We start from the raw sequence: 60,984 nt of genomic DNA on the forward strand, positions 1-60,984 counted from the left end.
TTCAATTTGATTAAGCCAAGTTCAAGTCTCAATTTCTCAAACCTATCTCTATTTAAGGGTTTTGTCAAGATATCTGCAATTTGACGTTCAGTCTCACAGAATTCCATTTTAATAAGACCCTTTTCAACATTGTCTTTCAGAAAGTGATGCCTAATATGGATATGTTTGACTCTTGAATGGTGTACGGGATCTTTAGAAATACTAATAGCACTAGTATTATCACAATAGATGGGAACACATTCAAAGTAGATTCCATAGTCACGTAGTTGTTGTTTTATCCATAGCATTTGGGAACAACATGCTGCTGCTGCAACATATTCAGCCTCTGCTGTAGATAAAGCAACTGTGTTTTGGTTCTTGGTGCTCCAAGAAACTAAACTATGACTAAGGAACTGAACCATACCTGATGTACTCTTTCTATTGACCAGATCTCCTGCATAGTCAGCATCCGCAAATCCCTTCAATTCAAAGGTATCACTCCTCGAATAGAATAGGCTTAAATCATCTGTTCCCTTGAGGTATCTTAGGATTCTCTTCACAGCTGTGAGATGAGATTCCTTTGGATTGGCTTGAAACCTTGCACATAATCCTACATTTTTCAATAGTTCCTTTATGTACTTCTGTTGATGAATGTAGATTCCTTCTTCTGTTTGCTTGATTTGCAACCCCAAGAAGAAGTTGAGCTCACCCATCATACTCATTTCAAATTCTTTACTCATGAGATTAGCAAAGTCCTTGCACAAAGATTCATTAGTAGCACCAAATATAATATCATCAACATATATTTGAACAACTAATAAATGTTTTCCTTTTGATTTTAAAAACAAGGTTCGATCCAATTTTCCTCTTTTAAACTCATTTTCAAGAAGGAACTTAGAAAGTCTTTCATACCATGCTCTTGGAGCTTGCTTTAACCCATAAAGAGCTTTGTCAAGCTTAAACATGATTAGGAAATTCTTTATTTTCAAAACCTGGAGGTTGTTCTACAAATACCTCCTCATTAAGATAACCATTTAGAAAAGCACATTTTACATCCATTTGATACAATTTGAAACCCATGAAGGCAGCAAAAGCTATGAAGATTCTAATTGCTTCCAATCTTGCAACTGGAGCAAAAGTTTCTTCATAATCAATGCCTTCCTGTTGATTGTATCCTTTCACAACTAACCTGGCCTTGTTTCTTATGATAGTTCCGAACTCATCTAATTTGTTTCGAAACACCCACTTTAAACCAATAACCTTGTTATGTTTAGGCTTAGGTTCAAGGTGCCAAACTTTGTTTCTTTCAAATTGATGAAGTTCATCCTGCATTGCTACGATCCAATCAGCATCAGTGAGAGCTTCTTCATGATTCCTAGGTTCCAACATAGAAAGAAAAGCATGAAAAGCACAAAAGTTTTTCAATTGAGATCTCGTTTGAGTTCCCTTATTTATGTCACTGATTATTAGTTCCACAGGATGGGAACGATGAGTTTTCCAAGGCTTTGGTTGGAAATCCTGGATGGAAACTTGGTTTCCTTGATCATCTTCATTTCCCTGTACTTGGGAACCAGGTTCAACAATAGTGGATCATTCACTAGTGCATCATCACTTAGTTCCTCTTCTTCCTCATTGGGAACAGGAACAGGATGTTGTTCCCTTGGCTTTGTTCCCATGACTTCGTCTTCCAAAGTCTCATCAATAAGACTTAGGTCTTTTGTCAATCCTATTTCGAAGTCATCTTCAACCTGTGTGCTTGCATCAAATTATCTGTTTCATCAAAAATAACATGCACACTTTCTTCTACACACATAGACCTTTTATTATACACTCTATAAGCCTTGCTACTAGAAGAAATCCTAAGAATACAGCTTCTTCACTTCTAGCATCAAATTTTCCAATATTTTGTTTCCCATTATTATGAACAAAACATTTACATCCAAATGTTCTGAAATATGTAATATTGGGCTTTTTACCAAAATACACTCATAGGGCGTTTTATTTAATAAAGGTCTTACCATGGCTCGATTTATAATAGTGACAAGCAGTATTCACAGCTTCTGCCCAAAAGTTTTTAGGAAGTCCACTAGCTATCAACATAGTCCTAGCCATCTCTTCTAGTGTTCTATTCTTCCTTTCAACAACACCATTTTGTTGAGGTGTTCTAGGGGCTGAGAAATTGTGATCTAATCCATTTCTCTGCTAAAGTCATCGAACTTATAATTTTCAAACTCTTTACCATGGTCGGATCTAAGGTGTAAGTTAATGACCACTCAAATTTTGTACTTTCTTTGCAAAGACAAGGAACTCATCATAAGTCTCGTCCTTGCTAGAAAGAAAAATAACCCAAGTAAATCTAGAGAAGTCATCTACAATTACTACACATATTTCTTTCCACTCTACTTTGTATCCTCATAGGTCCACATAAATCCATATGTATTAACTCTAAAGGTCTTGTGGTACTCACCACATTTTGGACTTGAAAGAGGACCTAACATGCTTGCCTTTTGCGCATGCATCACACACATGATCTAAATGAAACTTAGTAGAGGGTAAACCTAAAACTAGTTCTTTAGAACGCAGTTTGTCAAGCAAGGAAAAGCTAGCATGACCTAGACCTTTGCCATAAGAATGAATCATCATCAATAACACTAAGGCATGTGAATTTGTTTTTGGGAACAAGGTTGAGATCCACAACATATGTGTTCCCTTTCCTTGTTCCTTCCAAAATGATATCCTTTGTGCTATTGTTGACTATCAAACATTTTTCACTATTAAACTTCACACAGTTCCTTCTATCACAGAATTGGGAATATCTTAACAAGTTATGCTTTAATCCATCAACTAGAAACACATTTTCTATGGAATGTGACGATGACTTACCAACTTTGCCCATGGCAACTATGTTACCTTTCTTGTTGTCACCAAAAGTCACACTTCCACCATTGTAGGCTGAGAGTGAGAGAAATCTTGATTTATCTCCAGTCATATGCTTAGAACAACCACTGTCTAGGTACCATGTGTTGTTCCCCCTCACTCCAACCTGCAAGAAAACTAATTGTTAGAGTTAGGAACCCAATCTTTCTTGGGTTCCTTTCCTTCAGGAACAATAGATTTCTTTTTCCAAATTACTTTACTTGTTTCCAAGTTCTCATTGATCGCCAAGTCTTTTAGGACAAGAGTTCCTAAAATGACCAGTGTTCCCACAAAACATACAAACTTTATCACTTGGTAAATCAACTCTCTTTTTAGGTTTTTCAAATTCTTTTTTGTGATTAAAACCAAGACCTTCAGTTCGTTTTGTTTGAGGGTTCTTAATCCAGTTTGGAATAGGTAGCATTTTCTTTTCATTTCTCATTTGGTGCAGTTCCCCTACAAGTTCCTTATTTTCAATTTCCAAAAATGAAACATGATTTTTCAATTCGTTTATTTCAGATTTGAAACTTTGCAAGGGAACTGACTTAATGTCAAATGAACTTACTTCAGGAACAAACTCTTTTAGTTGTGACAACTCAAGCTCAACAAGTAGTTCTCATTTTTAAGATTTTCGAAATCCTCTTTTAATTTAAGATTTTTGTCAAACAATTCGAAAAATCTTTTCTCAATATCAACTCGAACACTTTTAAGCCAAGAGGTATGTTCCTTTGCTACACTTAAAGCATTTTGACATTGTTTTAGTTTAATAGTTTCATCTTTGCAATCATTTACAGCGTCAACAATAAACTCAAATAATTTTTCTTTACTTAAAGAATTAAGACGAGTTTTGATGGTGTCTAGACTTGCCTCAAGAGATTCAATCTCTTCATCAGATTCGGAATTGTCAAGAGCCATAAGACAGAAGTTTGCAGTCTCCTCATTTGGTTGAGGATCATCTTCTTCCTCAGAGTCAGAGTCTCCCCATGCAGCAACCATAGCTTTCTTCATGTCAGATCGAGTATAGGAGTTTTTGTATTCTTTGTTCCTATCTCTGCTCTGTTCCCTTCCTTTGCCTTTTTCTTGTTCCCATTGGGGACAATCCTTGATGAAGTGCTCAGAACTGCCACACTTATGACAAACAAGTTTGTTAGAATATTTCTTATTCTTACCTTTGTATCACCTTCTTCATGTTCCTAAACATTCTTTTGAATTTTCGGACCATGAGAGCAGATTCTTCTTCATCGTTTCTGAGCCTTACTTTCATCAGCTTTTAAGGCAATCGACTTTTGCTTGGACATATCTCCATTCTCATTGTCCAATTGCAACTCATGAGTCATGAGGGAACCAGCAAGTTGTTCCAAATTGAACTTAGTAAAGTCCTTAGTTTCCTGCAAGGCAGTTACCTTAGCCATCCAACGATCCCTAGGAAGGCTCCTTAGGACCTTTCGTACCTGTTCCTCAGATGTAATCACTTTACCAAGAGATGTTAGCTCATTAATTATATTAGTAAAGCGTGTAAACATGTCTTGGATAGACTCTTTTGATTTCATTTGAAAAAGTTCATATTGGTTCATCAAAAGATCTATTTTTGATCTCTTAACTTCACTCGTACCTTCATGAGTGACTTCAAGAAGATCCCAAATTTGTTTTGTGGTTTTACATCCCATGACACGATTGTGTTCATGAGGACCAAGACCACAATGAAGCAATTTTATAGCAAGAGCATTAATTTCCATCTTTTCGAAATCAGCTTTATCAAAATCAGATATAGATTTAGGAATTACCTCATTCTTGTCATTAGTGGTAGTGACTTCAAAATCACCTACCTCTATGACTCTCCATACCTGGTAATTGTCGGCTTTGATAAAGATCTCCATTCTGTTCTTCAGTAAGTGTAAAACTTACCATTGAACATTGGTGGCCTCTGCGTAGAGTACCCTTCTTCCAGTTTCTCTCTAGTATTCATATTTTTCAAGATCTTGAACTCAACAGGGTTTCCTGAATATTAGAGTTCCCGCTCTGATACCAATTGTTGTATAATATGAGCACTATAAGAGGGGGGTGAATTATAGTGAGAGAATAAGCACTACTTTTTGCGGAATTAAAAGTAAACTTGGGAACAAACAATGGGAACACGAGAGATTTTACGAGGAAAAACTTCCTAGGCCTAGTAGGAAGAAACAACCTCGACCACAAGGGATTTTAAACAACTTTCCACTATAATAGGCCAAAACAACTCTGATTACAACCTATTACTTTTCTCTCGATTCTCAACTTAAGTCACTCAACTCAAGTTCCCAACGACAGTTCCCAACAACTGACGTTTTCTCTCAAACTTCACTCGAAGTTCCTTTCTCTTCTCTTTCTCTTTCTCTTCTCTGCTTCACTCAAAGCTTTCTCACACTTACAAGAGTTCACTCAAACCCTTTTTCCAAAAATACACTTTTAAAACAATGGAAGAGATAAAAACTCGATTAATGTAAGTATGAATTCTCTTAAGGAAAGGCACTGACACTTTAGATAACTTAAGACAAATTAACTAAGTCAGACACAATTTTTCTCAAATGAATTAGGCGCCTATTTATAGACCTTTAAGACAAGACATGATTTCCACTAACTTAGACCATTATCACATGTTCTCCATGATTTCTAATTAATTAATTAAATTAAATTATTTATTCTAAGTCATGTACATCATCCACTAATCCATTACTTCATTCATAGAAGCAGTAACAAAGTACGTGGTTTTGCAAACTTGGAGAATAATTAATCTTATTTAATTTAATTAAATACTTGGAGGATAATTAACTTAGCCACTAAATCCACTAACTCCATAACTTGAAGCAGTAAATCATTTAGGCGTGTAAGCTAGAATTTAGGAAATAAATAAATAAAAATCTTTAGCTAGTTTTTAGGAAAAATCTTTTTCAAAATCTTTTACAAAACCGGAAAACAGTTTTTTATTTCGAAAAATCCGAAACATTAAAAACCGGAAATAATATTTTTTCGAAATAAATTTATAAAGAAAATATATATTTTAAAAAGATAAATTTGAAAATCAGTTATTTTAAAATCAGAAAATCTATTTTTCCTAACAAACTTAAACTAACTTCCTAAAATTGTGGATCTTAGTCAAATTATCCCTAAAAACTCTAACAACTATATTGGGCACACAATTACCTTAGGCGCACAATATTAGTCATTATGTTCTAAATTAGTTTTAAAGTCTTGTTCCCTAATTATTAAGTCTTGTTCCTAAGCCTTGTTCCTATAGTGCCAGGTCTGTTCCTTTCATGGGAACAGAACCAAGTTCCTTTGAGAATTCACCACGAACTTAATAAAGCTATTACTCAATAACAAGAAGATTAATAAATACCTAATGTATTCTAATCTTCATTCCATGCTTGATTCTTCATTTCTCGAACATCTTTACTTCGATCTTGATTATCTCCGCTTTTAATCAGTATCTCTTAGCTCGAGCATGAATTACCTTGCAACAGCATAAATAAAATATACTATGTCTTTTGTGGTTAGGTCATCTTCAAAACTCAAGGGTCAATAGTCCACTACCAGCGAATTTAAAGAGGTTACAAGACTAGAAAAGGTGTTATCGGAATTGAAGTCACTATCGGTCATAGATGAAAGACTTCTAGAGTCATTTTGTGAATTAGAATTGGAAGACATGTTTATAATTTATAACGGTATGAAAGACAAGAAAAGATTTGTGGAAAATACCTGGAAGCAAAGAGTTGAAGGATTTGCGAGCTGGTGAACGGGCGCTGGTTTAAGCCTGCAGGAAAATCCAAGAATTTTTTACAGTAGGAATGAGAGCAGTTTAGAGAGAGAAAGATTGCTATCTCATAATGCAAGTGAGGTGAAAATGAGCAGCGGGAGGCATCCCCAACCTATTTATAGAAAAATTCACGACTTGGATTAGGCAACTCTTCATCTTCCCGTCTTTGATCGTGCCACGGGGTGTGAGGTACGTAAACAGTTGTGAAGCAGGTACTAATAAATTTCTGACACCATTTTACGGGAACTGAGGCGACGATTGGTATCCCTGCGCGAATCTCAAACTGTTACCTCCATGACGGTCCAATACTTGTTAAGTCCTGTGACAGGCATATCGACTTGAGGGCTAGTTGTATGGGGGCTGATTAAGTCTCATACCGGTTTCAATCAACCGATAAAGATCGTGCTAGTCAATGTATTTGCTAAAGGACCGTTGACTATGTCATACCGGTTTTTCAGGCTACCTTGGTGGTACTCCTAACCTGTGCTACTCTCATATGGACCTGGGGCCTGATTAGTTATATCTAAAGTGCCTACAGGCCTAAAGATAAGTATTGAAAGAAGATAGAATTGTATCCAACCAATAGGAGCAGAGTCCTATCTTAGCAAGGACACTGATGGATCCTATAAATACCCCCTTGATCTGAGTCATAAGGTAAGTTCACATATATTATTATACTCTACTTGAGATATACCGGTTATTATCCATTACTGACTTACGCATCGGAGGGGGGTTTCTCGGATCAACCCCCGAGGTTAGCTTACATGCTCTGTTTTGCAGGACACCAAACCGGCTTACACATATAAAGGATACCGGTTCATTCCCCAACATTATTCCATACCGGAACACTTACAAAAGGATGATTTTATATGTTGAATATAACACAATATTAGTGGAATAGATTAATAAATAAAGCATTTAATACTGTAACACCCCCGCCGACCGGAACCCTTCTTCATTCGATAAAACTCGGGTTTTGGGGGAGGAAAATCCACGAGGGTTCGACTCGATGGGTGGCGCTACCGCCATAATTATCTCCTTGGAAATAAATGCAAGGCTATATTAAAAGCAAACTAAACTCAATTCATTAATCCTTACAACCAAGTGAATCGTTCATTAACATTACTAATTAATTAAGTGTTTCAGAGTTCCAGCGGAAGCTAATCAAATGCTAAGTGAATGACAACTCTAAATTATCTCCCTTTTGTTCCCCCGATCGATCACCCACCTGCACAAATACATTGAAAAGAGACAAGAGAGACAAGCTCCCAAAAATCAGAAAAACCGAGTAATTCCAACTTCATCCCTTAAAATACTTAAGTTGAAAATACTTTGTAAAATAGTAGATTAATAGTTTTGGAAGTCATAGCACATATACACACACATAATATATATATTAATATATATATATATATATATATATAATATATTATATATATATATTATATTATATTATATATATATATATATATATATATATATACTAAATAATCATCATTAATTCAATTAATCCAGTTATTCAAGGAGAGGAAAGAGAACGCCAGTAAGCCGGGGTCAATCCCCTGTAACCACTTACTTCAACGTAGTAGGCCGGGGCGAACCCCTGTAACCACCTACTTGTAGGCCGGGGCGAACCCCTGTAACCACCTACGGATAGCATAATGGCCATAATATCGGAGTCCCTAGTGTGCACACCCCTTCTACTTGGATCACAACAAGATAGAAGGAAGACAGTAATAGAACAATCAGCATGGTAACCAGAGAACCTGTAAGGGGCCGCTGAACCACTCATACAGGGCAACTTGTTCATCATTTCCCTCCGATATTTCACTTTACGTCATTAACATCTTTTAATTCACTTCATCACATAAATCATGTACCCATTAACGTCATCTTGTTCAATCCAGTGTGAACATATTCAATCATAACCTCAATCCATTCATAGCGATTTCAATAACTCATTTCATATTCACAATCATCACTTGAGTTCATTTATCACTCCAAATTCATATTCATTTCATTATCACAAGTTCTTACCAATTCCAACTTTCATAAAGCCTCGATATTAATAACAATAATAATATTCATGATAATCATAATGATATATAGCAATAATAATAACAATAATAATCATAATAATAATAATTATAATGATCATAATAATATAATAATCATATTAATATACTAATTGTAATAGCCTATATTTTAAGCAGGTTTAATAACGACTTTATAAATGAGATTTGATGAGTATAATAGCTTATATTTTCAGACACACTTTAGTCAAAGTTAGCTATGTTCATATTAGTAAAGAAATTACTTTGAGAATTATTATTTATCGTCTAAAGTAAGTTCCAAGCACAAATAAGTTAGTATGGATTTTATAAAATAGAGATATTGAGTTAACGGTTTTAAGCTTCGAAATAAAGAGAAACCCATTTTTAATTACAATTTATTTCTCCTCACTCATGTCATCTACTCTAGATGCTAGAGCATCACTCTCTCTTTTTTTTATGACTTCTCAATCAAGTGCCAAAGTGTATTTTTTTTCCTATAGATCAATTATTCTCTTCAAGATTTTAGTTTAATAACCCAAGTGGTTAAGAATTGGGAGAAACCTTAAAACAAAAATAAAACCCCAAAACCTCAATTTTCTCTCTCCTCTGATTTTATACCCCGTACTGTGCATGCTCAATTTCTGCATTTTAGAGTCGGAATTTGCCCAAACGTATTGAATCAAAGTTGTAGATCTCGAAAAGTTATTGAATTTAGACCCAAAAATCACTTGATTTGGAGTTCGGAGCTATGAGTTATGGTCTTTGCAAGTTTGATGTTGCTACCTTCAATTCTCTTTCCTTTGTTTTTACTCCGACAATCTGTTACCCCAATTATCTACAACATGCAATCCAATTTTGCTCTTTATTGCTGAATCAAAGTGGTAGATAACTTCGAGCTAATGAATTTTGGCCCAAAAATCACTTGATTTGGAGTTCGGAGCAATGAGTTATGGTCTTTGCAAGTTTGATGTGGCTACCTTCAATTCTCTCTCCTTTGTTTTTACTCCGACAATCTGTTACCCCAATTATCTACAACATGCAATCCAATTTTGCTCTTTATTGCTGAATCAAAGTGGTAGATAACTTTGAGCTAATAAATTTGGGCACAAAAATCGCTCAATTCGGAGTTCGAAGCTAGGAGTTACGCCTCACACAAGTTCAGCACTGCTGTTGTACCTTGTGTTGCGCTGCTGTCGTGGTTGGCTTGTTTGCCCATGTTGTCATTGCTAATTGTTGCCTTGTTGCTGCCATTGTTGGTATTCTTTTCCATATGAAGGTATAAGCTAATTTTTTTTCTTAATTCCTCATCTCCTTTGATTCCAATTCAAGTGTGGTGCAATTGGATTTTATATTCTGATTTTAGAAATAAACTTTGTTCTCAATTTTGTTATTGATTTGCAAATATAGTTATGATAAGAGTTGTTAAACTTAAAGATTGAATATTTTATCTTTCTTATTGGATTGAAGCTTCTAATATGAAGTAAGCCTCTTAAGTAAGTTTATAAAAACTGATTTTTATAAATTATGTTGTTTGATAATACTCTCTGAAATCAGAATGATGTTAATTAGAGATAGAATTGATGTTGTGAGTTGGATTAGTAGAATGGGTCGTATATAAGGTTGTAGTGGTTAGTTCATGGAAGAGCTTAGAAAGTATGAGTAATTCAATTTGTTTATCTAAATTGTTGTGAGGATGGTTAATGATTGTTGTTATTGTTTTGAGGTCGTTGTTGGAGTATGTATATGGAGATAAATTATGAAGTTCGAGCTATAGTGGTTATCCAGAATGTCGAGTTATTGGGAATTGTTTCAAGGTACACACATGTCCTTCCACTTTTCAAATATATTATTGATATTTCGATTGATCATATAAACTATATAAGTCGATCTTGATATGTTTTCATAAGTTTAACTTATGTTGTATTAAAAATGTGATTTGTACTATATGGTTTCTGAAATACATGTTTATGAGTTTTAAGACAAAGGTAGAACTAAATCGCATGTTAAGTTCTATTGGCTATAAGTTATGTTGTTTTGAGACTCAATAGTATGAATTTGTTTGATGAACCATGTTTTGTGATATGAATAAGGCATGTACATTTGGTTCTAAATGAGAGTTTCACTATATTTTCAATAGTTATAAGTTTTATTCTATGAGTTCAGTGAGTTATATATTAGGGGAATGGATAAGGTTATGAAGCTCAATTATGATTTCAGAAAAGAGTTCGTTTATATATGGTTATAAATGTATAAACTTTATAAGAACATAATACCTGTAAGTTGTTGAGAACCTCGGTATCACATCTTGGTAACATTAATTCTTGTTCAAGTTTCACGTATGAATTTTTAAGAAATCAATTATGATGTTTGATTACCCATTTCGAAATACATGCATTAGAGGTTGGAAGATATGGGTTTGGAGTTGTGGTTGTAATTTCAAAGTACGCTATAACATGAGTTTTGGAGAACTATTATTTGAGTACGGAAATATACATGTAGTAAACTATGAACTAGAATAGTATGAACTATTATTATAAGGAGAATAAGTTCAGATTAAAAAAGGTTACATTATGTCATAGAAGGATAACAACAAGGACTATTTGAGGAATTTGGGTTTTGTAATATTGAAAAGTTATGTCAAAGTAGTTGTGGGACAAATTAGTAGATCGAAGAATTATGTTTGAGAATGTTAGTTATTATTTGAAAAGTGGAGTTGGGTGATTGTGTAAGTTTTGGAGTGCCAACGTAATTAATGGGTCAGTTGTCGATAAAAAATTATATGGTTCTTAAAGATCAGACGACTATAAAAGTATATATTGGAAGGTATATATATTAGGGAATGAGAAACACTCAAAGTTGTAACATAGAGTTAAATAAATGAGTTTTTAATAGTGTTATCGATATAAAAGGGCTGGAGTGATGGTTTGGGAAGTATCAGACACTAAATTTGAGTTATGTTGACTAAGTCGAGGGAAGGTGATAACTGAGTTTGGAAAACTTCTATTATGGGTATCAATGAGGAGTGCAAAAGAGCTTAGGAGTCTTATTTTCTAATTGGAGAAGTAAAAATAGGAAATGGGAAGGTGGGAAGAGTATAAAATGTTATGTATAAAAGTCAAGTTAGATATCTAATTATTTGGAAGTGAATTTTGGAAGTTCAGCATTAATCTAAGGGTTAATAGAGTGGTTACAATAGCTTTGTGAGTCCAAGAGATGTTATAACCAAAATAAGTATTTGAGACGAAATATTAAATATTGAGGAGTAAGATCTGAAATGTGAAGGTCATATTAGAGAAATAAAGGATCAAGATATGGGTGGTGGTTTAAAAGAATATGAAATAGAGAAGTGTAACTTACAGTATTTAAGTTATGAAAGGTCATATCTGGAATTGGATTAAGTAAGAAAGTTTAAAGGTATAATTTTCTTGTAAGATAAATCAGATTATGTAAATGGATATTGGGAAAGAAAAATATAAATCTAGATGATAGAGAGCATGGTAATTAAAGTTATATAATGACAATACTAAGCGTATGGTGTTAAGGCTAATATGAGCTTTCAGTACAAATACATGGGGACGTATGGTTGTGAATTATAAATTTAAGAAGGATGAGGACAACGAGTTGAGTATTGGAAGGAGTAGATATTTTGACTTGCCATAGTAATTGTGGGTGATTTATGATAATGTAATAAGGTATATTCTGGCAATGAAAGTTCATGTATTGGGAATAAGAAAACCTTTAAGGGGAAAATTCATATCATGAGAATTTTGGAATGATATAGTTTAGATGCTATAATTAAAGACGGAAGTCCAGGTACAAAAGAAACTATTATGATGAAGGGAATTGCCAAATCATGTTAGAGGATACCTTATAGTCTACAAGTAAAATATTACAGATTAATCGCACGAGCTTATAATTGGTCTCGATAATAGTTAATTATCTTATGAGTCTTTAGAAACATATTGTACATTTTGATTATGTTATGAGTTCGACTGCGGAGAGACATTTGTTTTGAATACGTTTTATGTATATTACTTCCTTGAAAGGAATATTTGAGGTAAGTGAGATTATTTGATATTCGATTGTGTTATTATAAGATTATTGAGGTTCGGTATTTTGGATATGTTAATTACATTTCAACTTTGTTTTGTTTTATATTAATTTACGGACGGAGGTTTAAGTCGTTGATACACTTTGGAATTGAGTATGCGATACGAATTAAGAACAAGAGTATAATAAGTTTTGAAAGATATAAGTTTGTGTTATTGGGAAAATAAGCATTATGATTTAGCGATTGTTTTATGGGGAAAGTAAACAACATTTATGGAGCGAGATGCTCAATATGTGTTATGGAGCGGTATTGTTCCTTTGAGTAGTCATGATCCAAAAGTTATTGAGGTTAAGTTTTGGAAATTCCTAATTCGAAGTACCGAGCAGGAAGTTATGTTCATTTTAAGTTCAGTATTTTTGCTGTAATTATTTTGAAAAAAGTTCCAAATGTTCTTGTTAACTCAACCCTTTTGGTAAAGTTTAAATGAGCACACTAAGTGCCTATACGACTTTTACAAGTAGTAAAGAATTGATTATTTCCTTATATCTTTACACGTAACTAATATGTGAAATTGTTGACGTAAAACAAAAGATTTCAAAAGAAGATCCAAGTCTTGCAATGATTAGCAACACCATAGTAGTGGTGATTATTTTTCCTCTTCATGGATAAATATGTGTTCTTTGAAACACGTGTGGTATTGATAAATTGTGCATTTAAACTATTTATGTAAATAAACTATGGATACAAGTGGGTAAAGGCCGATACCAAATAAGGTCGTATGAACAACAACCCTTGGAGGATGGGTGATCTCCTTTCGAACCCTCGCTGGGTGGGTGAAGTCCAGCAGATAATAAAAATGGGACATGTCCTGGTTAAGGCTTGCAAGCATAAATATTTAAACGGTGGGGTGACGACCTCCATTAGCTTAGAGACAGTCGGCTCCTTGTGTAAGGAGCCCCTCTCTATTCGTGTTCGCTTTACCCAATGAAATTAAATGCTATCGACCCAAAGGGTTTTTGAATGATCTAAGTGGTGATCTTCATGATAAAAATTCTTACTTTAATACGATTGTGCAAGGATAGTAATCCTGAAATTTTTAAACAAGTAACTTACTTGTGAAGCATACTGAATTCTAGCATGAATTGTATACGAATGGTCTTAAGCCACCAAAATGAGGTTTTGGGATGAGCTTATGTATTTCAACTGTTGTTGAACATTGTCCTTATGGCAAGGAACTTATTATTTGTAGTATATGTATGAGTACTCTTTATTGAACTTTCTAGTTCAGGGTTGCTGGAGTCGTGATAGAAACATTTCTAACTATTTGATTTTAAGTATTTTTGAAGTCTGGGATTGTTCCACTTGATGAGTAATAAACCGCACAACTATATTTTAAGCCACTAAAATGAATTTCTGGTTGGACAGTGTATGTACTCAGTTTTTCTGATTTTGTTCTTCGAACCTGTCCTGGTGGGGGCAGGGTTCATTATTAGTGATTTTGCAGGGTTGATGTCGAGGTCGTGGAATATGATTATTGATCAAGAAGAAGAGTTTTATGTTATGAAATGGTGGGCTGAGGTTAAAGTTAGATGTTTTGTTTCAAAGTATTCGTAATCTGTTATTTGATTTTCAAGTTGTTATATTGTGGGCCCCTGACCCACAGATCCAGGATCGTTTTTATAGGTTTAGTTTCCGCTGTAAATAAATGCAAATTCGAGGTTTGTTAAGTGTTGATTTTGTTTTGTGTATCTTAATTGTGATTAGTTAGCAGCTCGGAAGTGCGGGCTGTTACACTAATAATAATCATAACATTATTAAATGACATTAACCGATTTTAATAACGTTGTAATAAACATCGTTGTCATATCGTACATCGTCCATCGTCATTATTCATAATTCATAATCCGCATTATTAAATCGATAATCCATAAATATAGTCCATACTTATAAATTTTATAAGCACATAATCACGTAATCAATTCATTTTACGCTAACGGAATCTATATTTAGATGGACATCGGAGATTACCTCGTGACTCGTACCCAAAAGTTAAGTTCACGAACGTATTAGCGCTCTGGTATTCCTCGTTTACGCAATAGGAGTCTACAATAAATGTTAACGAGATCTAAGTTAGTTCCTAATAACCCCTTTTATATACGTATATAAAATATACGATTTAAATAATCCAAATAACTTACAGAAATTCTCAATGATTTTTAAGAGAGTTTATAAATCAAACTAAATCATTTATGAAATCATTTTAAGTACTCACAAAATTATTTCAACTTAACTTTCATCATCTTTAACAACTATTTTAAACATGAAAATCTAATTTTATTTTACTCCTTATTTTATTTTAGAAAATCAAGAAATATTTTCAAGTTATAAAAGATTAAGTGAACAAAAATATACTAACTTAATTGATGTAACTTAGTTTAGGAAAATTGTAGGTTTTAGTTTTAAAAAATAAAAGTAAACAAATAAAACTAATTAAACAAAAAGGAAAAAGGAAATTTTTAAGGAATCAATTTTTCTTCCTTTTTTTTAAAAAAATAAAAATAAATGGACTATGGACTTGGCATTTGGGCTTTTTACTAATATGGATGGACAATTAGTATAAGGGTACTCATAACAAATGTAAAAAGTTTAATTAATTAGAAATAGTAAAATGTAATAAAACAAGTAAATGATTTATTTTAAACTATATTAAATAAATCAAAACTATATGAAATCATTATTTTAATAAACATAGTTATCAAATAAAATCACATTATCATAAAATAAATTTTGAGTGGAAATAATATTAAACCTTAATAAATAATAAAATAACTTCCTAAAATTCGTGGTATTACAAGTACAACCTAGAATTGCCTGCTAAAATAAATTCACCTATTTTGAGCACCGAGCCGCTATGGAGATGATATCGAGTTTGTCTCCAACCTCAATTGTTGTCGCTGCATTTTACTCGTTCATATAGGATAAATTTTCAAAGTAAAATTGTGAGACAACCATGCATTGTTGTTGGAGTGATAACAGAGCCAAGATAATGGGGACCTCATAGTGATATAATACTAGTCTTCTATGCATGCAATGTGTGCGTCGATTGTTTAGGTCTATTCTTAATAAATTTCATCAAAATATAATTATAGAAGTGTTATTTATAAGTATTGTTATACAAACTATTGTAATCTATAAAAATTTTAGAAATTGACACAAACATTTAGATGTAAATTTTTGTAATCAAATTAAATTTGTAATTTTTTTATTGACTAATAAATTTTCTCATTATGTCAAATTACTTTGTTAATGCTTATTTAGTTTATTATTGGAATTTTTGACCCATCTTTAAATTAGAAAAGGATATAATTGTATAAAATCTGAATATCCAATTAAGTATATATATTTAGCTAAGGATAAAAAAGATATTTTACTGGAGGACACCATAGTTCTCCCATTGACGTATATAATAGAGATATATCATGACAATCTTGCTTCATACCCTCTTATCATATATCATTGATTCAATGTTGTAGATGTGGAATAGTGTGTGACATGAAACAAATCTAAGCCAAATTTATGCACTTGTGACAAGCTAAAGTTGTATCACCTTATCAAAAGTAATCCTAATGTCCTCTAACAATTAGTAGTCAGGAAAGTAGGTTCGAACCCACAGGAAAAACAATGTTCTTTTCCTGATTGTCGATCAAATTTATATTATAGCAGGGAACGAGTGTTTTAATTTGTGTAATTATGCTAAACTAGACAATAACTATATCAAGAATATCAACAATAAAGAGGTCTAGGGCGTAGGTTCACCAATGAACAATATTCCAGGATGAAACACAACAATCAATAATGAATAATGAGTTAAACAAGTTGATTTGCTCTCTCGAGTCTAGATGAACCATAGAATGATATTAACAGGCGCTCGCAATTTATTAATACCAACTTTACCTATAAAAACTAGCCTTAATATCAAGTTTATACCTCTCGGCGCATAACCTAATATCGCAACACTATAATAATCAAATCTAGCCAAATCAGATTGAATAGAGATAATACATTCAATAGGTTTCAAAATACATCTTCAAAAATCAATACTTTATAGACATCTCTTCATAATTGATCATGGGTCCCCTTAACCCTAAAAATAGATAACTCAATCATAATTGGGGAAAACATACTCATGATAAGTAAACATGGTAGATTAATAATAAAAAATTAAATAGAAATAATAACGGAAAGGAAGGGATACCAATTGTAAACAATCTTGCAAAATCAAAGATTTTGTTGAAAATTCAATGTAAATTGGGAAAAAGTAATATACTAGGGTTCTTGAGTAATTAAAATTGTATTTAGAAAACTAAAGACTGAAATTATAATGAGAAAAACTTGGTATTTCAACCCTAAAACGAAAAGTATTTATATTAAAACCAAAACCATCGCAACACGCGCTTCAAAAACCTTAAAATAGCCCCGCCCGACCAACCCGGGTGGAATCTGCCCGACCGGACGGTTGTTAGGTATCCTAATCGCTCGTCATGCCCAACGGGGCGATCTTCAGGTATTCTTTTCCAAATAAACTCGTCTCGCCCGACCAACCCGGGTGGAATCTGCCCGACCGGACGGTTGTTAGGTATCCTAATCGCTCGTCATGCCCAACGGGGCGGTCTTCAGGTATTCTTTTCCAAATAAACTCGTCTCTCCCGACCAACCCGGGCGGATGTCGCCCGATCGGGCCCACAAGCAAACGTTGCTTGCTTGCTCTCTTTTCAAACTCAAAATGTGGCTAAGTCAAGCCGTCCAACCAACCCGGGCGGTCGTCAGGTTTATAACGCCCAAACTCCAATCTTCAAAGTGTCATAACTTTTTCGTTATTTGTCGGAATTAAGCAAATGACCACTCGTTGGAAAGCTCTTGAGTTTTAGAATCCAACTCAATCAAAATGATCGTGCTCCAAAAACTACATAATCTCTTGTAGTGGTATAAATGAGTAGGAAATGCACCAAAACATGCTTATTCCTACAATAATCAACCTGAAACTACAAACACATTACAAGGAGCACATTAGTACTAAAAATGACTCCAAAGAGCGCAATTAAGACCAATAGTCAATGAGAGACGGGGGTAAAAACTTTATATAAGATAGACATATCAACTTGTTTTACTTCGGAAGCTTTTAATAAGCTACTTTCTACTTTCCTTTTTGTTTGTCAAAAATTCTCGTTCCGAGATGTCCCTAAAAGATTGCTCCATACCAGAAATGACCATAACGATGCGTTAATTTACTCTCACATTTAATGCACTTAGATTTGTCCTTTTGTCTCTTATCAACTCCATCCACCAAAAAATTACAAAGTGACCTACCTTTAATGGAGCAAATAGAAGAGGGTGGAGGAAACATAAACATTTGTCAAAACCCCCCATTCCTCCTCCTTTTACCAAGGACTTTCTCGGGACACTTAATTTATTTAGCTACCCATTTCTCTTATTCCGTAATATATACGTGACACTACTGTTATCCATCAAAATGAAAGAAAATTTGTAAAAAACTACCTATTAGTATTCACTTTTTAAAATTAACTACCTAATAATTTTTTCTTTATAAAAAACAACCTATTAGTTTTAGCTTTTTAAAAACAACTACCTAATAAGTTTTTCTTTTAAAAAACCAACAACCTATTATCAATTTTTTTTGTGACACTACTGAATGGTGGAAGATGATAATGAATTCCGATAGTGATTTCAGATGAATAAATTAAACCCTAATTTCAAAATTTAGAACCATGATTTGCAAAATCCGACCCCCACTTATGGCTAAATTGTTGAACAATTTTTCCAATTCATAACCCTTATGCATAATCATGCCCAATTTTTGGAATTTCGAAACCCTAGTTTGCAACTTTTTGGAAAATATAAACCCTAACCCCAAATTTTGTAAAATTTTGGAAGAGGTATGCAATTACTTGTTGCTAAATGCACAATTCACACCATTTTGGTCTTTCAATTCGATATTCTGTATCAAGGAGATAAATGATCAAAGAGTACAACCTATGAAATTGCACGAGGAAGCTAAGACAAGCTATAAGGCATCGACAAAATCATTTACGATTTCCGTCATTTGATAGTGCCACCCAATAAAAAAGTTGATAATAAGTTGTTCTTTAGGTAAATTTTCCTAAAACTCACCCATGTTTCTCCAAATATAAACCAATTATAGGCAAAATTTCTCTCTGAGTATAAAACACAAAAAAAGTTACTTTTATTAAGCAACTCTCATCTCAACTCTCAATTTAAACTCCTTTTCATACTTGTTCACCTCAAATAAAAAAAATCTTTTATTTTTTCTACATAATTCCTTTATTTCTTTTTTTACTTGCAACCATTTGACTTTCACGTTTGTTAATACATAACTTCAACCATTAATATATTTAACTACCGATAATTAAAAATTATTCTAAAAAGTAGATATTCAGAAAATACACATTGACAAGAATCTAACAACACATCTACATGAATATGAATATGTTTTTCGTTAACTATAATTCAACAAAGATAAACTAGGTAAAGTTTGTAAATAGCGTAAAAGTCAAACTGTTACAAGTAAAAAGAAACGGAGGAAGTAATTAATTTCTCTTCCTTCATCTTTCAAAATTTGCATCCCTATTGTTATTATTATGTGCAAATGAACCACCCCGAAGTTGTCGACAACCCTTCTCCAGTTCCTCTTCCTCCTGCGATCCCTCAACACTCGATGCGTCCTTCGAGCCCATTTCTCCCCGGCAATGTCGCTATCCCACAAAGGCCTTCTTTAGCTGCGGCAAACTTCACTTTCACTTCTAATTCTCAACTGGGACCCACTATTTCCTCCACTATCGTATGTACTTTTCTTCTATTTTTCGTTTCTTTTGGTTTTGTGTTACTTCAGTTATTATTCATTTAATAATCGAGTGTTTTTTTTTTTTAACTGTTGTGTGCAATTTTTGTTGTGTTTGTTTTGACTGAATTTAGAATGAGTGAATGAATTATTAGGTTTTATTGAGTAGATATAGATTGTGTTTGTTTTTAAGGGTTTGTTTGTTGATGAGAGTGGTAGATTGTGGAAAACTATGTTGCTCGGATTCGGGTACTCGTTGTTGGACTTGGGAAAAAATAACTTGAATGGTCCGGGTTTATGATAACTTATTGTGCACCAGACAACCTGTGGATTAGAGGTCAAATTTAGATTACTGTTCAAGTTAGTGAATTTTTTTCAGTCTAATTCGACCTAACAAGAAGGGAATCACGCTCTGTAGGATTTGAACCTACGACATTGGGTTTTGGAGACCCACATTCTACCGAACTGAACTAAGAGCGCTTTTCTTATCACAATAGATAAGACTTTGAAAGCTCATCATTGGGGAACTCGTAGGTTTGATTACCCTCTCATCATTAGATCTTGTTCAGCTAGAAATGTTGATTTCGGACCCGAAAAGAATAGATTTGGGGTTTCTCCCGAGAAGCACCTATTTCCCTTTTCGTTTGATATAGTCAGTTTTTGTATGATATAATCATCTTTTATATAGGAAGTTTTTCTATGATAGAGTCAATTGTCTGATATGGTCAGTTTTCGTATGACATAGCCATTTTTTTTCCCTAATATAGTCAGTTTTTGTGTGATAAAGTCAGTTTGGATGCAAAATAAATTATTGTGAACCTGGTGCGCGTAAGACGCTTTAAGACCTGTGTATGTGTCGTCGGCTGCTTAATGAAAATTTTCCATGATTTTGGCCTAAAATGAGTGTGAGAGTGTCGATATCAATGTCGGAGTAATAGGGTTACGTGGGTCTAATGTGGTGGAGGTAAGGATGGGTATATGGAGAATGTTTGTACGGATTGAGTAATAAAGGAATACCATCATTTGAGTGTGTGACACATCGGTGATGAAAGCTTGCCTTGTCTCCTTTTTGATGAAGTTTCTGTTTTATATTGGTTAGTTCAGTATGAAATGCATTTGGATATATGATTCTGAAATGCTGTTTGCTTCATTATTATCAGAATTCAGCCAGCAGTGTCCCCAAAGATGCAAGTGCGATGGGTTCATCTGATTCGTCTTCTGCATCGGTTTCTTCAAGTTCTGGGACAACTGCATCTTCTATGTCGAATATGAGTCCAGTGGCAACATCAGTTTCATTACACTCTGGGTCGCCTGCTGTTCCTATGATACCTGGCTTGCCTGTGCAAGGAGCTTCCAATGTACTGTCCTCCAGTCCTTCAGTCTCTTCTGCAGTGATGAGTTCATTCTCACCTGCAGTGTTGAGACCTGTCGTGCCAATGGTACTGCCTCCATCAAATCCAGCTGTTCAACCACAAGTATATCCTATGTATGCAACTATACCTTCTGTTGGTGCTTCACCTCAACCATTCTGGTTGCAGCCCCCACAAATGGCTGGACTGAGGCCCCCATTCTTACAATATCCTCCTGCTTATCCTGGCCCATTTAATTTGGCAGCACGTGGCATGTCTCTTCCTTCTGTTCCTCTCCCAGATGCTCAGCCTCCTGGTATTACACCTGTTGTATTCCCTGGTGGTGTGCGTCCAGTTGCTGTTTCTGGTATGCAGATGGCACATATTTCTGTGATGCAACCCGAAGTACCACCTCCTGGGACTGGTTTGTCTCTATCATTTTAACTAACATGTGAATATTTGCTTGTCTTATTTATAAGAAGTTTTTCGGTTTGTGCAGATAACAGTAAGCAGGGTGCTGATACTGGTATCGTTGATCATACTGTTCAGAATGACCAATTGGATGCATGGAGTGCTCATAGAACCGAAACTGGGGCTTTATATTATTATAATGCTATAACTGGGGAATCAACATATGAAAAGCCTTCAGCTTTCAAAGGAGAGGTAATTTAGCAGATTGTGGGAATTCTGTTCTGTGCTGAGGTTCCTTTAGATGTGTTTTTTATTTTTTCCCTGAAAACTTTGCTATATTCTCTTGTACTCTGCAACTGAAGGAAACTTTTTATTTGTGTTAACATTGATACGCTCATCCCAAATTGGTCTTCAATTGTGAGCACAGACTGATTGTTTGACACATTCTCTTATTTTCAAAAACTTATCAAAAGTAAAATGATTGCATAATGTGATTAAAGCATGAAGCAATCAAATGATACTAGCATTATATGCACGCAATGTGGGCGAAGGTATATAGAAAATTAAATTAATTGTGCAGAATTGTCTTTGCATTTGTTTTTTTTTTTCCTTCAAAAATTTGATGTTTAGTATAAATGTGGTACTTTTTTCTTTTTTTCCCCCTTTTTTTTGTTTGAATGAAGTAGTTAGTTATCCTCTTTTTTTCATTTTTTCCTTTTTCTATATTTTTGGTGTCCTCTATGTGTTGCCATATATAATAGAGATAATATTTTTGTTGAAGATTGTATGCTTTGTCTGGAAGCACAGAATCCACTTGTTCATAGGTGGTTTGATTAGAAAGATATTAAGATACCAAAAGAGAAAACAAATATATCTTAGACAAGGCCAGAATACATAGTAAGAAAATCTCAAACAGTGCTATTTTCTTGTGCTTAATCATATCCTGTTCTCATCATTCATTGTTGTTACAGTTATGCTGGCATGTCATTACAAAATACATGTTCCTTATGGTGTTTTGACTTTTAATTCATTAGCTCTTCCTAGATAATTATTTCAGAGGATATTCGTCATGGTATACACTTTGGTTTGGGGGGGGGGGGAGATGGTTCCTTTTTGTAAATGAAATGACAAGTTCTTCAGTTGCTCTGAGGGATTCTTATCGAGAAGGCCCCATAGGGTAAGATGCAGAGGAGGGGGAGGGGGGCTCCTTTGAGTGAATGATAATCGAATTGCCCTTCACAGTGATTAATGAAGGGTGCTTGGGCTTATACATATGTTAGGCTGGCACTAGTAGGTTAGTGGTGTATTTTCTGTCAGGCAAAAGTTAGCCTCCATGAGTAAAATACTGTCACGAGAAAATTAATATCAATTGACAAATGTTGTTGATTAGGTCTTTGATTGTTTTGGAGATATTGCGAATCTGAATAAGAACAACATAAGGGGGAGTTTGGTTAGGGGGCTATAAGAAAGGGAAAGGGAATGAACTGATTCCATTCCCTTATATTTTGTTTGGTTTGGGGTTTTTGTTTCCTCTCTTTTCCCCTCCTTACCCCCAAATCCCTCTATGTTGATTCCCCACACCATCTCCACTTTCAAATAGGGGTAAGGGAAACCCTTGTTGACCACCAACCTCACCCCCACCCTTCTCTTTGACCACTCACCTCCATCACCCACAAACCACAACCACCCAACAACCACCTCCACCCACCCGGACTTGACCATACACCTCATGGAAACCACCAACGAACCACCCAGACTCCCCGGCAAAACCTCCCTGCACACCGAAAAACATAACCCCTCCCCAAAACCACCCCTTAGCGCCACCTAAAAACGCCCCCTACAACCTTAACCAAACCCCCATCCCGGAAACCACCCGTGGTCCCACCTTAAAACACCTCTACCACAACCCTAAAATAACCCCTCATCCCAATAACCGCCCCTCTGCCCCACTCGAAAATGCCTCCCACAACCCTAAACCACCTCCTCTCATCTTGAAACCCTCCACCCACCCACGAAACCAACCCAGAAACTGCCGGAAACTCCTCCCACGCCTCGGAATCAAAGCTCCGCCTTACAACAAACCTAGATCTAAGTGAGCAAGAACAGCCGGCGTTGAGAGGGCGGTAATCAAAGGTGAGGTGGCAGGTGGTGAGGTGCATGGCTGACGGAGGAGTGTCTGGTGTTTGAGAGGAGGAAGAGGTGGATAAAAGGTTGAAGAATAAAACCCATCCAAACAACATTCTTCCCCTAAGGGTTTTGCTTTCCTTTCTCCTCCTAACCCTTTCTTGATTCCATTCCCTTACCCCCATGTGAACCAAACGCCCCCTAAATGTTAAGTCTTTTCTTGGGCTTCCGACAAACCTTTTGATGACTATTATAAACTCTAGTTGTAATTCGTAAGTTTGAGGCTTCCTTGGTTGTCGAACAACCATGTTAAACACCATTTGAGTTTGAGGGGTTAAAATTGTTTTGGGAACTGCCATCGTGATGATAGTTCCATGTCTGTTGTCTAGTCCCCTGTTGATGCTACTGCTATTAAAATTTAAGTGAAATGTTCTCATCGGGTCTTGATAGGGAAAGGACATTATGCAATGCTTCAAAATGGGAGTGGAGTCTTGACTAATTTCTATTTTGATGGGTTGGTGCCTGAAAAATAATTTGTTTGAGGTGAGATAGAGGATTGTTAATCATAGCAGATGTGGGCGTATGAAGATCAATGTTTGGCAACATGTACACCGTAGTAACGATATTGAGTTCTTTGGGGGCATCATGGTGCTAGAGTTTTAGCGATGTGAGGCCATTGATTAATGGCAAGTTGGAATAGGAGCTCTCAACTACAATAATTAGAGGGCGTTTGGTTTGGGTTTTCTGGATAAGGTAAGGCTATCATTTTATTTGTTGTTTATTAGGTCCATTCAATCATTCTCTTTATCCCTTGGTTATCCCAAACTCCTCTACATTGATTCCCTAGCTCCGCCAAGGGTTTCACTACCCTTTCCCTACTCTACTTCATATTCACCTTGACCACCATCCCTCCACTCAAGCCACCACCTCTCCACCCTAGCCTCCACCACCACCATCCACTCGAGTCACCATCACTATACCTGTAACCACCATTTGACCCATTGCAACCCCACTCATCCCTCGCAACCCATAACCAGCCCTATAAGCACCAGCATTTTCGCACCTAAATGTAACCCAGCTCTAGGAACCACCACCATTACCATCGAAATCCTACGCATCCGTTTAATCCACCACCTTTACCCTCTGAAACGCCGTCCCATCTTTGAAACAACCACCATCAACCTCCGAAACCACCAACCTCACACCCGAAACCACTACAACTACAACAGAGAGGAGAGAAAGAAAACTCATGTGAAATCTTTCGAATGGTTGACGGGAGGGAGGGAAAAGAGAAGTTGCGTGGTCGATGTTGGTGTCGGCAATCTACTATTTCCGAAAGACGCCGATGCTGGCATAAGTAAGAGAAAGAGATGGGAGGGAGGGGGAGTGGAGGGAAGAGGGTTGAACTTTTGCAACCCTTTCTCTTTTCTAACCAAATATATTGGTAAATTGGGGGGGGGGGGTTTTTGGCGCTCCTTTCCTTTCCTAACCCTTATTGGATTCCTTTCCTTTTTCTTCTCTTTCAACCAAACACCCCCTTAGTCCTTAGAAGGCTGAAGTTATAGATTCTTAAATTCTTTTCAGGGAATGTGAGGTTTTATTTTATTCTGTTTTTGTTTACATGGAATCTGTTAGGGCGACTTTTTTGGCTTATGAGCCTCCTTTTGTATGTAAGAGATATCTGCTGTCATATTAATATAATTTGTTGAATACTTATGAGCAGGACCAAATAATAAACAAAAGATGAAGGCATAATGAAAGTGAATTAGCTTTCTTGTGATGTTTTTATATTTAAAAATATAGAGGTGATACAGGTTAGGAACACTTTCGTTGAATTCATTAGGGAAGATCATCATGAGGGTAGCTTTATATTTCATGTTGGTAAGCGAGACTTTGTAAGTATCCATTGTTTTTTGACTTGGAGCTGGATTTGAGAAAAAAGGCTCTTCACTTTAGTATATATTTTTCTAGTCCTTTTGCCATCTTTTGTTATTTTAGGCCACTAGTGCTCCTTCCCCCGTCTCTTGCCTTTCCTTTTGTGATAGTGCTATGCAAAATTGATGAAGCTATCCAAGGAGTTTTTTATTTTCTATCATGTTCTGAATTCTTTTTATTAAGAATATGATCACTCGTTGAGCTTGAAGGTACTAGTGGAGATCGGAGATTGGTAATGTTTGTCTTCATTGGTCTTTCAAAATGGAGGATGTTGAAACTAATGGTTGGAACAACCTTATTGAACTTATCTTGCCACTACAAAGGATGACTTTTCGTGTTCTTATGTTGATAAAATGATTTGTGGTGTTCTAGTTGGACCTTGTCAATCAGTTTACAAGTTTTCTTCTCTTGAGGTGATGTTCAACAAGTGTCTTCTTTGGGTTTGATGACTTTGGGACTTGAGAGCTTACTTACTTTTTCTTGGTCAAAGCACTAGGTAAGGGGTCATGTGGATCCATTTAGGGTTCAAGCAGATGTTAATAGTTAATACGGCTAGCCTTCGGAATTTATATCATTTTTTAAAAATAACATTAATTCAAAGTCATACGATATCTACAATAGAAGTAGAAACTTAACAAATACATATCAAAATGAGATAAATACAATTCTAATTTGACAAAACCACGATCATTGAGTAGATCTAACACTTCTGAATACCCTCGTCTTTCACATCGCTGTCTGATGCAGCCTTCTGCAAGGGGGTCTATCGATCTTTTGTAATTTTGAAGTAGAACTGGATTCGATTCAAGTGATTGTAAACCAAGTCTTGACATCTGTTGCAATTTCGCAAAAATTTCGATCAACAAATCAACATCTTGAACACACGAACCTACGAATGTGTTTGGTATTCTTTCTTAGAAAGGAAAGCTTGTCTAGTATTCAGAGGTCGTTTTCTTTGTCAGTTCCTCTCTTACTACAAAACCAGTGTAAAGTCCAAATCCCATCCTATTTTTATAACTTCCTTTAATTGGAAGTGTGAGGTCCTTTAAGAAGGGAAGAATTTTTGCTAATGGTTAGACATATTTGTCTTCGCATTGCAATAGAACCGTATTTGTTTAATATTAGTGTTTCACGGAGCGGGTTTTGTTAGCTTTTCAGTTAGTTAGCACTTGTAGAGCTGGGAGGTTTTTATGTGAGATTTGGTAGATGTAACTTGATAATGTAGAAGATATCTGACACCTCTGTTACCCGGACTCGGCAAATTTTGCCATATACCGGTGTCAGTACGACACGACACCGACACCGGTACGAAATACGTGTCGGATCCGGCAAAGGTCACTCAGACACGGCGGCTCTAAACCCTAGATTCTCAAATCCTAGAGTTCGAAGAGGAGAAGAGAAGAAAAGAAGAAGAGGAGAAGAGGAAAAGGCGATAACTCACCTGGACTCGCCGACCGGAGCTTCCAACGCCGCTGGAGCTTCGAAGTCGCCGGTAAGTTTGTCTCTTCGTCTTCACTTCTCTTCCTTCTCTTCTCCTCTCTCTCTCTCTCTTCGTGTTTTGTACTTCCGTCTCTTCAGTTTTCATCTTTTCTTTTTCTTTTTCTTTTTCTTTTTCTTTTTGTCACAAGTTCACGTGACTTTTTCCCTTTTCTTTTCTTTTCTTTTTTCTTTTTTCTTTTTTCTTTTTTCTTTTCCTTCTCTCCTTTCCTACTTCTGCCCTACTTCCTTTTCTTAAAACATTATTTCTTCTTCTTAGCCTATGGCTAAGTTGTTCTATTAAATTAATATATTATAAATAGACAATTATAAAATATAAATTAGCTAATTAATTATTAAATTTTATATTATTAAATATTATTTTCGCGTACCCGTACCCGTGTCCAAATTTCGGACAGAGTCCCCGTACCCGACACTCGGATCCGTACCCATATCCGACACTCCTAGCCGAGTCCAGGTAACATAGTCTGACACTCAGTTTTCATGGCCACAGGTGTGAAGGTTGGAAGCAAGGATAATTTATTTGGTTCATGTTTTAAACTAATCTCGATGTGATGGATCGGTTTTCTTTAACTTCAGTTTTATCCTGTGCTTAGAGAGCAGCATGCATTAGAATGTTTCTGTTGTGCAAATTTTTTGTAATTCTATGTTTGTAGTATCTTTATATGTAAACATCTGGACTTCTGGTCCTCCCTCTGTCTACCCTTTTCTTTTTCCTTTCTCCTCTAAGCCAAGGATTTTCATATGCATAAGGCTGTGTGAGATAAGCTGGCATAGAACTTGGGTCAGCCGGTCAGTGCGTCTTGCTTCACTTAGGGGGGTATTTTCTAAAGATTTCAGTTGTTGATGTAATCTATGAATGGCCTGATTTTTTCTAGTACAATGTGGTTTGCCATCAGAATGTGGTTTGCATTCAGAAGCTGTCTACTGAAGTATGGGTTTGTCCCCCAGTTTGGGAACTGTCTTACTGTAAAGACATTAGGGAAGGTTACTAATTTGCTCCTTTATAACTTTGGCAATTTCAGAATATATTGACTGATAGAAAATGATAAATTACAGTATGTCTCTCGTGCTGGTAATTCAAACAACTTTGTTCTATATGAATTCTTATGTCAACTTCTCAATTGATGTTTGATGGCTACTGATGTTATTACTCTCCTTTTCTTATGGGTCAATTGTGGATGCAGCCTGCAAAAGCAATAACACAGCCAACTCCTGTTGCATGGTGAGTATTTTTATTTAGGATGTAGAACTTAGACCATTCTGTACTGGTGCATTGGCTTGCTGATATCCTTTGACAGACAATACTGTATCCAATTCCTTTTCTCAACATTTGTCTAAGCTATTGGAAGATCATTTTTAATTGTAATGCATAAGACTTTGTGATACCAATATTACAGCTTAGATAAATTCTTATTTCCCATCCCCTGGCTTGTGTTTTGAAGAGACTTATGGAGAGACCTGAACTCACTTATATTTGTACTGTTTACTTGTTACCTTCGCATGGATTAATCTCTATAAGATTGTCAATCTTTTTGTTTTTATTTTATTTTCAAGAGGATATAAGTTTGTCAGTTTGTGATAGTTTTACTTCAGTTTATATCTTGATGTTTTTGGAGTTCCATGATTTCGTCTTGGAAGAAACTAAGATAAAAAAAACTCTGTTGGCGTGGGACTGTGGGTTTGTGGAGTGCTATTGACAGGCATTCACGATACGGCTGAGACTTGCTTATAATTACAAGAAAGAGAAAGTCTAGAGAGGCATGAGCTCAAATAGATTTATTATTTTGGGCCTAGCTAAAATCCCAAAATTTTGATAATTTAACTTCAAAAGTCAATTTTTTCTGTCAACACAGAAGAGAGAGGAATGTAGAGACTAGAAAGAGTAGGAGAAACTGAGAAGTGCTAGAAAGGGAGAGGGAGAAAAGCATCAAGATGAAACATGAACTTTTACCGAGCACCTATCATTTCTCTCGCCTCACTTTACCCTTTCGAAGAAAAAGTCACTTTTAGATTCTTTACATTGTGGATTTCACATTGATATTGACAAATGTTAAATCCTCCCAATTATAATATCGTGTGTGAGACTAAAACCCGATTCGGCTCGAGCGGCGGTGTGAAAAATCACTAGTGATAGGGCAAAAATAGGGGGGAAGGACAAAGGAAAGAGGGAAACGGGGGATGGTCCGAGGGCGGGACTACCTATCACCCTATTAGTTAGTGTTAAGAATTCAGGGTCTGAAATGCAGAAAAATGGAGTTATTAGTTAAGCTGTTTTGCACATATGGAATTTGAAGGGCTCAAATGTAGATGAGCATTAGGAATACGTTCCTTAAGGTGAAAACCTAATTTTACAGGACATGCTTGTCATGTAATATTGGGCTTGGGAGCATATTTGGAAGGTAGATGTGTCAAACTATGCATATGTTGAGGGGGATGTGCCATAGCACAAGAAGAAATAGAATTCGCGTTGAAGGGATATGCAGTAGGGTAAGATGAAGGAGAAATGACTATGTTGAGGGGGATGTCCGATGTCAACATCAAGAAGCACCGGGTAGGCAAAGATTGGAGGCAAGCACTCAGCACGATCATCCTGTTTTTTCCTTGATTTGGTAGATGAGAACATGCATGATTTCATGGTTGAGGGCATGAGTTTTATCTTTAAGTTTTTAGGTTTGGGACTTATGGGAAACTTGTATGTTATCTAGGGCATGGTTTGTTTTGATTCTAGCTAACCTTACCTAAAGGTTTTGCACGTTCTTGGTGTTGTTTTATGTTATTGCCAAAAAAAGGTCCACAAACTTGTACAATCAATAGCTCGAGCTTCTGTTGCGGCCTATTTCTTTTGTCCTTCCTCAGCTCTATTTTTCTTTTGTTCTTTGTATGTGCTTTGAGTATTTATGCTTTCTGCAGTATTTTTGTTTTCCGACTGAGCAATGGTTTTAAATAGTCTGTATGAATATCTCTATTCTGTCATTATTTTTTTGACTATATGGACATCTTCTGTGTAGGGAGAAGGTAGCTGGTACTGATTGGGCATCAGTCACCACCAATGATGGCAAAAAGTACTACTATAACTCCAAAACTGAGGTATTATAACTTTGACATGAGGTGCTTCCAATCACAACTTACTGTGTTAATGCATATGATTTAGTTCCCAAGAGGGACTTATCTTGCAAGTTTGCCGTCCTGCTAACCATGCTGCTACTCCCAGTAGGATGTTGTATATATATATATTTGGTTGTAATTTTAGTGATAGGATACCCATCGTTGTATAAAATATATGTAGTAATGAACTAAGGATCACTGGTGTTGCTCAATAATGATTCATGTAGGGACCTAGTTAAAGAGATGGCTGCTGCTATCTCACTCTTGAACATTCTTGATTTTGTAGAAATGTTGCTTTATGATGGTTTGAGGACACGAATTCTGTCATTTGCTTTCGTTTTGTACATAGGTGACACCCCTTGGTGTCTTTCTAATATATCTATTCATTTCTTATCAGGAAAAAAACTATTGGGTTGTTATAGGTCTATAGGAGAAGATTTATCTTAATACTGCAATTATGCTGATGCTTTGGCATGACCTAGAATATGCAGCGAACTTGATAGTTGGTAAACTTAGATCACTTTTCTTGCATTAAAGATCAGATACGAACATACGATGACTCAGATTGAGAGGTGGAAGTTTGTCATGTCATTTTTCCATTCCTTTTGCAATATCAGTCAGTTGTGCTGCTTTCTTTGATGGAACTAGTATGTGAGTGCCATAATTACTCCAGATACTTGGAATTATATATTGAGCAGAAGTTTGGTGCATATCAAGAGCTGCTAATTGAGGGAGGATGATTGCACTGACTAGAAAGAGCAGTTGATACTACCTTTTGCGTAGTTGGTTTGTATTTTACATAAACCTTACTAATTTTTTTTTGATAATTGTCATCCTTGAAGCGTGTCTGACATGTTCAAAGAATTGTTTATGTGTTATCATTGTCATCAAGGTTATCCATTTGATTTGTTGAAGATTGTTTGATTTATTACATTTTTCTCTTGCCCATTACCTGTCATTCCATTTGTCTGCTACTATCTTTTTACAGCTTTTAGTAATTGTTGTATTTTTGTTTTCCTCAAATATGATCTGTTACACTGTGTCCTTTAATTTTTCTTTGATGATGCTCTCAGCAATATGTAATTTTTCATTTATTTTATCAGACTAGCAGCTGGCAAGTACCACCAGAGGTGACTGAAATGAGGAAAAATCAGGAAAATGATAATGTGAAAGAAAACTCAATGTCATTGTCAAATGCCAATGTGTTAAATGAACAAGAATCTGGTCCTACTAGTTTAAGTGCTCCTGCTCTCAACACAGGTGGTCGTGATGCCATATCACTTAGAGCCTCTGGTGCTCTAGGATCATCATCTGCTCTTGATTTGATTAAAAAAAAGCTGCAGGATTCGGGAGCTCAGGTGACCTCTTTCTCAACTAATGCTTCATCAGGATCAGCATTGTTAGAAGTCAATGGGTCTAAAACAGTTGAGCCTACAGTTAAGGGCTTGCAGAGTGAAGGAAGCAAGGATAAGCCTAAAGATGCTGAAGGAGATTGCAATTTATCAGACTCATCGTCAGACTCAGAGGATGAAGTCAGTGGACCAACAAAGGAGGAGCTTGTAGCTCAGTTCAGGGTATCTTTCTTATTTTCTCTTTGGTTCATATTAGTTTGGGCTGCTTTCTAGCATCCCTGTGATGTAGCATAGCAGATACCATTTATGGGAGCATGAGATCTAAGAAACTAAAGAGAGTATAATATAAATTATAGTAGTGATGGGAAGTGATAAATCAGATGACTATTTGAGAGGAATGAGAAAAGTAGCTCTTGTGTACTTTTGGGATTTGAAATAGTAGGCAGTTTTTCATTAAGCCGAAGGATTGAAACAAAAACTTATATTTAGAATGAGTTAAATAGTTTTTGTTTACTTATGGGATATAAGATAGTAGAGAGTTCTCGCATTAAACTGAACATATCAACATTTAGTTGTTTTTATTCTTTTCTGAAATACCTCTGAGAGTAAGCTTTTGCTCTTATGTGAATAACAAGTGCAAACTTTTATTCGTCGAAGTAAGTGTGCTTAAGACTTTGAAAACTCTATGAATCTTAGTTTCTACACCTGTGTGGAGCTCTTGGAGCAGACTTTGTGAACTTCTTGCTTTTAACGCATAGATCGAGTAAACATTGCTCTTTTGGCACTGCAATTGGCTTGGCGGTCAACCATTGGAGGTCCAAATTCAAGAGTTGTTTGGAATAGCTTTGTTTCAGTAAAGTGTGGAAAATTGATTTTATAGCAAATACATGGGGTACCTTACTGAATTTCTTAATGACTTAGAGGAGTTAGTATTTTGTAGCTTGATGGATTTTGTCTAAGCTTAAAACTTATGGTGATAAGATAATTCTTTATCTCAATATGATTGAGTCTGAAGGTGTTGGGGAAGTAGTGCACCGGAGGTGCGAAGCTCAGAGGATGGTAGTCTTTAGGTCACCATGAGGCTATTGCATCTTGATGCCTATGAAATCAATTTCTCAAGTTTTAGATAATGGTAATTATGAGACTGGCTTTTATTTATATTCTGAAAAAAAGATCACTGGTTGTTATTGCTTGTGTTATTGAACTATGTTTTTATAGTGATAATGATCATTAGAAAGTTAATGCCTCAATTTGCTAAGGTATGTGTCTAGGACCCCACTCGTCACAATGTGCCTCTCACTTTGCAGAACATTCCCTGAAAGTGATAATTTGTTGTATTTGGTGACCTTACTGCTAAGAGCTCTTTGCTAAGGTATGTGTCTAGGACCCCTCTCGTCACAACGTGCCTCTCACTTTGCAGAACATTCCCTGAAAGTGATAATTTGTTGTATTTGATGACTTTACTGCTAAGAGCTCTTAGAGCTTTCACGAAGGGGCACATTAGCAGGCAAAGGGTCTATGATCCACATGCTCTTTCTCTTGTATATCTCTATCAATTTGCTGTCTGATGACTTATGACATAGCTTTAGATAGTCGAACCCCTCAATGCAAGATCTTTTACATGGCATTTGTGAACCATTCATCTGAACTCTACAAATTTTGGCATTTCATCAGTCATCCAAAGGAAGAATTGGAGGTTCACTAGTTGCATATGCACATACCTGATACATCCCTTATTTGCTGCCAAACTTATTTCCAAGATCTCGACTGATATCCTTTCTCCATAGTTAGCTAGTTTCTCTGAAGCTCATTCCATAGTTAATTAAAAGGGCTTCCCAATGGCACGGTTTATGTTGAATAACTAGTATTTGAGCCCGGGCATTACCCCGAGTAGTACTTTTTCCCGAACTTGATATGCATATTTTTCCCATTTGCATTAAAATATAATAAGAAAGCGCAACATTTAGAAGGTACTAATATAAAAATGTGGACATTTAAAGCATGAATAAAAGTTGGTTGAGATGGTAATTGTGCTATGTATAATACCAGGATGTCATGGGTTCAAATCTTGTTGAAAGCCAATTTAATTTTGTTAGTTGACATGGCATATGTACACCATGGACAATTCTAGTGGAGTAAGAGAGGTGCCACATTGCGTGTATACGACTATATATTGTCACACATGCCTTTTAAATTTTAATATATTAGTATAGACATGGATTTAATTGCAATTTCTGGAGTTGTTCAGTTTTTTACCAAATTATGGTGTCTATTTGGACAAAAAGCGGAATAGTTTTCCATGACTGAAACTCATCCACCAGAAGTTATATTGAAAACGCTTGGAATAGTCAGAGTTCCTGAAATTTGAGCTTTGGAACAAGTGTTATAAGATAATCCAGAGTTGACCGAGTGGTTTTTTGTGCATATATTGACTGATCCCAAAACCTGAACACGATAGGGAAGGATATAGCTCAGAAATAGAGTGTCAGTGTGATGTATTGTTAATTGATATGGGTATTTCAAGAGATCTGAAAGTGCTATGAACATTAACATCTAGACCTTAGGTTTCCTTGTTTTGGAAACGTTTCAAGAATTCCGATGAACACAGTATATAATATACTGTTTTGGAAACTATGTAGCTTTTTCTACACATAACTAGGGGTGAAATGGCATGATGTGGAATCAAAAGAAGTCCATGATATCATGTGAAGGATATTCAACTTCTTGTCTTGCGAGTTTGCAACTTCATGTACTCATGTATCATGATCTCTATATAAATTAGTGATGTACAATATGATTGGCACACAATAATCTTATATTTCCCCTTCGATTCCGGAAAGTGGCATCGCATTTTTTTATGAACTGTTACTTATTGTTTTGGTTTTAGAAACTGACAAAGAATATGTTCAATTCAAAACTGAGTAATATATACTAAGTGACAAATAATATGGATTCAAGAATTATCTAAGTGGACATAGATTATTGGCATGGAAAAAATTGCTTTCTTTCGGAGACTCTTGGTCCTCTTGATCGTGTATTGTTATTATATTTTCTTTTCTTTTTTAAATAGTTTGTTTATCTTGTAAATATCTATGCAACTAGCATGTTGTTTGAGTGATATTCTTTGGTCCCTTTTGTTGTAAAGGTCTTTGGAATATTTCTTAAAAGTTATCGTTCTTATCTCAAGCAATCTTTTATGCTGATAGGAAGATTTTTATTTTTCTTTATGATATAAGAGATGAATCTAGTGAAAGCTGGAAAGCTTTCTGCCAGGAGAGTTATATAAGCTAGAAATATTCTTTCCTATAGGTTTTGTCTCACTTTTCTCCCGTGGGTTTTGTCTGGGAAAGAGTCATCTCGTGTGTATTTTTATACCATTCCCATGATGAAAGTTCACTATCAAACTCCCGTAACAGTCAAGTACCATTATATCATGATCAACACTCTTAGATGCAGCCATGTAAAGTTATAACTCCACTAAACTGCTTCTTCCTTGCTGCGTAATTTCATTATCTATGTTTCCAGCCTTATGCATAGCTGCTCTTTATCTCATTATCTATGTTTCCAGCCATATGCCAACGTAAATATCAATACAATACACTCCTTTCTCAATCCAAAAATAAGCCAAATCCATTTATCAAAAAGATTATCAGGAGTAACATATTTTGGAACAACTTCTTGCACCTCATCGCCATATAAGTTGGCTTTAACTGTTCCAGAAGAGAAACTCAGTGCTGCCTTCAAGCTGGACTGACTCTATGGATATTGGGTTTGAGTAATTATCTTTCGGGGTGTTCCAAAGGCTCTTTTAGAGTTTTGGTTGCTTAAGAACCTATTTCTTACAATTCAATATAAGTAGCATTTGGTGTTAACCTAAATGCTTTTTATCTCTTCTGGCACAAAAGGGGTGCCTTTGCTTTGTTTAACATTCTTGCTTGCTCTGGCATTTCAGGATATGCTTAAAGAACGTGGAGTGGCACCTTTTTCAAAGTGGGACAAAGAGCTGCCAAAGATTGTTTTTGATCCACGCTTTAAGGTTCGTTTAATACAATATTTGGAATACTCTATATTGAGGATTCAGGGCTTTGCAAAGGGTACTTCTTAAGCAGGTTTTATTGAGGTATCAGGACTCTAGCTGCCTTAAGTTTGAAGTTTCTGCTGATAATATCTTTCTAGTGAAGGCCCTGAATAAAAATTAATGTCTTTGAAATGTTTTTCTGTTGATAATATTTTTGCAGTGAAGGCCTGAATTAATATAATAAAAAAACTAATTAAGCTTGTCTTTGAAATATCTTTCTTATTATGTGCTATTGCCAGTGTCTAAAAAGCTCAAGGTGCATTGCCTGATAAAGGTCCTTGAGCCTAAGCGCAAAGCGCAGGCTTGAGGTGCAGGCCTCATTGAAGTGAGGCGCAGTTAATAATAAAAATATCCATGGGGCAAAAAGGGTTGCTGTGCACCTCCCTTTTTTGTGTTTGCGTCAGTGTGCCTTTTTGTGTATTCAGTGCACCTCTTTCAGAATGCTTTCCCTATTGCAATTAAGGCGTTTGACCAGTCTCTCATTGGCATAAGCACCTAAGGGGTGCCGTGTTATACACTGGCTTATGCTTGGTTCCTTGGAGGATCTACTTTGCTTTAAATGGTGTTCTAGGATTGGTCCATACCCACATGTGTTGCTTATTCCCCTATCACCAGAGATCCTTATTTTGAGTGATTGGATTTAATTGGAGATGCTTGCTCTGCCGGGATCCTTTGTTTAAATTCCCACATAGCCCCCTTGTTATTTCTTTTTCTTTTTGTTTTTTAATTTGTCCCCAATCAGTCCTGCAGTAAAACTGTGTCTTTTCATATGTAGGCTATTCCAACATATGCTGAGCGTCGATCATTATTTGAACATTATGTTCGTACACGAGCTGAAGAGGAACGCAAAGAAAAGAGAGCAGCTCAAAGGGCTGCTGTGGAGGGTTTCAAACAGTTGCTAGAAGAAGCAAAGGAGGTTTTTATGAGATGAATTTGGTTTTGCTTGAGTTATGCTGTACTTAGTTGTATAATAGGGGTGAAAAGAAAAGCTCATCTTCATTTACCGAGGATATAGCCTTTGGTTGATTTAATCTAAAATTTGTTTTAGCATGAAGTTTTCTTACTTGAGTTATTGTTTCAGGATATTAATCATACGACTGATCACCATACATTTAGGAAGAGATGGGGCCATGATCCACGATTTGAGGCCTTAGATCGCAAGGATAGAGAGGCGTTGCTTAATGAGAGGTATAAGGACTTTATGTATAAAGCTGACATTATTGGATGTGTTTGAATTATATATTGTATGTTTCTTGAGGCTATTTTATCATTTCGCATGGAAATTGGTACAGCGAAGGATTAATCTTAAATGTGGATCTGTAGAAGATGGCCCTTAAACCAGCAAGGGAATGCCTGCTTGGTTGGCCAAGTCCCTTTATCGTTTTGGAATTAGTTAATTCTTGTGGCTAATTTTAAATTAATCTTAAATGTGGATCTGTATAAGATGGCCCTTAAACCAAGCAAGGGAATGCCTGCTTGGTTGGCCAAGTCGCTTTATCGTTTTGGAATTAGTTAATTCTTGTGGCTAATTTTAAATTGTAATGAACCGGGAATAATCTAGTTAATGGCAAATTGCTCAAATTACCCACGTTCCTTGATGAATCATTGCCTCAGGGTTTGAATTTTTTTTCTTTTAAGGCAGTGATATTGACCATTTTCTTTTTGATTAATTTTTGCTAAAACTATTTTTATCTAAGTCAGGAAAAAATAGGGCCATAGTTAGGGACTGGTGCTTCATTATACTTATGTTTCCAGAATTTGTTGATGAAATAGTACAAAATGATGCGTGGTTTGTTGTTCTAGCCCTCCTTCTATACAAAGATGACAAGGACTTGTGAAAAAATCCACGAGCCTATACGGGTTCAGAGTGTTTTATCTCTCTCATGGAGCTAGGCACATGATAAGGTGAGCCTGCAATTGTGACTTTGTGAGCCCTCCTTCATTAATGGGGAGAAAGAAGAAGAATCCAAGCTCAAATTTTATGACTTGGACAATCTAATTCTGAGGATGAAAAATTAATTGAAAGTAACTAGTATATAGTATCTATAACAACTGTAGTCTCGAAACTGGGGTGAAGTTCAGTGAATACATGAGTAGTTCAAGATGATACTCAAGAGGTTAACAGAACAGGTAGCCCTCAAGGTAATCAGATTAGTTATGTTGGCAGAAAATGAGCTATGAAAGATGAAAATCGTGCAATGTTGATTCTTGAGGGATGGTCTAACTTATCTACTTGTAGTAAGTTATAGCTGCAAAAGGACTGAACCTATCATCTGCTGTTGAAGGAAGGTAGACCAGTAGCTCAATTGCTGAACTCTGATGTTGCTTTGTTTTCTGGGAATTAGGAATTTGCTATTGTGATGTATGCTATGGTCTTGTGGGATTTTTTTTTGTTATTAGGTTTTTAGTAGAAAGTGGAACCGAGTGAACCTACAGGCTATAGGTTACTAGCCAATTTTGATACTGAGGAGCGAAGGGGGTTCCTTGATGAACTAGAGGTAAAGGAAAGAGGGCTATCAAGATTCAACAGTAAGTGATCCTTATTATTGATTGATGCTCGGGACCCTATTGCTTAACAAATCAAGTATGGGGATCTTGTGGTTCGTAAAGTTGGTGATTCTTATGTTTTAATGAATATGGTCTTGGAATATAAGAGGCTTGAGTGAACCTCAGAAGGTGATTGAGGTAAAGCATTTCTTGCATAGTAGTTAAATTTCTATTATGCTAGAGTGACGCAACACAGAAACCATATAAGCTAGAATACTAAAAGAAAATTGATAATGATGGGTGTGGCCATTTAGCTTTGATAATTTAAGGGGAGAATTTGGCTGGGAAATAAACGTTCAGCAATTCATTCACTACTCAGTAGTTGATACAATTGACAAATTTACTATTATGCTGATTGTTTTTTATGGTTTGCATATCATTGAAGATGGTAAGGCGTCTTGGTTGCTATCAAAAACCTTTTTTATATGTTATCTTCTTGTGTAGTGAAAGAACTTTAGGCAATTGGTTGCTGTATTATAGCATATAATATTATTTAAAATATAGACTGCAGGATTACAAAAGTAGTAAATTAGGCAGATTCTGCGTTTTTTCTCTGTAGGTGCAATATCTAGAAAAGCTAATAGAGGTTAGTGACAAGGAGTACCTATCTCTCGGTGTCTCTTTGCAATTGGTATTGAATATCTGAGAGATGTATTGAATGAACTAGCGGGAAATTCCGATATCAACTGCCACTCGGTGTGGAAGGTGGTATCTTATATTCTTATGTTTGCAGATCATCTGGTTTGGAAGCTAACCTTGTGAAGAGCATCGTGTATCGTTGTGGGGTTTTATATGCACGAATGTTGTCGTATGCCCAATGTAACCCTCTTAAGGTGACCTATTCTAGTGGGCAGACTTGTTAATTTGGTTGTGAAATAAGGTACTACAAGAAATTGAAAGTTACATGTTGCCCCTTTGTATTAGTAATGTAATTCTATAGGAAAAAGCATTGAATTCTTGGTACCAGTTCTGCTTGCCTGGGAAGAAGCTAGAGATTGAAATGTGAAAAATCTCAAATATTGGAATAAGTGCTGTTACAAAGTGAGGATTGTTTGACAAACAAGCGGATTCATGGATATTACTGTAAGGAGAACGATGATTTTGGGATTTTCCTATTTTGAATGCCATGTCCTGGATGATGAGGAAGGTTATGACTTGTGAGTTGTAGAGACTCAGATGGTAATTGTGATGATGGTACACTTTTCAATCAAGCTCATTAATGAAAAGTTGAGTGGAACTCTTTCTGTGGTTAGCTTGGGGAAGGCTATTGTGCAGTGGTGCTGCAAATCCAAGGAGGTTATATATCACCTGGCTGGCACTTCACAATAGATAAGCTACAACTGAAAGATTATTAAAGTGGAATATTCTATCTGATATCATCTGTGTCTCACTTTCGTGGTGTAGAGATGGAATTGGGGCTCCGGACTTAGTGTGCAGGGTTGAAGCATAGGTACTGATAGCAAATAAGGATAGTAGGAGCCAAAGTACTAAGGGAAAGCATACTCATTTTCTTTTCAGAAGCTGTTTATAGCATATGGATTTAGAGAAATTCTCTGAAGCTTCTGGAAGGTAAATGCTTGCCTAGTGAGATATTGTTTAGAGCTATAGTGCAAACAGTCTTATGTTTCTGCTCCCTGGTAGAGAAGGTTGAAGAATAAGTAGATTGCATGTAAGAAGTTGGGGGGGGGGGTATATGGAAGCAAACGAATTGATAAGCTATTGAGTGCCTGATTTGTCTTATTAGAAGAATTCACTTTTTGTTTTCTTTTTTTTTTATCCATGAAAAATTTGGAGAGTTTGGTCCACCTTTCATCATGAACATCTTGAAATTTCTGTAGGTAAGATCATGAAAGATTCCTTAGTTCATGGCATGTATTCAATTTGGGAATGGTGGTGTTGGTGGGTGGTGTCTCCACTCTCCAACCCTTTGATTGGGTGATTTAAGTGTTTATGTGAAGTATGTTTGTCTCGCTAGTCTCCTTTTTCTGTAGGGATCCCGTAGTCTTCGTTTTCTGTGAAACTACCATAATCATAGGAAATAATTCAATGATGAGGCATAAGCTCATTTTTTTAATCTCCATAGTTTGTTGCTCAAAGACCTCAGGCTATTTCCCCCTATAATATAGTGTGATTTGTTTTTTGTTTCGTCAGAGTGGCATGCTCATACCTGTATTGAAAACTGTTTGTGATATTGATGCTCTGTAGACCGTTTATGTATTATTATTACATTTATTACTTTCCTCTTTTATTGATTATTCATCTCTTGAGGATGTATCATCTACAATTGTCATTGTTGGCTGAACAAAATGTTTGTGAGTTGCAGGGTTCTTTCATTAAGGAGGGTTGTGGAAGAAAAAGCTCAAGCTGAACGTGCAGTTGCTGTTTTTGATTTCAAATCCATGCTTCGTGAAAGAGGGGATATAATAGCAAGTTCTCGTTGGTCCAGGGTGGGTGCTTTTTAGTGTGCATCATAACGGTGTTATTGTTTTCTCTTTTACTGTGGGTTCTATGGGGGTCTTTATTAACAATATCTAATACTATGTCTACTGATGTCGGAGATGCATTCAAGTAGATGAAAGGGAGAACCGCATTATATAACCTTGTATGATCACTTAAATAAAAAAATAAATATTCCGACAGTTATTCCCAAAGTATTTTGATTTAGTTGAGCGTTAATGTGTCTTCACTTATTATATGTGAACAAGATACAGAAACAATGAAAGTTGAAACTCTGACATTTAGGTGTATATAGTAGGATGCAGTTTTAATTTTTTAAACACAAACTAAAATCAAATGTTCTGGAAACAAGAAAAAGTGATCTCCGAAATTTAGATGTTGACTTGATTAAGTGTTCAAAACAAAAAGGATCAGTTTATAATTATCCAAACTCTTATGAATGAAATTTAAAGTCTCAAAACTGAAAACTTAAGGCCTTTGAATGAAGTTTGTGATGGAAGTTCCTCTTTTTTCCAGTAACTAATTAGTAGTATGTGTATGTTTAGTCTGGATTCAATTGGTACAAAATTTTGGCTATATGATGACTTATTAAAGGTCGATGTTATATTTAATGCTGCACTGTTATATAAAAATTAGCAACTGCAGTCAGATAGCTCTGTGATGTGCGTTTGTAGATACGTGCCTGTAGCTTTCTAACGGAGTAACGTTTCAGGTGAAGGATGGACTTCGGGATGACAGCAGGTACAAAGCTGTTAAGCATGAAGAACGTGAAGCTTTATTCAACGAGTACATATCTGAGTTAAAGGCTGCAGATGATGAAGCTGAGAGGGAAGCTAAGGCAAAAAGGGAGGAACAGGTACCGAACTTGCTGAGGTTAAGATATCTTTTGGCTCTCCCCCTCCCCCCTGAAGGTGTTACAACCAGAAAACTAGCTCAAAGCCTTCCGTCCTCCATAGGTTTGTGCTTATCATGCACCCCTTGAAATTACCCCACAGAATTTACACCTCTGGAGTCTGGAGTTACAGAGAACCATGTGATTACTGTTAGTATTCATGGAAAGGAGCCTCCCAGTTACTTCTGTGGAAACTAAGTTTGCTCAGTGCTATGGCTTTCATTATGTTTTCCCTATTTCCCAAACTTTGCTCTATTGGGGACATATTATTTTTCTATATTCTGGAATGTTGATAAGTTCCTTTTTATGCTGTTCATGAGTCACTCACGACAATTATGGACTATGTATCTCTATGGGGATTTCTCATTTTCTATAGATATTTTAAGGCTAGTTAGAGTGCTAGTGAGACATTCTTAGGTTTTCTTTGGTGTGATTGCTTGGTTGACAATTTTCTAATGCTCTTGGGGGTCAAGGAGATTCTTTTAATGTTTTGCACAAATGCAACATTTGCAGGAAAAGTTGAAAGAAAGAGAGAGAGAGCTTCGAAAGAGAAAGGAAAGGGATGAGCAAGAGATGGAAAGAGTAAGATTGAAGGTTCGTAGAAAGGAAGCAGTTGCATCATATCAAGCATTACTGGTTGAGAAAATAAAAAGTTCTGAGGTAAATTTTGGGTTAGTAGATTGCTGTTTAGTGTTGTCATTTATGTTCCTTGTCCTCCCATTTCAGAAGAGCAAGACTAACCACCAAATAGAAAATATTGGAGTTACATAGCTCCACATATTAATCATGGTTCAGTGCACAATCTGTGCACCTTTTTTTTTTTTATAAAGATTGTCACCTTGAAGTAATTGTGTGCTAAATTATGTGGATGCTGTTATCTTATGAATCAACATCTCGACTTCTCATATGTATTTTCTATATCCCTTTGTGTATATGTATTCTAGTTGTTTAAGTTGAGTTTTTCTGGCACTCTCATTAGATCAGTAGCGTGTTCATGTTAATTATTGACTGCAATTCCTATTACTAGGCATCTTGGACCGAGTCAAAACCTAAACTTGAGAAAGATCCGCAAGGGCGTGCATCCAATCCTGATTTGGAAGAATCTGACTTGGAGAAACTCTTTCGAGAACATGTGAAGATGCTTTATGAGGTATGCATATTATAATCTTCTTATTGTTTGTTATTGGCATTGCTGTGATTTCTAGTCCTTTAAATCAGCATTTGGATCTTCCGAGCTGTCAGACAGCTAAAAACATTTTCATGTATTTGATCATATCTTCTAGGATTTTTTGTTTGCTGTTTCTAACGTTTTCTGAATCTATATTGTAATCTAAATTACTTTGTCCTGCTTTTGTAAACAATTTTTAAGTTACTCCCTCCCTATTTAATATTAGTTGACATATTTTCCTAACCTCTCATATGGTATAGTTCTAAAAGAGTATATAATCAAAACCTAACCTTTTGCTTTTTCACCATTTAGGACCATACCTTTTATCTTTAACCGTTTGGGACTCTAAGTTACTCCAACTGGTTAATTGACTTACTATAGTTAGTGGTGGCTAGTTTAGTGAAATATAAGGAAATTACTTAGAGAAGTGGAAAATATATAATTTTGTGGATTTATACTTTTAATTGAAACGTAGAGACTGTAACACTTGCCGCTAGTTCATATCCTCCATCATTTGTTACACATCAGTTTAACTTTCATTCAAATAATTCAATTTTTTGTGTGGATATTGGTAGGATTTAGTGTTTGATCTGCACCTGTTTTTTAAGAAAAAAGCTTCAACTTATTAGGGTTAAATTCTTAAATTTGTTTTGCCTTGTAAATTTGCAATTTGAAGATACCACTTGCTGATGAAACAACGGAGCTATAACATATCGCACCCTTATAAGTTATAACAAGGGATTTTGGGAACAAAATTGAGGGAAAGTAGGGGGTTTAGGAACGAGTGCAAATTTTTTACTGTTAGTTGATCCTATCCCCCCCCCCCCCTCACTTCCCCACTTCTTGGGCCTTGTTTAACTTGGTGTTTGTCGCCATATCCAGCGGTGTGCACATGAATTCAGGGCTCTTTTGGTGGAGGTTATAACTCCTGAAGCAGCAATAAAAGAAACAGAAGACGGGAGAACAGTTCTTAGCTCTTGGTCTACTGCAAAAAAGTTTCTAAAATCGGACCCTAGGTACACAAAGATGCCAAGAAAAGAGAGAGAAGCACTTTGGAAAAGGCATGTAGAGGAAATACAGCGTAAGCAAAAGGTTGCTGTTGAACAGAAGGGAGACAAGTATAATGAATCTAAAAGTAGAAATTCGTATGATTCTGGGAGGCCTTCCTCAGCACCCAGAAGTGGGCAGGACTGGAGATAGTGCTGTGCTTATGAGGTAATGAGCTCGGTTTTTCACACAACTTAACTCTATGGTTACGAACTAGTCTCTCAGTACCCGAATTATAAATGGTATTTGGGACGCAGGAAATGCTTCAAAGCTAGCTAAACTTCACTAATTGCTATCTCGATCCGGCAGTGATATCATGCAATATGGTCCAAAATCAATTTGCAAAACTGCAAGAACTTGAGAGGTAGAAAGTAAAGACAGCTGCTTTATGACGCTCGAAGTCTTCTGAAGATTGTAGGATTATTTATAGTATGTGCCATTGATAGGAATCTCTACCTTCAGTTGTCAGGGAGTTCAAACAAATGAATCTATCTTGTAGGTGCAAAATTAGCTGTCAGCAAGTTCCAGCAAATTAATCACTGTATTCTTTTAATGCTATGCTGTTTCATTCCCTAGGATATTTTTTTTTTGGTAATTGAATCTAACGATGCTTATGGTTTGACAGTCAGGATTAATGTTACGAAGGGGAAGAAAATCCCCATCAACACAGGTCAGGCAATGTTCTGTTTGGACCATTTCATATGGAAACATTGCACATAAGTGTACGGCTTGACAGAGGTTCAGGTAATTTTGATTTCCGTGAAGGATTGACGACTTGCTGGATCGAGATAGCTGCATGTGGCAAACAAAGAACAAACTAAGGTTCATGTGAGCTTTGCTTCACTTTGCGGAGAAATAAATGCTGCAACATTTTCAAGTCACGATCAGTGAAGCACGCAATGCGAAAAATTCTGATCTGTAGACATTACATGAACATGATTGTATAAATTAGCAACTAAATGAAGCTTAGAAAAATGTAGCAGTAGGTTTTTTCCTCTGAACTTATGCTGAGATTGTGTTCTGTACATATATGAACAGATGGACTTCATCGAATTTAAGCTAAATTAAGGGTTTTCTATGGGCTTGTCCTCTGGATATGGTAATGCCTTCGGCTTTTGTGCATCACAACTTCAGAAACTCTGCTACTCTTTATCATTGTGTTTCTGAGCATTTGTTTTCTTGTTTGCTCTATGCATCCTCTCTTTCCCTGCTTTCATCTGAAGAAAATTTTCAACTGTTTCTTACTTGAGGAATTTTGTCAGAGTGTCATTTCTGTCCAAAATGGTCTATTCCGGTTTTAGAATGGAAGTTGGGTCGACAATCGACATTATGTATAGCTTGGATTGAGGGCAATACATTACTAATGAGGTAATATTTGTCAATCTACAAGGAATGAAGTTGAATAGGTGGTGATGAAGGAGATTATGTGAGGAGGGAAGGATGGGGAAATGATTATCCCCGTTTTGATTACAACGTCCAAAATGGGGGTAATACATTCTTAGTTGGATCTCTTGCTACCTGCAAATTAAGCATAGTTTAAAGGGATATAAACTTTCACAACCACGAGTAGAGCTGGCAAAATATTACCCAACCCGATTTGAACCCAACCTATTAATAATGGGTTGGGTCGAAATTTTCAACCTGTTTACTTAAATTGGTTGACCTGACCCAATTCGTTAAATTAAATGGGTTGGGTTAGGTTGAAAATTCCGACTTGATTTTAACCCAGTTATATGGAAACAATCTAAAAATTCTAACTCATTTTACAGTTAAAAAGCTTGCCCATATAGGAAGTTAAAAAAGTAAAATTCCAAACTCATTACAGTTAATGTTGAACAATTGATTATGGAGTTGTAATGATATTGATTTTGAACAACATTTGGGTTGATTTTTTTTGTTGATTTTGAACAATTCTGTTAATTTTGAACAATATATAGCATATGGTTACTCCCACTCAATTTTGAAAAATCTGTACTTTAATCTTAAATCTGTTGATGCACTTGTCATCGACTCGGCCATGTACTGAAATTGCTTTTATTAGTGCCCATGTCACCAACTATCCTCAACTTTGCTTTTTTTTTTTTCCACATCCGGTAGATCTTCAACTTTTTGTGTTGTTACCCTTGTTACCAACTTGCTCCCCCTAATCTTAACTTCTTCATAATTTTCTCTAAAAACTTTCTTGCTTTTCATCTTCATCATCTGTTTTTGTTTGAATTTAGATTTGTACTCATGTTACCAACCTCCATATTCTCAATTTTTATTATGTTCTCTTTGATACTCATGTTATCAACTAGCTTACTGATACTCCTGTCACCAGCATTCGTCCAATTTTTTTTCCTTCAAATTTTTCTTCTGTTGTGGTGCTCATGTCACCACCCATCACTGCAAATGCTCATATCATTAGCAAACTCCAAAATTCTCTCTGTGAATATTTTCAAACCGTTGATGTTCTTGTCACCACATAGTCTGCTAAGGTCATTAGCATCCTTCGAACACTTTCTTTTTCAATCTTTTTTTCATCAACATTTAATATAATTTTCTTATTTTCAAATATTTTTCTTCAACATTCTTTTACTAAAACTTTTCATTCTTTTTTCTTTTCTTGTAGATACTCATGTCATCAACCCCCATCATTTTTTTATTCGTGCTCATGTCACTCATTAACTGCTTCTCAATTCTTTTTAATCTTTTTTTCACATACTTTTTAATATTTAATTTCTCCTCAAGCTTTTATGTTAACCTTTAATTTAAATTCTTCCAAATATTTTAAATTTTACACTTACCTCAACTTCTTATATCTTGCTTCAACCTTTAACTTGATAATTTGCATTTTCTATCTTCTTCTTACTACTCTAATGTTGGTGTTATCACGTTCTGGCTTTGATAACATGATAGAAATTTGGAGCACACACAGAAGTTTTGATGGAACCTTTATAGTTTAACAAAATTGTATCTTATTGATTATATTCATAAGAATTGTACAACTATATATGTGAGAGCTCAAACAAATATATTCTTGTTTTATGCTCATTTTTACATAGAAAGTTTTAGCTACATGGTCCATAATTAATATTTGTCAAATCATTTTGACATGGAAAGTTGTCTTTCCAATTCAAATATTTATCTTTCCAATCCAAGTACTATAAATATTTAAAGCAAATGAAAAGTTTCTCAATTTCCGTGCAAAATGAAAAACAAGGACTATAAACTGAGACGGGAAAGTACTTTCTTAGACAATAAGAAGCTGCCCTCCAAAATTTTGTTGTTCCTTTGTTTCTAGATTACACTGTTTCACGAAAAAGGATCCATACCCAACATATAACAGTCTTCCTCCTACATAATTCAGTTGCTAGCTGCAGTTCAACTGCAAAACCTGTTGGTGGTCTATTCATATGTAATTTATGCAACAAGCTCTGTCATATTTCCCCTGTATAACTGCATCTTAAAGATAGATGCTTGATAGATTCAGATTCACTCTTACAGATGCAGTAAATGGGGTTACAGGGAACATTCCAAGCAACAATTCAAAAGATTCAAGCAACATGCCTCATTGGATGCGATCTAGGACCTAAGAGACCATTTAAAAGTATAGCCATGACTTGGAATAAACATATGTTGGCAAATCGGAGGCTCTAAGAGCTGTTTCGGGATGGAAAGGGAGATATATAATACTTGTCGTGCAAGGCGTTTTAAGACAATGTAAAGGGTAGCAACCACCTGAGAATCATCTCAAGGTATCTCGAGACCCCGTGTAAGGTTCGAGATAAAAAAATATCGCTCGATTAATTACTGCGGTGCTAACAAGATAAATTTCCATTGATGGTTGAATTGCTTCAACTCTCACATGAACAAAACAAGGAACAACGTGTGCTCTTTAACATATTTTTGTCAATTCAATGGTACAAAAGTTCTCCTACATCTCTAGCTTCATAAATCCATCCAACTTTGAAGGAAACAATATCATCCTTCACACTTCAGCAAAAAAACAGCAACATGTATCGACTCGATTATACAAAGAACACCACATAGTATAGATAATTATTTACAAGCTCACTGCTCATCTAAATGAATCAATTTCCAGCACTAGGTAAAGCAGCCATGAAAGAATTGTACGAAGACTCAAGATCAAAGTGAAGCTGCCTTGCTTGTTGCTCAGTCAGTTCATCAGCAGCACCCATCTTAGACAACCGTCCAAGCCACTCTTTCATTTTGGTCTTCCCCTCAAAATCAGGTGGCAATATACTAAGCTTATTCAACGACGTTGAGAGGTCTGACAACAGGGGATACACCTGATCAACTGCGACCATATTCAATTTCAACGAGTCCATCGACGTGATGAAGTTCTGAACACATTCGGCCACTGTGGCAGCTGAAGTGGTGGAAGAAGCAGCAGAAGCTGCCCTATGCTCTACTGTAGCAGGCACCCCAGAAGTCACAAGCCTATTCAAAGCAGCTGAGCAGTCCATCTTATACACATCAACAAATTTCTCAATGCTGGGGACTGTGTCCTTCAATGAAGATGAAAGGGTTTTGAAATGGGCAATCAATTTAAAGCATTCAGTTTCATAGTCTGAAGGGGAGATAATGTCCCTAATGTAAGCCTTTTCAAGCTTCTCAGTGGCCTTAATAATGGCGAAAAGCTCGGCAAAGTTGTCATACATTTCTCTTTCATGCTTATCATTCCACAATTTCACTTCCATCTTGGGTATGCTATGTAGGTTTTATGGCACTTTCAATCTTGAATTTTTTGGTTTTTTTTTCAGGGTTAGGGTTTTTGAAATTGACAATCTGTAAGCTAAAATTTGGAGAAGGAATTGGACACGCACAGAGAATACTTGCCAACAACTGAAAAACATAATAAAAAAAAACAAAGTAGGACATATAACATTGTCAGTCTACACTTCGATGAGCCCATAAACTAAAAAAAAAAACACAGATCATAATCAATCAACAATCAAACAACACAAATATTTATGACATCAGGGAAGAACTAACCACCAACAGAAAAGCTAAAAAATCACATCTTTGGCAAAATTAACTAATCGGGTTTTTTTTTTAACTTCCTGCAGTGAGAAAACCCAGTTTATGAAAGGAAGAAAACCCAGAAATAATAACCGAAAAATAGTAATAAAAGCACAAAATAAACACCCAATTCATGCCTAAACGCAATAAAATTAAAGTGACATTTGCGAACCCGGATTTCATTTTAATTCTAGTATTTCAATCCTAGAAATTGAAATCATGTATTTGAATTCAAATTCCGATTCCTCAAACTCATTTGACAAACATGGGAATTGAATTCCAATATGGTATTTGTTTGGAAAACATTGGAATTCGATTCTCGAATCTTAATTCCATGTTATTGTTCGGATAACCTTGTAATTGTATTCAACCAAAAGACAATCCAAAATTGTCACAGCATAGTTATCTCAACATAGAAAGCAACATCTAAGACTAATATTCGTGTAAATAACGCAAAAATGCATACAATGAGATGAAAGTAAGTCAAAATACTCAACAAGGCACAAAAGTATCCAACCAAGTTTATATGATCTTGTTTTTGTTTATTAACACGAAAATTATCTTTACCAATTTTTACTTAATAAAACAATTTGTTGCTGATTGAAAGTGATTAGAATTGATTTTTACTTCTATATTAATGTTTCTCTTCGATACAATTACTAAATCAAACTGATATAAACTATTTCAATGATCAAAATTAATTTTTACTAATCGAAACTTTTTGAAAACTTAAATTCCACAAGAAAATCAGCATCAAAAAGTAACATTTCGAAGCTCAATCTCAAATAACTAATCCAGAACTTCATCAACGAAGCTCAATCTCAAAAAACTAATCCAGAACTTCATCAACGAAGCTCAATCTCAAAAAACTAATCCAGAACTTCATCAACGAAGCTCAATTTTAGAAACCAACACCAGAATTTCATTTTCAACGAATCTCGAATGTACAAAACATCCGAGAAAACCTAATTTTACTTAACAATTAAAATTCACTAACAATCAAAATTCAACAAAATCATCAAGGCATCAATGAAAAAGATACCTTGGATCCAATCGGTGAGGTGAAGACGATGAATTTGAGATGCTAAATCGTTTATATGGATTCTATGTTTAATCAAAGTTGCTAACTTTTACAATGTTTTAGGAAATACAACTTGTGCCTTAGCAGTTAAATAGTCGTATCATTGAAATTTGACTGTTGAAAACTTGAAACTATTCAAGTGTATTTGCCTCATGTAAATGTGAGCAAGACTATTGGACAGGTGATAATGAGATAGATCTCGTGCTCCGCTCAATCAAAGCTCAGCTCGTGGTAGCTTGGTTTGGATCTCGGCTCGCTCGAGAATTTAACGAGTTGAGTCAAATTAGGCTAAATGTTGCTTGATAAACTTGTAAACGAGTTCGATTATTATTTCATATAAAAAAAAGCATAATCTGAAGTGCTTAAAAAAGTTATTATAGGTTAAGTTAAGACGCATCAAAAAAATTATTATACACATACATATTCTTTTGTTCATTTTTTTTTTATATTGAACAATTCATATCCTTTCTTTTTGTATCTTTTTAGATCTGGTTTATCGATTTTTTTTATGTATATTTGTAAGTAATTCATTTGGTTAGCATGTAAACTTTTTAAATTTAGCCTACAATTCTATAAGATCTCTCAGCAATTTTTTTAAGGATTTTTTGTCCCAAACTACTTTTAACTTTACCTTAGAAATTTTTTTTTGTCCCAAACTACCTTACTTTTACCATTTCGCTGTTGACAACTAACTTATGCCGGTTTCCGACGTTGACTTTTGTATTTTCGTGCCTACATTAATCCATTTTAGGTCTATAATATATTGAAAATTAATAGTTCATATTATAGTGAAAACATACTCCTTAAAGTCGCGATTATTCTAAAATAATTCAAAGTTGAGATTATTTCTAGAAGAAAGGTGAAAGTTGGATTATTCATATCAATTTTTCTAATATTTAACGAGAATATGCAATATAATCAAGGAATATGAAAAATTCAAGGGTCCATATCACGGTGAATGACTAAATGATAGAACATGGGATTAATTGATAGAAATAATCCCACCTTTACGCGGTCTTCTGAAAATGGTTCTAATTTTTCATAATCTGAGAATAAGCCGACCGTTTGGGCATATCTGCCAAAAATAGGTCATTATCTGTTGGTGACCTGTAAATGCATGTTTGATACTCTAATCATATAATTAAAATCTAATTTAATTATTTTATATCCTAATTATGTACTTGAGAACTAATTTAATTAGCTAAAAAAAAAACTAAAGCACTACCCTCCCCCCCTTCAACTATCACGCACCCTCCACCCACCGAAAGCCTTCCCTACCCTCCAACCACCACCGTGCTGCCCCTACCACAAGTAGCCCTCCCCTCCCTCTTCCTCTCCATAACCCATCCCCTGCCACACCATCACCCCACATCACCACTACACAACCGCACTACTACCAACCACCATGAAACCTCCGCACAATCTGTCCTGCCACCCCAATTCAAAATTTCAAGATGGGAGGTGTGGCATCAGCAAGAAGAAGCGATAGAGATTAGTGACAACAATGATGGCACCCACCCAACACTAGAGAGAGGAAAGAGAAATGACCAAGCATAAGAGAGGAGTAGGGTGCGTCAGCAGCGCCGATGAGAGTAGACAATCCCTAGCGACGAAGGAAATGGCGACAAAATTGGGTCATCAGGCATGTGCAGGGGAGATGCGAGAAAGATAAGGAGACTCGCGGATAGAGAGGATTTGGGGTTTTGTTTTTCAATTATGAATCAACTTGGTGCTATGGACGATGAATTGCAACTGAAGTAGCTTTTTGGCTTTTACTAATGAAGCCACAAAGAAGAGGGGAAGAAAGACACGAGAAGGGAGAGGGGGAGGGTCACAAGCTCTCAGCTAGAGGGCGTAGGGTTGTTCACAGGGAGGTGGGGAGGGGACAGTATGTTCGCAAGCGACAGGATGGAAGTGCTGACAAAGGGGGTAGGGAGGGGAGGGGGTGCTCCGTGCTCGCATGTGGGTGGTAGGGGTGTTGGTGATTACAGACGGGTGGTGAGGAGGAGGAAGAGATAAAGGGAGGGAGAGGTTAGAGAAGGAAAGAGAAAGGTGTTGCTGATTTGTTGGGTGGTTTAGGGAGGTGGCTTTTGGGGGTGGGTTGGAGACTTGGAGGGTTAAATTTTTATTTATTGAATTGATAATTGCTTTTGAAAAAGAAATAAGAGTCAACATGTAATTTTTTACCGGTCAATAAGGTTACCGGTTGAAATGGCCCAATTTGAGAAGACATAGATCTTAGGTGGGATTATTTCTAAATTACTGAAAGGTTGGACTATTATGAGAAGACCGGGTAAAGGTGGGATTACTCCCATCAATTAATCCTAAAACATGAAAAAAGAATGATCCACCAAGAGCCAGAAATAATATCAAAACTACCAATAATGAAATAAGAGACCTATCTTACGGCTGGAGGGTTCCATAGGCAACATGATTGAGAAATCCAATTCTTTTAACACTCGAAAACTTTAAAATGCAGACAACACCTTTTTCTTTTTTGTCTCTATCTTTCTCCATTCATCACATTTGGAAAAACACAAAGACTACACTAAATAACATAGACTGTATCAATAATGACATAGACTACAATTCTAATGATACAGAGGTGAAGAAATGATATGATGAACAAAGAAATGGCAATACACTCAAAAAGCTAAAGAAACACCACAAAACATGATACAATTTACACCAATAATGGTACAAAAACCAGATAAAAATGACACAAATCTAAAACCAAGAAAAGTACATGGAAATAAAAAAAACGAATACGAAAATGACATTAAATCATGGTAAAATGATACAAAACAGATTAAGAATGACGTCAAAACGAAATAAAATCAATCAAACCCTAATCTTATCGTGTTTGGATCCTCTAGAGTTAAAAAATAACTCTACAAAGTAGAGTATGAGCAACATCAACCATTGAATAAAAAATCAATAGCTTATATATTCTCTTTTTAAAATCCCCATATTTTTTCTCATCAAAATCCACCCCTAATTTCCCTTCCCACCAATATGAGCCCTTGATTTTTAAAATGTATGGTTCCGATACAACTCTGCCTTGTAGAGTTTCAGTAAAACTCTAAAAGATCCAAACTCAATCTTATATATCAACACACCACCGAGGAATAACCACCAATTTTTTTTTTTCTGGAAATGATGAATATCAATTATTCCAAACCAATATGACAAAAATAACCATAAAACTGATTCAAATACATATAAAATTGATACTGATTTCAATTCAGGAAAATTATACAAAGTAAAACAAATATTTAGGCATGACATCAACAAGAACATGAATTGATGATGCACGTTTCCCTTTTGTGACAATAAGCTTCTTAATAGCACTCTTTTGCCTTGACAGAAGACAATCCTAGTCTCGACGTTTCCTTACATTCTCGGAAAGAAAGAAAAAGGCAATGAAGATGGATTTCTGTACTACATACGCCTCATACGATACCTCAACCTAACGATCAGACCAAGTCATATCCATCCGTAAGGCTTGGAATTGAGCTTTGGTGGGATAACTGACTACGAAATGCACTCCAAGCTCCAGCACCGACTTTTCCAGTTTCAGTACCAATGCCGTGGTATTAGCTAAGTTTCAGAACTCATAAAAGTTATATGTTCAATGTTCTAGATCAAAGCTTTCCTAAGAATCTGGAAAGATGAGTTCCAGGTCTTCGTTATCTCTATAAACTTGAACGAGTGCAGCAGCTTTGTATGCAAATAATCCCAACATTGCAGGCACAATCTAACAATGAATCAGAAGGTCAGTTAAGACCAAATACTAAAATGCCAAAGTACCTTCAGATACTTCATGATTACCTGAAAATCAAAGATATCACTAGCAAAATTTTGGTGAAGCACGACCCATAATCCATATATGGCGGCTGGAATTACAAGTCTTGGAGATGCAAGAGCAATTCCGCTACCCTTGACTGTTTTTTCTAGTGAGTCTCTCAAATCCTCACTTCGTATTCCAATTCTGGTCAGTAGGACAGCAGAACGTTAGCCTTCTTAATTATTAGGATGGTAGTAATCATTTTTTTTTCCGTAAAATTTAGTATAGGGGCTAAAAAACCAAAATCAGAATGGTAGAAAATAAAATTATAGTACTCCCTCCATTTCAGTTTTTGATGTTCCCATTTGCGTTTCCACAATTTCCAAAGCACATCTTTGACCTTTGACCATTAACATCTTTAAAAAGGTGAAATTCATGAAAAGTCGATATAGTTTATATAACATTAACACAAAACTAACGACATCCCAAATGACTACGTTTTCATAATATTTTGATGAGATATTACGGTCAAAATATTGGCTTTATACCGAGACATTCCAAACGGGAACATCAAACTGTAATGGAAAAGTAATTACTCTATTTCTTTTAGAAGTTTGAGGATATACTTCTTTATTTTCTGTTGCCGAAATATCTGTGGAACTGATTCCTTAGATATGTTATCCACATGCCGGTACAACAGTTGCAGATACAAGCAACTGCAACAGAGAATTATAATTAATAAAATCTAGTTGAATAGCTTAGACTCCAATTAAATCAAACCTTCACAATTTTCAAGTTCACCAGAGTTACTAAAAGAGTGAGTCAATGAGGTACAAGTTGATACCCAACAAATAGAAAATATGGAGCAAAGAAAATTTCTCAAACTAACCTGAATCCAACACCAGACGCATAACTCACTGCTGCCTAAGCAACATACAGCAGAAAACACATGAGCTAAAAAAAATATTCCAGGTCGAAGATTATTTACCTGCTAACTTTAGGGAACATAATTCAGTAAGAAGAATGGTAAGTGAGTTTTAGGTTAAAATTTTAGGGGCTTTGTTGTTTGAAGATTTTTCGATCAAGGCAGAATATAACACTTCTCCATGTGCTTCAAACTCATTTCCTAAAGTAACAGTACTTGTTATTTTGAACAGATTAATTAAATCTCAGAAGTGATCAATTGAATGCAATCATGCACTGATGAACACAGTGTATGGTTCTTAGCTCTACTCAAAATATTTAATTTAGATATGCAATATATAGTTATATACTGTTTGCAGATAAGCGAAAACAATGAAGTTAGTTATATGATCTTTCGGGGTTCATAGATAAAAAGTTGCTAGCTGCATAAATGAGTATTGTAAATATACATTCATTTGCCTTCCTTTTATATTTTACCTGGATTGACAAGACAAAAAAGCAATATCCCGTACAGGCGGCTCCTACCCCCACTGTCATGAACAGCAATTCCCTTTTAAGCTGGAGAAGCAAATCATACTAACATCAGGATCATTCTTTATTAATTGACTAGCAAAACTTGGAGATGAATAATTAGAGAGAAAAGAAAATTAGAAAGAAAAAAAATGGCTTCATCAATGCTTCAGCTTTTTCAGACAATATATTGTTAGCAGCATGCTAATTAGCAGGTAGAGTGCTAAATACAATTCAAGCACAGTACCAACTAGGGAATATTTTTTAATGATGATGCCATTTATAGGTTGAGCTCAACACTAACCCAAAGTACAGCTTAATGTTGAACTTCAGTACATGACACAAGTTGCACAACATAAAAACTCTTTTTCTATTAACACAAAAAGTACGAGGATTCCCTCTAAAGGAACTAGCATTAAGAGAAACTTTGATTATTTTGTAATATTTCAACTCCTTTTTAATATGGAAATTTAATAAAACCTCAGGATAACACTAACTTTATACCACCTACTGACACAGATTTCAACTTAGCCTTCTTCAACAAAATGCATATATGTGTTAGCTAGGTCAGCTAGGTGTTAGAGGCTTAGAGGCACAAGTACCACGGCATACATAACATATCTAGTTCCTGTATGTGTAATTTAGTTTCTTGTAGTAATCTCCAAATGAACTATGCAAGAAGCTATAGGAAAATGATTTAACCTTATGTCAATGATAATAACGAAATTGTACACTATATCTCTTGGCTCTTCATCACTTCCATTGTTATGTCTATAATGATATACTTAAGAGTTTTTCTTGCAATGCACCAAAATTGCCTTTCACCATTTCAACCTACTTTGAATGTGTTCAAAGTCCTTTTCTGCTAAGATTATAAGGGTTGACATATTTCTATACAAAAATAAGGTTTAGTCACTAGTTACACATATATATAGGTAGTTACTTAAGAATTCATCCTTTCTTAAATGCTAGTAAAACATGTCGTCAAACGAAGATGGCTTCAAGTTGGTACTATTTCGAGGAACTTTCTCTTAGAAAAGTTTGAGAGAAATAGACAATAGAACCATCACTAGTATGAACTGTTAAGCACCCTCATTGAAAGTGAAGCATGATTCATAGCACAAACAACCATCTTATTTGGAAGTTGTTTCATTATAATCACTCTCAAGCAAAAGCCAACCAAAAATCTAAAAGACAGCAGAAAGCATAAAGTGTCACTAGAATCTAGAAACTAGCTTCTCAAGACCTTATTTCTGAAATAAATACAAAGGAAATTTGAGCTTACAGCTTCATATATAAGAAAGTTGAGCCTCCTCCTCCTTTCTCTATCATCCTTTGCTTCCTAATATCAGATGTTGAATCAGTAAGTCCACCGTTTGCCGTCAAGAAGTGAAACTGTATAAAAAGCCTACAAGTAAAGAAAGTTGAGGAAAACAGGTAAAGTTGGACAAAGCTTGTGAGATGTATTAAACCAGACCTCATTGGTTGGCTTCCTATTGGTTGGGGCTGAAGTTTCACCCATCAACCATTCTTGTGTTGTTGTCAATTTCAGAAAGCCTTCATCAGACTCAGCAGCTGAGGCCTGACAATATTTGCAACATAAGAAAACTGAAACATGCAAGGATTGATATGGTAAAACAGAAACATGCAGATATCACTTACAAGAAATAGAAAGTATAACAAAGTTGCTGCTATCTAGTAAAAAAATTACAACATATCACCATACCAGGGAAAGTTCAGATAAAATTTGGTATGGATATCTTATTTAAAGTTAAAGATGATTTCACTTCACCACAATTTAGAAGGCACAAATGGAGAATCAAGAAGTGTATGATACCTCCTCACTTGGTTGGAAACTATAATCTACATTTGCAGGTTCATCATCAATGACTCCCTTTACCCCTCTCTGGAAAAACATATCAGAATATTTCGTAATAAGATCTCCATTCAACTGTCTATCCCGAATAAATTCTCGCAAAACATCTTCTTCAACCCGTTCACTCGCTGGCGATCAAGATAACAGAAAGAAATTAAGCATGATAAATAATAGAGCAGCCTTATTCAGTTAATCTTTGAGGGGTGAGCACATTGAGTCAACAAAATCAATGTATGAGGGCAGATAGCTTATTCAGGACGGCTTCATAAGATTACGTGAAATTTTCACTGTATTTGACCAACTAAAAGACTAAGCATACTACACAAATAAGGTCATCCTTAGAAAAAGTAACCATCAGCTCAAGGCAAATTTTTTTTGTTAAGTATCGTTCAAAACTATGTGAAGGATAGAAAACAAAGTCGTTTTGGAATCCTAAACACATCAAGCAAGGAGGATAGGAAACAAAGTCAAGTCTATGCAATGCCAATTAAATTCACCCTTTGGCAAATTCTATTTGTACAAACACTATGGAAATTTTAGCTGAATTCCTAGTTGGAATCACAAGCTAAGAAAGTGAAAGCTTTTGCTTATTTGCATGCCGAAGTGCTATATTGGCTGAAAATTTTGTTCAGCAACCACGGTTCTAATGTCTCTGTAACCTGAATTTATGCATAACTCATTCAGCTTACACCTATGATTATTTTATAGAACCCATATAGTACCAAACACAACATCGACTATTGAGCACATAAGAATTTGTTATTTGTGCTTGACATTTCCATAGCATAGTAGATAACCAGTGTACCCATATTCTTTCAATTGACATCTCCATAGCATTATATTTCCTGAAGGGTTCAGTCATATATAATCATTTTTTTGAAGAGGTGATATTTAGTTGGGACAAATGGATTATGAAAGCCACAAGAGCAAAACTCCAGGGTTAAGCTGTATCTTCAAACATAGAAAGCTTTTTACCACATTTTACCTAGATCACCAATAAATGAAAGCTTCTACTAGTCCAAATTTGATCGATCAGTAATTCTTTATAACGTTTTTAAAGGTTATGCCTGCACACGAAACTATGAAACTCGAAGACAGTTCTTATCGGGCAAAGGGTTACACAAGAATCATTTCCAAGGTCCATCAATAGCAAGCTAATGGCTGAAAGCTCTATTCTCCGCGCCTTAAATTCGCTTATATTAGGCAAAGTACATTCAGATAAGATAAGTTCAGCATCAATAGGGACTACACCAGTTCAACTACAATAAGTTCAGATAAGTTAAAATTAGGGTCAATAAGTTCAGATAAGTGCAGATTAAGGCCAATAGGTTCAGATAAGTTAAATAAGTGGAATTCAGGTGAAAAAAAGTGCACCCTTACTGATTTCAAGCTAGAGTTAACACAACAGGAAAAGATAAAACTTAGAAATCCACATACATATAAGCAATGCAATCATAATTTAAGCTTAAAAAAAACCTTACACTTCAAAAAATAAAGTTCCCCTAAACCCAAATCACCTACATTACCCCAAATCAAATCATAAAAGAACTCATTACTGATTTAGTATATAACCCAAATCACCTATAACACAAAAGTTCATAAATTTTGTAAAAAAATAAAAAAAATATGTCACCTTTATGAATGAAATTTATGAACCCATAATCGTTAATATGCAAAAACATCATGACATTAAAGTTGCAGGAAATTAGAACAAGTGAATTAAGAACTAAATATTGGTAGAAACTAGAAAGTACCTTGAGAAGGGGATTTGAGGACTGAAACAGTGGAATTTCTGAGTGGTGTAAAAACAGGTGGGTGATGAAGTGAAGAAGATTTGGAGAAAAACATGGAATGATTTGCAATTGCAGTTTTACCAAATAAAAAACTGCTGATATATAATCTTGATAAAGTCTCCATTTTTCTCTTATCTTGTTTATCTGTATATCTTGTAAATGTCAATTAATGGCGGAATATTTTTGCCTCAGGTGCTTGTGTTGGACTTGCTTTTTTGCTGGATAGATTTTTATCTGTTAGATTGGTGGTAGTGAGTAGACGAATAATCATTAGTTTAAGTTTGTGGGACGAACAAGAAACGTTCATATTGGTAGAAATACAGTAAATAATCTTAGAATAGGCTAAAAAATTGTAGAATATGCTATGAAAAAGGTAATAAGTTAAGTTTGGCCGAGTGGTTGATATTGTGTCTTCCAATCTTGAGGTTAGGAGTCTAATTTTTACAAGGGGTACTTTGAGCGTAGAGATTTCTCTTACTTTTCCTCTTATTTTTAGAGTGTTTAGTCCGCTAACTCGAAACGGGTTAATTTGTGCGAGGTTTCGAACTCAGTAGGCTAATTCATCTTTTACTAAACCTAAAATAAAGCTATGAAAAGGTAAATTCAATACTGTTATGTTTTTAATTAGTTGTACCATTTTCTTTTCAAGAAATGTTTTCTCCATACAAATAATGCTTTCATCATACATTTATACAAGTATTCTTAATATGCAAGTCATTATTTTAGGGTATAATTATTGAAAAGCGTAGGAAATGTTGATCAATAAAGAGCCAAAAAAAAGAAAAGAATGTTGTATAAGAAATAACTAATATTGTTTAAAAACATAAATAATTAGCATTTTTATTGTTTGTTCAAGGAGAAACTATATTTAAAAAGTGAATGTTATTTATTCTCATATATAAACAAGATTTTGGCGAATCTCGCAAAAAAATACTTTAATTTCTAAATTATAGACAAAAATTTGTCATTTTGGGAGTCCTACTCCCTAAATAGGGGTTTATGAGTAGGGTTCCAAACAAGATGTATCGAGCAATAGGGGTTTATGAGTAGGGTTACAAACAAGACGTATCGAACAAGAATTATAAGTGTGCTAGTATTGCTCGGGTTCAAACGAGCTTTTAAATTTTTTGTTTGAGCTTTTCCACCTGTTCAAACTCGTTGATGCTCTTTTACACTCGAACTTAAACTACAACTGAAAACAATTTTAAAAAAGTCATATCAAGTCATATAAGATATTTCATGAGTTTGATCAATTTTGTGTTGTTTTAAGTTTTTTTTTTTTTTTTGGTTGGGGGGGGGGGGGGGGTGGGTGGGTTGGTTTAGTTATGTTACTTATTAGGTCTAGTATCAGCAATGTATAAATAAGTTTAGGTCACAAATATACCTAGTCAAAGCAATTATTGATGAACATCAAGTTGGTTACCAATTATAACTTGCTCAGGTCATTTTTAGGTTTGATAAAATTAATAATATCAAGCAGTTTTTATAATTGGGTCAGATTTTGACAACTCTAAGCGTTTCTGGAAATTCCTACATTATCATATGAATTAAGACCATGATAAATTAAAGAGTTCAGAATGGTTTTGGAATTAGAAAGTTGTACATCCTTAAAGTAATTAATGTTATGAAGAAACAAGCTCAATACCAATCCTTTGATTTGCAACTATAGAAGTTACCATAAAGTTTTTTTATTTTATTTTTGTGATTTACGAAAAATGTTTAAAATACTAACTTTTCAAAAACTTAAAATATTACTCCCTCTCCTAAAATATAATTTTCATTTTTATTTTGGGTGTCCCAGAATATAGTTCTCATTTCCATATTTAGTTCCACACTTTTCTGTAATTTGTCTAGAGAAACCGTGTCCCATCATTTATTTGCTCCTTTAATTTTGTTTTTTCCTTTATTTATTCAACCAAAATGTTACAATTAATGTTCTTTCACCAATTATTCTCCATTCTCTCTCCTAAATTATCTTTTCCCATACAATATTTATTTAAGTAAACAAAAAATCTTTATTATATATCCTTCTAGATTCTACTTGCATAAATTACCGTAAAAAAAGGAAAATGAAAACTATATTTTGAGCGGAGGGAGTATTAATACCTTTTGCTAGGTCAATTATTAAATCCAAAATAATGTAATAATGCATTCCATCCATTTTATCATAGTTAAGTCTTTTTACTATGCATCCAAAGAAATTTATTCCAACTTTCTTTTTTCCATCCAACCCAATATAATCTAAAACTAAATCTATCAAATTTATGTTTTTTCACCTCTTTTATCTAATTTCACGTCTACTTTTTCAAATAAACGTAAAATTAGATGAAAGGATGAAAAATAGGGTTCAGAT

At 35.3% G+C, this 60,984-nt stretch overlaps 3 protein-coding genes, 1 long non-coding RNA gene and 1 other non-coding gene across 9 annotated transcripts; 2 read left to right on the forward strand and 3 right to left on the reverse strand.

The window, feature by feature from the left end:
• Window positions 1–10,024: 10,024 nt before the first annotated feature.
• On the forward strand, window positions 10,025–14,541 carry LOC125493418 (uncharacterized). Its single transcript, XR_007269976.2, has 2 exons — window positions 10,025–10,556; window positions 14,274–14,541. It is a non-coding gene; the product is annotated as an uncharacterized LOC125493418 (long non-coding RNA).
• A 4,904-nt stretch (window positions 14,542–19,445) lies between these two features.
• On the forward strand, window positions 19,446–44,713 carry LOC104902612 (pre-mRNA-processing protein 40C). Of its 4 annotated transcripts, none has more exons than XR_791385.3 (15): window positions 19,446–19,670; window positions 20,831–21,443; window positions 21,519–21,682; window positions 28,174–28,211; window positions 29,998–30,076; window positions 31,198–31,668; window positions 35,399–35,482; window positions 36,300–36,440; window positions 36,606–36,712; window positions 40,395–40,518; window positions 41,241–41,384; window positions 41,934–42,080; window positions 42,448–42,570; window positions 43,471–44,130; window positions 44,261–44,713. XR_791385.3 is itself a non-coding variant. In XM_010690445.3 (15 exons), exons 1-14 carry the CDS (start codon window positions 19,479–19,481, stop codon window positions 43,786–43,788), a joined length of 2,745 nt encoding a protein of 914 aa, XP_010688747.1. In that variant the 5' UTR covers window positions 19,446–19,478; the 3' UTR covers window positions 43,789–43,803; window positions 44,261–44,713. The 4 variants fall into 4 exon arrangements, 3 of the variants coding, with proteins under 3 accessions (XP_010688747.1, XP_010688748.1, XP_048492858.1); XM_010690445.3 differs by having other exon boundaries at window positions 43,471–43,803; XM_010690446.4 differs by lacking the exon at window positions 44,261–44,713 and having other exon boundaries at window positions 43,471–43,803; window positions 43,893–44,188.
• Window positions 20,077–20,150, reverse strand: TRNAW-CCA (transfer RNA tryptophan (anticodon CCA)). Its single transcript has one exon. It is a non-coding gene; the product is annotated as a tRNA-Trp (tRNA).
• Window positions 44,714–47,483: 2,770 nt separating the features above from the next.
• Window positions 47,484–49,892, reverse strand: LOC104902613 (vacuolar protein sorting-associated protein 28 homolog 1). The gene is made up of 2 exons (XM_010690447.4): window positions 49,703–49,892; window positions 47,484–48,483 (listed from the first exon to the last, which is right to left on the reverse strand). The coding sequence occupies exon 2, from the start codon at window positions 48,336–48,338 to the stop codon at window positions 47,709–47,711; it is 630 nt and encodes a 209-aa protein (XP_010688749.1). The 5' UTR covers window positions 48,339–48,483; window positions 49,703–49,892; the 3' UTR covers window positions 47,484–47,708.
• A 3,044-nt stretch (window positions 49,893–52,936) lies between these two features.
• LOC104902614 (uncharacterized) lies at window positions 52,937–58,930 on the reverse strand. Of its 2 annotated transcripts, XM_010690448.4 has the most exons (9): window positions 58,593–58,926; window positions 56,800–56,966; window positions 56,440–56,544; window positions 56,248–56,304; window positions 54,930–55,010; window positions 54,418–54,452; window positions 54,155–54,244; window positions 53,573–53,732; window positions 52,937–53,498 (listed from the first exon to the last, which is right to left on the reverse strand). In XM_010690448.4, the coding sequence occupies exons 1-9, from the start codon at window positions 58,753–58,755 to the stop codon at window positions 53,397–53,399; spliced, it is 960 nt and encodes a 319-aa protein (XP_010688750.1). In that variant the 5' UTR covers window positions 58,756–58,926; the 3' UTR covers window positions 52,937–53,396. The 2 variants fall into 2 exon arrangements, with proteins under 2 accessions (XP_010688750.1, XP_048492531.1); XM_048636574.2 differs by lacking the exon at window positions 54,155–54,244 and having other exon boundaries at window positions 58,593–58,930.
• Window positions 58,931–60,984: the final 2,054 nt, after the last annotated feature.

The sequence above is a fragment of the Beta vulgaris genome, chromosome 9 (genome assembly GCF_026745355.1).
Source record: "Beta vulgaris subsp. vulgaris cultivar EL10 chromosome 9, EL10.2, whole genome shotgun sequence".
Lineage (NCBI taxonomy): Eukaryota > Viridiplantae > Streptophyta > Magnoliopsida > Caryophyllales > Amaranthaceae > Beta > Beta vulgaris.

Excerpts from the sequence above, each read along its gene's own strand:
- LOC104902612 (XM_010690445.3), top strand. The coding sequence starts at position 19,479 with ATGAACCACCCCGAAGTTGTCGACAACCCTTCTCCAGTTCCTCTTCCT. Across the intron at positions 19,671-20,830 it reads CCACTATTTCCTCCACTATC|AATTCAGCCAGCAGTGTCCC; the intron begins GTATGTACTTTT and ends CATTATTATCAG. Across the intron at positions 21,444-21,518 it reads AGTACCACCTCCTGGGACTG|ATAACAGTAAGCAGGGTGCT; the intron begins GTTTGTCTCTAT and ends CGGTTTGTGCAG.
- LOC104902613 (XM_010690447.4), bottom strand. The coding sequence starts at position 48,338 with ATGGAAGTGAAATTGTGGAATGATAAGCATGAAAGAGAAATGTATGAC.
- LOC104902614 (XM_010690448.4), bottom strand. The coding sequence starts at position 58,755 with ATGGAGACTTTATCAAGATTATATATCAGCAGTTTTTTATTTGGTAAA. Across the intron at positions 54,453-54,929 it reads TTTTTGTCTTGTCAATCCAG|GCAGCAGTGAGTTATGCGTC; the intron begins GTAAAATATAAA and ends TATGTTGCTTAG. Across the intron at positions 54,245-54,417 it reads GCGTCTGGTGTTGGATTCAG|TTGCTTGTATCTGCAACTGT; the intron begins GTTAGTTTGAGA and ends TCTCTGTTGCAG.